The sequence below is a fragment of the Lissotriton vulgaris genome, chromosome 6 (assembly GCF_964263255.1).
Source record: "Lissotriton vulgaris chromosome 6, aLisVul1.2, whole genome shotgun sequence".
Taxonomy (NCBI): domain Eukaryota; kingdom Metazoa; phylum Chordata; class Amphibia; order Caudata; family Salamandridae; genus Lissotriton; species Lissotriton vulgaris.
In genome coordinates this window covers 1790703096-1790775184 of record NC_141694.1, presented here as the reverse complement: position 1 = coordinate 1790775184, position 72089 = coordinate 1790703096, and positions in this window count along the sequence as shown.

The following is a 72089-nucleotide window of genomic DNA, read 5'->3' as shown; positions in this document are numbered from 1 at the left end:
GCTGTTATTCCCCATTCCATGCGGATACAATTAATATCGCTACCATACTAGTATGCAGCTCCTAATGATTATGGCAGGTTGTTGTGTATGATCAGGGGCACCACATGGTGGTGTAGAGTTGGAAATCGGGAGAAGAGTCTCCTCCTTTCAGAAAAAGACCCTCACACACCCAGCCAGCTAGGTGCCTTGCTTAATCATCGGGTCTGATCCTTATCGGGTCGGCGCTGCAATACTGGATCGGCACCCATGATGGGGCCTTCTTGGGGGAGATCTTTATTCCTTATGCCTTAGGGTGCAGTGCGTGTGAGGGCCCTAGATCAGTGTAGGTGATAGTGATGTGTAGGGATGTGGATTAAAATAGGGAATAGTGGTCCATTCAAAATAATTTTAATGATATATGGCCACCACCCTAATTAAAAAATAAAGAAGATGCGTATCTTCACTCTAAGGATGTGAGGTTATACGCTAGTGATAACAGTCAACATGTTTCTTGCCCTTATATCAATTTGATGGCAATTCTTGAGGACCAAATACAATCTACCTACACTTTTTGGTAGTGGTCACCAACAAGGTGCAGTGATGTAATGACTACCCTTACAGCACCCTAAAAAGTGGTACCTGTAGATCTAAAAACAACCCAATTAGGGTCAAGGACACAGGGCATCAGTACCGGCTGGTGTAGACACTAAGGTGTAGTATCAGTTCCTAGGGAAGAGGGTTGGCATCTGTCCTACCCCTCACTCGGCCGGTCCGGGCACAATTATTATAGCACATATTGGTGGGGCCCCATCATACAGTACCAGTTTTTATGGATGCAGAGTTACCAGCTCACCAGTACAGTACAACCCATAATCAGGACCTCTGTATTTAAATTTAGAAAACTTGTGAACAATGTGATCCCTACATGTTTTTGTCCACTTATGTGCAGAAAGTCTAAATCAGACTCTTATCCCAAATGCAATAGCGAAAATGAAACGGCTGTATTAGTCTAGTGAAGTGATAATGTGGGAGAATAACAGTTGTGATGGGAGAAGTAGAGTACAAGCTTCAGGGAAGCAAGAACTAGTCAGGCAGCTGCCCAGCCATCCTTCCAGACAGTGGCAGCTTCTCCGCTATGGCAGAGGTGCGTCGCCCCACTGCTTCACAGCAGTGCCAACTTTAGAAACATAAAATGATAATAACTGTTATTATCAATTTATGGTTTATGTCCGTCTGCATTGGGGGCAGGCGGTTGGGCGGTGCTGCTCTTCTCTGGGAGCAGGGGAGGAGTGGTTTGCCCACTCCAAAGTACGCAATGACTGTTTGGTCGGCCCTCTCAGTCCACCCAAAACAGTCATGCGCACTTCCCTGTTCTCCATGCAGGTGGCAATACAGACTACGATGGGAACATGCTCACCTTCCCAGCCCCTAGCTGAGTGCTGAATCGCAGCACACAGACCAATCACAACACTGCGTTGCTGCGTTGTGATTGGCTTAGGGTAAGGAGCCTGGCTGCCTGCTTCCTGTTGCTGTAGTTGGACGCAGGAGAGCAGGAGCAGCGACGCGGGACTGGCCTCAAGGTAAGTTTTTTTGTATCCCCCCCGCTCGACCCCTCCCGCAAAAGCTCCGCCACCTGTGAGCCATGCCAGAGCCTTAGAGCTAGTGCTTAATTTGTGTCAGTGGTTGCTGGTGGTGGGTGCTTCTGATTCTTCATCAGGCTTTGACTCAGAGCAAAAGGAGAAAGGTAAGGAGAAAGGTAAGAAAAAAGGGACAAAGGAGAAAAGAAGTGATGAAAAAGAACCTGCAAGAGTGAGGTAAAAAGATAGGAATTGACAGGTGGTGGAAGGTAAAGGCATCAAGCGAAATTAAGGCTACGCATCGTTAGTGTTCACCCACATCGTCAGCACTGGCAGCAGGCTCCTGAGACAACCTTTAGGGCCCAGCAAATATATTGTTTATAAATATTTGCTGGATCAGCAAAGTCACACACTCATTACAAACGCACCCGACTCACAACTTTAAAGGATTCATGCCTCCGGGAAGGTATAAGCAAACCCTAAAATGACCGGGAAAAGGAAAGGACCATTTGGTCAGGTGATAATCACTGTGCATTCACCCCAGATTGTGCAAACTCCTGAAGCGCTGTAGAATCCTCTGTTTTCAGTGCAATGACTAGAGAGCAGTGAAATCGGTCAGTTGCTGTAGATTCTCAGTTCATTCAATCTTCACCTTAGACTTGAAATGTGTGCATAGAATCTCTACCCTGACTATGGCCTTAAACAATCACAAGAAAGACAGAGATCCCAAATATCCAGCGGATACTAGTAAGGATCAAGATAGAAAAAGTGGCGAAACCACCAGTTTAAAACAACTTTAAAGGGAGGACAACAGAGAAGTCGGAGGGAGAACATGATGCACAGAGAAGAATAAGGAAGTGGAAATGAGAATGGTAATTATTACTCCTGAAGTTAGGAAAAGGGATGACTCAGATCTTCATCCTTATGAAGTCAACAAAATGAGAATCAATTGGTTGATCAGTAGTTTAGTTTAGTTTAGTTTAATGTTTATTGTTTGATTAATTAAAATAATTACAATACCCCCCTATATAAAATAAGTGAACTTCATCTACACAAACAGCTGAGCGTGACATTATGCAAGCAATCATAATTGCATCTGTACTCTGATTCCCGTATATTTCAAGTGTGTGGTTGATCAGTACTGTCAGCTGTTATGAAAAGTGCCAGGTGCAAATGGTATAGCTGAGGGATGAAGCAGAGGTGGAAAGGAGTTAGATATATTGAAGAGGTAGAGAAAAAGGTGCAGATGAGTGAAATATAAGATTAAGAGTGCTTATGCTGCCATAAAGAAATATAGAGAGAGGTAAAAAGAGGACAAGTAAACATTGAAAGAGGGGTAGCGAGTTCTGTAAGGTTTTAGATTGATGTAAAGAAAAAGAACTAAAGATAGGGAGAAGGGAATGTAGAGGTTGGGTACAAAGTGTGGTGAGGAAGAGAAAGAGGTAAAGTAAAGAAGTGCCTTTGGAGAGGTGCATTTGAGGTAGAGTTAGAGAGAAGCAGAGACAGGTAGAGGGAAACGAGTAGAGAGGTGAGATTGGCAAAGCAGTATAGAAAGATTCATGATGAAGAGAATGCTGAGGCAGTGGCAGCTGCCTCCGAAGGGGGTGTGAGGCGGGGGGGGGGCGCATCGGGATGAAAAAAAAACCTTACCTGCTTTGCATTCGCTGCACTTCTCTCCTTGTCTTCTTTTCTTTTTCCTGGCTGCTGCCTGCACCGGAAGCACCCAGGCTTCAGACTCTGCCAGACAATTAAGAAGCTGCAGGAGCAGCGTGGTGATTGGTCTGAGCGGCCTGTTTGGCCGCTCAGGCAGTGCCTGGGGAGGCTGGGCATGTTCTCCATGGGGCTGTGCAACACAGCCGAATAGAGAACATGCCAACTACGCATGAGTGTTTGGCCATCCCAGAGGGTCGGTTAAAGCGTTATGTGCATGTAGAGAAGGAGTGCAAAACACTCCTGCTCCCACCCCGCCCAGAATCGTAAAAGAAAAGAAAATGATAATAACTGCTTGGCGTTATCATTTTATTTTTATTTTCCACTGCTCAACAAACAGTGGGGTGACGCTGCTCCTCCTTATGGGATGAGCCGCCACTATGCTGAGGTACAGAGACGGCCAAAGCGAGGATTGATGTATTGACAGACGGGTCAGATAAAGCGTGCAGTGAGACTGAAAGAAAGGTAAAGTGAAGAAGATGGAGGATAGGCAGAAAAGGGAACGTGAAGAAGTACAGAGGCAGAGGAGGTAGGGAAAATGTGGAGCAGTTGGGACAGAGGTTGCCGCTTATCTAGGAGAGTGAAGTCTGTTCATTTGGGCGCTCTCGATCTGCCCAAAGGAATAGACTTCACTCTCCTAGACAAGCAGCGATAAAGGCCATTAGTGAGTCATATTTTAAGGAGGTTTTCTGTTTATGGTTGAAGGCTAAATTCAAATAAGCAGGTTATATTTAATGACCATTAATAAGGAAATTTGATTTAAATAGTAATGGCATTGCATGCAGATTAAGCATTCACTCTTAGCAGCCAGAGTGTGAAGGAAAACCCATAGGCTAATTATTCTGGAATTTAGGTAAAAGAAGAGCTGAAGGAACCCAATTAAATATTTCTGGGCATATTGCCTCCCTCAGGCCGTGCATAAAGGTCTGTGTTTAGGTGTGGGTGTACAGGAGTGTGCATGCTGCCTTCTGCGCGCCCTAAGTGCAGAAGAAGTTGTAAGGCTGACATGGGAGAATCCAGAGAAGCCACCCTAATACGAGGCAAAAAGACTCGGCCACTACGCACTATTGGCAAAGGTAGTTACCAACTCAGTTGCAATTAAATAAACAGAGAACCTTTTAACAGTATACTGACATTCAATATTATGTTCAACTCTATAATATTATACACTCTTTCAACCTTCAAAGCTTATACATCACCTTTTACTCATTGTATAAAAATCAATCAAGCACAAAAATAATAATAAGAATTACATATTCATAATCATTCAACAAAACATTATCAACAGTCCAGAGTTCAGGAATATGTTCCGATCTTTCATGCTTTCAAGTATGCCCAATGCATTTTGGGCCGGAAGGGCCCTTACTCAGGGGCCTTGTATCTATAAAATATATGTAAAGAATTTTCAATCATTTCCTCAAAAAATGTACATAATTTAACATGGAAACATCGGATTTATGCTGATCTATACAAAAGCACACATTATTTGATTAAACCTTTCCCTGTGATTGCATGCTTACAAAATACTAAAAATAAGAGAAATACTGAAAATAGGAAAAAATTGTGCTCAACGGTAAAAATAAAGACCAACTCAAAACTCCTCAGCGAAACACAACAAATAAACACTGACTCCTCCACCCTGATTTCAACCAATTCAGGCTTGCTACTTACGGAAAAAGCAATATTCCTTCACGTCACTGCAAAATTACAAGAGGCACAATTGTACCATTATAAACATTAAACCTATTCTTCTATTTTCACTATAAGGAAGTGAGAGCCAAAGCTGACACCTACCTTCCCAAAAACATTTGTACTGAATAGAACGCCATATTGGTTTGACAACTATTAAAAAGTAACACTCTGTGAACAAATGAGAAGCTACGTTAAAAACAACCTCACAGTTTACTTGAGCCAACGTTGTGACCATCCAATATTTTCTTACATTAATTTCAACGAAGTGTGTTCCTCTATGCCAGCGGTCTTCAATCTGTGGGGTGCGACTCCCTGGGGTGTCGTGGAGTCCTGGGAAGGGGGTTGCAGATTCTGCAGAGTGCAGTTCCTGGCATTGGGCTGATCGAGGGTGCTCATGGCGGAGGCCTAATTCACACTGAGGTGTGAAAAACATCAACGCCTCATTAACAAGTAAAAGGTCTTTTAAAGACCTGTTAAGTACTTGGATGTGACTGTGTGTGTGTCCCTGAAGCTGTTACATCTGGGCTCACATACACGAGCTGGGGGGGGGGGGGGGGGGCTGGGGGAGGTGGCTGTAGTGTAGCCCTTTGAGTTCAATGGATGTTGCGTACCTGGAGCTGTGGGTCCCGTGACACGTCCCCCGCCCCCAGCAGCGAGGCACAGAGATGCCCTCCAATGAGCGGGAAAGAAGAGGGAAGACAACGCAGAGAGATACTGATCCCCCCCCCCCCCCCCGCCCCCCCCCATGAGACAGGCACAGAAAAGGTGGGTGGATGAATGATGGGTGGATGGATGGATAAAAGACTGAAGGATGGATGGATGTGTGAAAAGGTGGGTGGATGAATGATGAGTGGATGGATGAATGAAAGGGTGGATGGATGAATGATGGATGTATGGATGGAAGGATGAAAGGGTGGATGGATGAAGGATAGATTGGTGAAGGATAGATGTATGGATGGAAGAATGAAAGGGTGGACGGATGAAGGATGGATGGATGAAAGGGTGGATGGATGAATGATGGATGGATTGATGGATGCATGTGTAAAAAGATGGTGGATGAATGATGGGTGAATGGATGGATGAAAGGGTGGATGGATGAATGATGGATGTATGGATGGAAGGATGAAAGGGTGGATGGATGAAGGATGGATGTATGGATGGGAGGATGAAAGGGTGGATGGATGAAGTATGGATGTATGTATGGATGAAGGATAGATTGGTGAAGGATAGATGTATGGATGGAAGGATGAAAGGGTGGACGGATGAAGGATGTATGGATGGATTTGTGAAAAGGTGGGGGATGAATGATGGGTAGATGGATGGATGAAAGGGTGGGTGGATGGATAGATGAAAGGGTGGATGGATGAAGGATGGATGGATGGATGGGAGGATGAAAGGGTAGATGGATGAAGGATGGATGTATGGATAGGAAGATGAAAGGGTGGATGGATGTATGAATGGATGAAAGGTTGCATGGATCAATGATGGATGGATGTGTGAAAAGGTGGGTGGATGAATGATGGGTGGATGGAAGGAAGGGTGGATGGGTAAAGGATGGATGTATGGATGGAAGGGTGGATGGATGAAGGATGGATGTATGGATGGAAGGATGAAAGGGTGGATGGATGGATGTGTGAAAGTGTGGGTGGATGAATGATGGAGGGATGTGATGAGGTCTAACAGGCGCATTTATGGTTGTCAAAAGTTGATGATGAGGAGTACCAGTTTCTAGAAACTTTTGTCGGAAGGTTGACCTTACGCCTAAAAAGGTTTTACAAGGGGGTCTCGGCATCAAAAAGTTTGAAGACCTCTGCTCTATGCTCTAACACGGGCTCTCCACACCACATGGACACGATCAAACTCCTCGTCTCCAACGGTAGTAGTTAAGTACAGACTTCTCCCAGAAGTGTAACCCAAATAAAACTAGAAGAACAAAGGACGTACTATCCCCGCAATATCGGCCGCCATCTTTGAATGTCTGCTTGAACTCAGCAACCCGCTTCAGAACATCGAGACAACTGCTTAATCCTAAAACAAAGCGAACACCCACTCAAAGATCCCTCTTCGGTACTCCAAAAATCAAGGAGCCTAGAACAAAACTATCCCAATATGCTTATCTAATGAAGAACAGCTCAACTCAAAATTAACAAGCATTGGCATAGCCAATAGGTCTCGCCTTTGGGACCTTATAAGTGTTTAGCCATGCAATAATTGATGTTGTTGTACCAAGGATATTGTGCTGGATAACTAAACACTTATAAGGTCCCAAAGGCGAGACCTATTGGCTATGCCAATGCTTGTTACTTTTTTCCATAGTTTTGCCTTATGTCACGAGGGTCACCTTCAGTCAGCCTTGTTTACAGCTAAGTGCACTAAGTGTTCTTGGTATTTTAGTTTCACTTTCCCACGATAAAATGTTGGATTACAAGGAGCAGCATGGCAATGACTGACGGTAAGTCACACGTTAGATATAAAGCCAAGTGACAGATGGCGGAGCTCTCAAGTTTTCAGGTTCTATGTAGGATTACCGTATCCAGATCTGTGTTTTTTCATTGTGTGCTGTTAACCCATTTAAAGAGTAAAATCTCTCTTAGGCTAAATGCGCAAAACCAACTTTCATTCACAAACACTTGAATTTATCACCATCCAAGCTACGTTCCAAACACCTTCTTTACCATAAATGGGTATCACAGGAGATTGAGAAAAATGCACATAGTTTTAACACTTACAATGCTCACCGATGCACAAATATGTATACCTTCTTTTGTTTATATGTTCAGAAATATAATGCCCTATAATTGATTACAAACATGTTCATCACAAAGAGTGAAACAATATTTAAATACCCACAACAAACAAAAGATAAGGAAAAAATGATTGATTGAGACACAACAGTTCATTTATTTCACTTCTACCGATCTGCTTTCAATATCAACAGGGATCCATGATGAATACAGTTCCTAATGTAAACCTTCCCAGCGTATAGCTATATATATATATATATATATATATATATATATATATATATATATATATATATACATACATATATATATATATATATATATATATATATATATATATATATATATTATTTTTTTTCACTGAAAAAAACATAGGTTTTAGAGACATTATAGTTAGAAATTAGCATTTAAAAAACGTTAGAAATTCACAGAAAAAACATAGGTTTCAGGGGTGTTATAGTAAGCTGGACATTTCACTCGTACTGTTGTGTGCGTTTTAGGCTCAGATTGAATTTTCTCGATTCATGCCCTTATATAGGTACAATTCACATTGCCCTTATATAGGCATAGAAATTATTCTCTTATTTAGACATAGCCCTTTCAGGCCAAATACAGGCATGGCTACTTCCACCCGTACAAAACGTCACAACGATATCTAGGAAAATCGGCTTACGCAGTTAGGGAACTTACCCTTGCTTGAATATTGATTTGTCCTAGAACTCATGAACTTTACAAAGAACTACTATTCCCTAGGGGTTCTTTTCCTGACATTATCATGCCCTACTTTACCTCAAACTAGACACCTTCAAGGTATAAATATGCCTTCACTTGCTCTAGCAAGACACGACGGTGGTTCGGAGCAGTTCGACTATCAACTTGCCCGACGCAGCTCGCTACAGCAAGTGCCGAAGGAAGCCGACCCTCCAGCTGACGCACTGATCGAGAAGCTGTTCTTTCTCTCGCTGAGAATCCAGCTCCAGTGCTTCCAAGCTCCCCTTGTGGGGTGTTGGGAAATCGAGTCCTGAGACAAAGATACCAGACCTCCTTCATTCTAACTAAGGTATGTAACTGATTAGAACCTAAGAGAAATCTTAGATAGATTCTTGGCAAAGAACACTAAACCTATACTACACAATACTTACTTCCTCCCGTGTGCTAGACCTAGGTTAGGTACATTGGGGTAGGCGTATTTCAGAAGCACCAGTTGAGTATTTTAGTCAATGTATTTATGTATGTATTTTATGGCTTAGAAACCATACAAGGCTCTTACAGTAGTATTTTATAATATTGTTCTTGCTGTACACAATATACTTTGCAGTCTGCATAACGATTGTAGCAGTTCATTTCTTTTGCATGAGATTCAATAAACCATTTTATTGAAAAGCCTGTCTCTCTATTTCTCTGCAACTCTGTAGAAACGAAGCATGCACATTGACTAGGTGAAATACTTATCTATTGTTTCCGCGACTCTAGAGATATCTTTCTTATTCTTGGGAAACTAAGTAGTCATGTTTATGCGGTTGTCAGAAAATAATCCCTTCTTGTGTATTCAAGAATTTTCTAATGTATCCATTGTATCCATCCGAGATGGATACAATGGGTTAATTCTCTTGCTGCAACAGACGTTGGATATGTTTTTTACCCTTATTTGAAAACACAAGAATTTCTACAATACGAACAAGAATGTTCTCTGCCTACTGAAATTCTGTCTCTAGAACAGTATGAATGTATAATTTATACAAACGGATCAGCACAACCCGGAATTGGGGGTAAACAAGCTTACAGTGCTGCATGCGCAATCGTTAAAGGTCGCTGGCATGATGGCAAATTCCGACCTTTGGTCTCAAAAACACAATCTCTAGGAGATTGTACAGCTCAGCGAGCTGATCTACAAGCATTCAAGAGGGTGCTTGAAAATACCAAACGCGAATTCCCCACACTCATAGAGTGCGATTCCTAATATTGCGTTCAATCTTATAATGAATACTTGCAGAATTGGATTCAAAACGGTTTCAAAGATGCAAAAGGTGGCACAATCAAGCATAAGTTGCTTTGGGAACAAGTAGTTCAGTTACGACCAAAACTACAAAAGGCTGACGTGATACATACACTGAGTCATCAACATGATGGCGTTCACGTTTGCAGGGAATTCATTGGCTGATGAAGCTGCAAAGGCAGCTTTGCAAACGGCTTCCGTAGCTGCAATCACTCGTTCAAAAACGAAAATAGAAGGCAAAATAATGCTAGCTGCCAATGCCACAAGCAAAGGCAGCGGTGCAGCGTTACCTCAAAACTATCCACTCAAATACTCATACATAATTGAAGCAAACTCCATTCCTTTTGCTCGAATTCCTGGAGGGGGGATAGAGTAATTCCAAACAGGAAACGTAGAGTGGCTTTGATACACGAAGCACATTTGAGAGAGGGTCTGATACATCAGGGGATCTCTAAATCTATACTAGAATTAAAAGAGACGTACTGGTGGCCAGGAATGAATGGTCACATTCACACATTTGCAATTAATTACCATGACTGCAGCAGATACCTGACTACAGTATAGCCTTCCCAGTACAGACACCATTGTTAGACAGCATTAGACTATCTACACGCAGATGTCCCTATGGACAAATGCGGACCCACAACTATTAGGACAGATTCATTTGGATGTGGCCTCAGCGCTCGGCTGACGCTCGAAATGTTATAAAAGATTTGCGGCGTGGCTTGAGGCGTGAAGATGGAGGTCGCACTCTAAGAGTGCTCTGGACCCCCTCCGTCATCCGCCTGCCATCAGCCCAATTACAGCTGCCACTGGGCCCGGTACAAACCTGCTGCGACTTCCTGGCTCTCCTGCCCTGCTCCGGTTCTTCCTAGGGGATTGCCGGTCTGTCTGTGCCCCAGGCGGACGGCCCTCTTCCCTGCAGCCTGGAGTGCCTAAAATGGTGGCCCCTGCTCTGGACCTGTAGATTCCGCCCGGGGCCTTGAGGCTCGGACTGCCCCAGCTTCGTGAGTCCGGTGTAGGGGAGACCTAAAAAGTGCTCAAAAATAAAATAAATAAAATGAAAAAACTTAAAAGCACTGTCACTTACACATTTATTTCAAGGTATGCTTCAACGTATATGTTACAATATCACTTGGGTTAAATTCAGAATCTTCACAGTGTCCTTATAAAAAACATTAATAATCTATTTTTTCATTTATCCCTTTCGGATCCTAGGTCTCTAATCTTTTAATCCAATATATTTTCCTTTGGAGAAGGGATCTGGTCAGATCCCCTCCAGGAAATTGTACTACTTTCTCTAGAACAGAAAATTGCAGTCGGACGATGCTATGTCGTGCCTCTAACCAGTGTGCAGCTAAGCTGCTATTTTTATTCTGATTCCTAAAGGTACTCTTATGTTCAGAAATGCGAATTTTTAACTTGCGCTCAGTTTTACCTACCTATAGCTTTCCACAAGGACATTTAATGTAATAAATAAAATTAAAAGAGTTGCAATCTGAGTTGTGAAACAATCTGACGGACTTTCCTGTTAATGGTTGATATAACATAGCTCCACTAATTACATTATTACAATGTACACAATTTGAATTTTTTTTCATTCCTGTAGGATCTTGCTTATTTTTCCTGCGAGGAAACATTAGCATTTTTTTTTAATTCCTTGACCGCGTGAAAGCGAACAAAGGTTTTTGTCTGTAGATATCCAGAAAATCTGTTTCATGTTAGAGCAGTTCCCATCAATGGTTTATGATGGACTTAATCTTTTGGGAACTTGTGGAACATTTTGAAACAAAGACTTGTCTCTCTGCCTTGGCCTTAGGTTTTTGTTTCAACAAATCTCTTCGATCAAATTTTAATATGCGCTCTTCTGTATTTTATAAAAATCTCTAGTGGATATCCCCTTTCTAAATATTTCCCTTTCTGAGCTTTTAGATGGTTCTCAAATTTGTGTGGTTCTGAGCATATCCTCCAGTAAACTGTGAGGTTGTTTTTAACGTAGCGTTTCATTTGTTCACAGAGTGTTACTTTTCAATAGTTGTCAACCCGATACGGCGTTCCATTCAGTACAGAAGTTTTTGGGAAGGTAGGTGTCGGCTTTGGCTCACACTTCCTTATAGTCAAAATAGAATAGGTTTAATGTTTATAATGGTACAGTTGTGCTATTTATAATTTTGCAGTGAGGTGAAGGAATATTGCTTTTTCTGTAAGTAGCAAGCCTGAATTGGTTGAAATCACGGTGGTGGAGTCACAGTGTTTATTTGTTGTGTTTCGCCAAGGAGTTTTGAATTGGACTTTATTTTCACCTTTGAGCACAATTTTTTCTTATTTTCAGTATTTCTCTTATTTTTAGTATTTTGTAAGCACGCTGTCACAGGGAAAGGTTTAATCAAATAATGTGTGCTTTTGTATAGATCAGCATAAATCCGATGTTTCTGTGTTTTGATGCGTTAAAATAATGTACACTTTTTGAGGAAACGATGGAAAATTCTTCAAGGCCCCTGAGGAAGGGCCTGTCCGGTCCGAAATGCATTGGACATACTTGAAAGCATGAAAGATAAGAACATATTCCTGAACTCTGGACTGTTGATAATGTTTTGTTGAATGATTATGAATACGTAATTCTTATTATTATTTTTGTGCTTAATTGATGTTTATACAATGAGTAAAAGCTGATGTATAAGCTTTGAAGGTTGAAGAGTGTATAATTTTGAAGGGTTGAACATAATAATGAATGTCAGTATACTGTTAAAAGGTTCTTTGTTTATTTAATGCAACTAGGAGCAGGTAACTACCATTGGCAACATTGCGTAGTGGCCGAGTCTTTTTGACTCGTATTAGGGTGGTTGATTAAGGCATGGTGTAGACAAATCGTGTCACCACTATAGCACGCTTAGGTAAAAAGTGTTAAAACAATTTAAGTTTGAGTTTCTGAAACAAAAAAGGAAAAATAATAGTGGTTCTCCGTTTGATTGATTTACTGAGAATCCAGAGAAGACCTTCATACCATGGGTCCCTTCTCCGTAATGGCAGAGGAGCATCGCCCCACTGGCCAGTCAGTCACAGAAAAATAAAAGAATATTAAAACAATATCATTTTATTTTTCTGTGACGGACTCTGGCTGATGGTGCGTGCGTGTAGAGCCGGGCCAGGTCATGACAGGCAGGAGTGGTGGGCACTTAGAAGTGCGCATGTAAGTTTGGCCGGTTGTCTTAGGCCAGCCAAACAGACATACGCACTTCTATTTCTCTAACCCAGCCGTGTTTACAGCCAGGTTGGAGAAAAGCTGCAGGCTCGCAGTGTCTAAGCGGCAGACTAGGCCGCTCAGACCAATCCTGGTGCTACTCTCATAGCATGGATTGTGTGGAGTGAAGTACCAAGGCGGCCGTCAGTGTCGGGGCATGTTTATTATTGTACTATTATTTTTACCCTTAATTTCTCCCCTGTCCTCGTTCCCCCACCTCCCCCTAACTTTATTGTGTGGCGGCCACCACTGCTTCATATATGACTCATTTTCCAAACTCCCTGGTCCAGCTCAAAAATGAATTTTTGACAGGGAGGCTGTGAGAGTGCAGAGTCTGAAATTTTGTTTAGTACTTGGTCCCTGTGAGTGTTAATTGGACAGCATAGTCAAGATAATTGTCTATGCGATGGACATGTAGCTTTTCTTCTCCTTTAAAAAAGGAGAAATTATCACACCAGATTCATTAAAACATTGCCTAGCTTCTGTCTTCCCCTGGATACACCTTAATCAATCAAAGTGCAATGCAGATAAGACCGAGGTTCTCTGCTTTGACTGAAATTCATCAGAGGACTGGCAGATTCTGGTTGATAAGTGCCCCTTCATAAGGCCGGCAATCTGAAGTGGTCAAAATGCTTGGGGTTTAGCTTGATAATCATTTCAACACCAAGCTAACTCTGTGGGTAGGACATGTTTTGGCCTGTTATGAACAGTATAAAAGTTTTTGCACTTGCTTTTTTCCAGCCAGGAAATCATTCATTCAAGCTCCTATTACTTCCAGGCTGGACTATGCAAATGTGCTATACCTTGGCCTCCCCCAGTACTTAGTAAATAAGTTGCAGCACCTGCCACAAAATGCAGCTGCTGGCCCGTTTGTCAAGCTTGTTCTTAGAGCTCACATTTCCTCTCATATGCACTCCCTACACGGGCTTCCGGTGAGGAAACACATCTTGTTCAAAACTCTGGTACTCACCTATAGAGCTTTGCATCTTACTGATTCCAGTAACCTCATGCCCAAGGTATATAAATATCTCCTGAACAGGAAGTTGGATTTCCTCCAATGGTGCACTTGTTGTAATTCTCAGGATTCGTCTCTCCAGAGCAGGTGAACATTTTTTTTCTTACCTGAGCCCCATGTCTTTAAACAAACTTCCTCTTGACCTTCGTATAGTTGAATTTGAACAGTTGTTCAAAAAGAAGTTGAAAACTTGTTTCTTTTCTCAAAGCTAATTGTCTTTTCCCTCCGCTTAGCGCCAGGACACTCTTTGGGGTAGCTCTGCGCTCTATAAGTTCCCTTTTCATTCATTCATTCAATCATTAAACATTTTAGGATATTTCAAGAAAGTATTACTTGTTAATCCCAAAACCTTCATATAGGAGATGCTACAACTAAAAGAGTTATTAATGGGAACCTCTAGTTCCTTCACTCACAATAGGTACCATCTCTTGCATGAGAGTCCATATTCTCTACACTACACTACTCCAGGCTGTGTACTGTTATTGATAATTTGTGGTCATGTATTACAGATAAAACACAAATTGTCTCAATTGTTCACATTGACACAACTTACACTATGGTGGTTCTTCTCACTCTAAAGCTTCCTTCAGGCAATCTACCTTTGCCATGGTTCATTTAGGCAAAAACAAACAGCTAAATAGGTATGTCTGCCTTCCTTGCGGTCCCCATATAGAATACCAGCATCTTCTATCACTATATTCTGAAAACTTTAGGACTGGACAAATTCTCTGTTCAACCCCACCCAAGAGTCACATGGATGCCCTCCTGCTATCAATGCTTCCCTCCAACTTCCAGACAGTTAGCTTTTGTCCTTCCTGTGAGCTCCTAAGTTTAGAAAAGTTTGGTGATGGTCCCAGTCCTAACCCCGTATTTATATTTTCCTATTAATATAGCTGATATATGGAGACAAACTGGACTCAGCTGAGAAGTTTAACCAGGAGAGCAAATTTCTGCTTGAGAGTTGATGGCGCTATTACTCATACCGCTGTGGAACCCTTCCTGGCTTTCCCTGTGAAGTGTCCACTCCTGGGCACCCCCAGGGTGAAGCCAGGCATCCTAGCGCTGTTGGGGCCATTGTGGAGATTAAGCAAGCTATTGCCCAGAGTTGCAGCGTGGAACCCATGATTGGAATAGGCACCGAGGCGAGAATTTCAGGTCCGAGGAATTTTGAGCCCGAGACCCGCCAAGGCGGGAATTGAACCCTGGTCCCGGGCCAGAGCTCTGCATCAAGGTCTGCCGCTCTAACCATTGAGCCACACTTCTCCATTAATATAGCTGATATATGGAGACAAACTGGACTCAGCTGAGAAGTTTAACCAGGAGAGCAAATTTCTGCTTGAGAGTTGATGTATACTGCTGAAGACGGCACATGTCTTCCGAGAGCCAAGTGTAGACCTGAGCATAGGGTGGGGGCAGGTGGTTCAGATAACAACATTAATGGAATAACAAAGGCTATTTTCATGTCTCTGTACCACAAAGGGACACTTTAGCATGCAGCCAATTTACCTCCCTTAGAGATACATAAGTGCATCCTCAGGGCAGCCCTCATTGAATGCCTTACGAAAGGTCAGTGTGTCAGGGTGGAGAGCTTTGCTTTGCCAGGGTCAAGGTGATGCGGCCCATTCATGCTTTTCCTGAGGTCGGGTAGTAGAGCAGTATATGGATGCTGGGAAAACCCTCCTTTCACCATCACCCTTTAGCTGAAGACAACTCTTGCTCTGTGGAGTTTGACCATTGGATGCAAAACCTCTTAAATGCAGTGGCTGGGCAGACTACTGCTTCAGTTTGTCCCACCAAGTGGCCCCAGGCAGCTCTTCTAACGCCCAGAGATCAACAGCTAAGCAACCAAGCAAGACAATTGATTTAGATTATAGCTGCCAGCTACTCAGAATATTGGTAAATCAAATTTCGCAACATGGAAATATCAATGGATTATCTGCCTGTGGGAAGAGCACCCGAAGTGGGAGAGTGTTCTGCGAAGAGAGTGGAGGGCTATGAACCCAATCACCACCACAAATGGTTGCCTTCTTCGAACAGCATTTCTTCTCCCTCTCTCCTCTTATCATTTCCTCTCTTGTGTTTTTGTTCCTTTCTTATCCTGTGTGGTAGGCTCATCAACACACAGTGGTCACAGTTTTTATCAGGAGAAGTTTAGAAACAGAGAAAGGTAAAATATTTAATAACTATTGAAATTCATCAGGGAGCACAGAAAACAATTTTTTTTAAAAGGTCCTCAGAATCACGTGGCATTGTGGATAGTCTATAAGTCAGAGATGTACGAATAGCCCATACCCCTATTCTCAGATTCCTGAGTGCATTTCAATAATGGACAATGATATAATACCTTTGAAGATCGGCCATCAGTGCAAAAATGTACAGATGATTGCCTTGTTACTTATTAATCTTTCTTAGTCTAACTTAACTGTGAAGCTGTATGGAAGACATATTGTTACCAATAACATAAAGAACATATAGAGTAGCGTTTGACTCAATCGAGTATCAATGTCTCGCCTCATGCTATTGGCTGTTTGGTCCATTAGTGAGTAGTGATTTCATTTGAATGAATGAGGGAATAATTAACATCTGAAAAATTTGCTCAGTCATCGCACGTTCAATTCTTTTTATCTCGTTCATGCATTTTCTGCAGAATGTAATGGTTTTGTGGTGTTTTTACTGCACTAAACTTTTTAAAATACTTTTGTCAGGACTCAAGTGTGAACCATTACCACTCCATCTTTACTTTAGCCACCATTAACCACACCACCACTGCTATCACCACCATTACCAGTACCACTATTTCCACTAATAGCATTACTACTACAACCATTATTACAACCATTTCTTGTACCATCACCATTTCCTTTACCACCAACATAGCATATGTGCATACTTGTGTGTTCGTGCTTTCCCACATAAAAGTCAGACCTACTGGCTTTGAGAATGGTTCTTTCCTAACTTATTACACTTAAAAAAAAAAAAATCTACAATGAGTTTCTTTGGGAAAACCTTGAGGCATGTACCCTGTTTAAAGGAGAACATGGGTTTCTCAAAATTAAGTGAGCCTGATATTAAAGTACGCCAATGACTTTTGAGAACTTTCTGTATGGCACTGGACTGAATCCCATAAGTGATGACACAATACGACGTTCTGTATCCGGTTTTTAAAATGTATGGTATAATAGGTCCATTTGGCTTTTCAATGTCCTTTTTGCTGCTTTACTATTAATCTAATAAGGTATTCTTTTTACTGTAGTTTCCCGGATAGCAAACCTGCATGGTATGTGTAGTCTAGTTTTTCAGTGCATTTTCTCCTTAACCTCAGCAACTTTCCATCGGGCAGGATATCACAAAGGTACTTGGGTGAAACTGTCAAACCTTAAGAGGTTGTTTTGGACCGTGGGCTTATAAAATACCTCACATTTCAGGGTATCCTTGGCAGTTTTTCTCTTGAGCTTTAGAAATGAGATCTCATCTCTGCTCATGTGTGTAGTAAACTTAAGCAGTTGCGGCCGGTATGGATTGGGGTGGTGAGGCTGGGGTATATCCTGTCAATCAGGACTCTACAGCCATCTCTTATTCGGGTATTTATTTCTGTTGGACTTCAGGTGTAACCTGTCTCCTTGCCGTCAGCCTTGAGGCCTCAACAGCAGGGGTTTGTTGGCCTTCCTCTTTTCTTTTTCCCTTGAGGGTTCAGGTGACAGTTTGTCTAGTGGTGTTTGATGCAGGCTTGCAGGGAGTGTGACCTATCCCGCCCCAATGTCTTTTCATGATTTCTTCATGAGCAGGAAGTTGGAAATTCTGCTGCCAAAGGTCAGTGTTGCTGATGGTGTTTGGCCAGTGGATTTGGACGATTTTCCTCAGACAGGTCTTGACGTTGTGTGTTGGTGGTCACTGTTGTCCTCCAAATTTCTGCTCCATGCAGAAGAATTGATTTTATGTTGGTGTTAAAAAGCTTGATCTCGGTTTGCAGCGTTAGGTCCGTAGAACTTCAGATCTCCTTTAGCTGAATGAAGGAAGACTTTATTTTGCTGATTCTTGCCTTGACATTGGTTTCTGTGCTGCCCTGCTTGTCTATGACACTGCCCAGGTGGGTGCAGGCTTCAACCTCTTTCAGTGAATTGCCTGCAAGAATGACTGCAACTTTGCTGGCCATGTTGGCCTTTAGGATCTTGGATTTACCCCTGTGGATGCTGAGACCATGCTATGCTGATGTAGCTGCCACTTGGTCCGTCTTCTCTCTCTTGCATCTGCAGATGGGGAGAGTATGGCCAGGTCATCTGCAAAGTCCAGGGCTTCAAGTTGCGTCCGAGGTACACTTGGAAATCTAAAATCATGTGTTATAAAAAGGAGATAAACAGGGTCAAGGCAGAATATTTTTCTAACATGATTCTTAATGCCCCAAATGTAAATGTAAATGTAAATGTAAATGTAAAGTATTTGTAGAGCGCACTGCTACCAAGCGGTTTTGTGGCGCTATTACTCATACCGCTGTGGAACCCTTCCTGGCTTTCCCTGTGAAGTGTCCACTCCTGGGCACCCCCAGTGTGAAGCCAGGCATCCTAGCGCTGTTGGGGCCATTGTGGAGATTAAGCAAGCTATTGCCCAGAGTTGCAGCGTGGGACCCATGATTGGAATAGGCACCGAGGCGAGAATTTCAGGTCCGAGGAATTTTGAGCCCGAGACCCGCCAAGGCGGGAATTGAACCCTGGTCCCGGGCCAGAGCTCTGCATCAAGGTCTGCCGCTCTAACCATTGAGCCACACTTCTCCATTAATATAGCTGATATATGGAGACAAACTGGACTCAGCTGAGAAGTTTAACCAGGAGAGCAAATTTCTGCTTGAGAGTTGATGTATACTGCTGAAGACGGCACATGTCTTCCGAGAGCCAAGTGTAGACCTGAGCATAGGGTGGGGGCAGGTGGTTCAGATAACAACATTAATGGAATAACAAAGGCTATTTTCATGTCTCTGTACCACAAAGGGACACTTTAGCATGCAGTCAATTTACCTCCCTTAGAGATACATAAGTGCATCCTCAGGGCAGCCCTCATTGAATGCCTTACGAAAGGTCAGTTAATAGCCCTGAGTGCACGAAAAAGCGGATACCCCCTTCCCAGGAACTTTGTAATAATTTGGCCAAGTTCTTTCATGTTAAAATTAAAACTATTATTGCTGAGCTGGGGGGGGTGTCAGCAAGTGGATCCTGAAACCACTGATACCTTGGGTTTCAGTGATATGGGGGAGAGGGGCACTGATGTTTCTATCACCCTCTCAGATAGCATGACTGGTAATTATTTAACCGAGTTTGTACCTTTGACCTTAGAGGACTTCTGCAAGGTAGCACGTGGCCTTTCTTCCGGTTCCCTTTTGGACTCCATGCCACACAAAATCTGGAAGGAGTTTGAGGCAGAACTGTTTCCTACTCTTCGGTTAATTTGTAATCAGTCCCACATCAGTGGGGTAGTACCATTGCCATGGAAACAGGCTTTGGTGACTCCTTTGTTAAAAAAGCCTTCTCTGGACCCGGAATGTCCTAAGAATTATGGGCCGATCTCTCTTCTGGCTTTTCCGGCCAAAATTGCTGAACGCTCTCTAACCATCTTGAGCAGCATAAACTGCTGGAAGAGGCTCAGTTTGGTTTTCGGCCTGCTCATAGTACAGAGTCGGCCCTGGTGACCGTGACGAGCTTGGGATGCGGGCAGACAGGGGTCAGGCAGCTATACTTATTCTGCTTGACCTGTCTACCGCGTTCGACACGGTCAATCATGGGATTTTGTTGAGTAGGCTGAGGGAGGAGGGGGTGAAGGGCTGTGCTCTCGAGTGATTTCAATCTTTCCTCTCGGACAGAACGCAGGCGGTGTACCTCCTCCATATCGATCTGCTTTGACTAACAACACACATGAGGTGCCTAAGGGCTCGGCAATCAGCCCGATTCTATTTAACATATACATGAAACCCCTGATCACGGTCATTAAAGAGCATAATATTAACATCATAAATTAGCCGACGACACGCAGCTTGTTCTCTCCTTGGAGGGAGAACAGTCAACCTCATTGGAGGAGTTCCATTGCTGCCTGCGTGACACGGCTCTGTGGCTGAAGGGTAATTCACTGCAGTTCAATGCAGGCAAGACTGAGGTGCTCTACTGCTTGGTGGATAGGGTTCCTTCTGTGCTGCCCAGTAACTTCTGGCCTAGCATTAAGTCGACCGCAGTGAGACCAGTTGATACGGTCCTCAACTTGGGCATCATGTTTAATAATAAGTTGACTATGGAGGCTCAGGTTACTAGAACGGTGGGCAGCTGCCTTGCGATTATTAGATCTTTGCGGAAAAGTTTTCCTTTGCTGCCCCCTCAGGCACGGGTGTTAGTTGTGCAGAGTACAGTCCTAAACAGATTAGATTATTGCAATGCCCTTCTGTTCTCCAACATTTCTCTTGGATAGACTTCTCAGGATCCAGTCCACAGCAGCCAAATTTGCCTTGGGCAGGCCTAGAAGGTCCTCTTCCTCTTGGGCCCTGGCAGAATAGCATTGCCACCCGTTGGGGCAGAGAATTCAGTTTAAGTCCCTCTGCCTAGTGTTTAAAGCCCTGCATGGGCTGGGTCCTGCCTCTTTGCAGAGGAAATTTGAGTGGTATGCTCCAGCTAGAAGCCTTCGTTCCTCTTCGGCGAGATTAGTCAAGATCTCGAGGTTCAGGAAAGTCAAAGCGGGCGGCAGAACCTTTATGGTCGCCGCTGCCAGACTTTGGAATGGGATCCCTTTGGAACGGAGACAAGTCAGTGATATCCTTCCCTTTAGGAGGAGACAAAAACCTGGTTGTTTCCTAAAATCTAGATGGCTGTTTCTGGTGCCTTTTCCCCTTTTTCTTTTGCACGTTCCCACATTATACTCTGAGTTTGCCAACGCCAGGATGCCTGTGACTGAGCGCTTTAGAAATGAAATGAAATAAAATAAATAAATAAATAAGGTGTCCACTGGATCCCATTTATTTTCCTTGCTGTGGATATCTTTATGATCCAGCCTATGGCCAGAAGGAAGAGAAAAGGTGAGTCTAAACAACCCTGGCAGACTCCGGTCCTCACTTCAAAGGATTCCATGAGTTGTCCTCAATGGACTATCTTGCAGGTCATTCCGTCGTTAGAGTTTCTAATGATGCCTAGAAGTTTTTATGGCACACTGTAGTGGTGCAGTAGTTTCCAAAGGGTCTCTCTATTGACCCTGTGGAATGCCTTCTCATAGTCGATGGAGTTGACAAAGGAGTTTCATTCCATCTATTGCTCAATGATGTTGCAAAGTTTTGCAATCTGGTCTGTGCAGGATCTATCTTTGCAGAAGACAGCTTGCTAGTCTTGTAACTGTCAACTTGCTCCTTCATTCTGTTCAACTGACTATTGAACACTTTGCCTGGGGTTGATAGAAGAGTTATCCCTCTGTAGTTTGAGCAGTTATTCAGATCACCTTTCTTGGAAAATTTGATTAGATATCCCTCCTTCCAGTCTGATGGTCACTTGTCTTCTCCTAGATCCTTCCAAGCATGGGGTAGAGCATGTCTACTGCTGTTTCAATGTCTGCCTTCAGTGCCTCTGCAGGACTGTTATCAGGTTCTGTTTCCTTCCCATTTCTCAGATCTTTAATGGCTTGCCGTATTTCTTACTCTGTTAGTCTGTTGCAGTTGATTGACAAGTCCTTGTCAGCTGGCTGTATTTATGGTGGCAACTGTGGCATGGCATGGTAAAGCAGGTCTTCAAAGTGCTCCACCCATCTTCCTTGTTGGCCTTTGTTAATCATGATAGTCTTCCCTTATTTGTCTTTCACAGGTCTTTCTGGCTTGCTATATCTGTCGGATAGTTCCCTTGTTATGTCATAGAATTCTTTCAAGTTTCCATGGCTTGCTGCTTCCCGGGCTTCTGTGGCAAGACCATCAATGAATCTTCTCGGTAACTGAGTATTCACTCCGTTTCTGTGTATATTTAAGGAGGGTGGTGTTTTATTGCAGGAGTTGGTTTTTGGTTCCATCCATGCTTTCTTCAGCTTTAGCCTGGCCACGACAAGGTGAGAGTCTGATGCCACATTTGTCCACTCATCACTCTAACATCCTCTAGGGACCTTCAGAACTTCTTGGCAATGCATACATGGTCTATCTGATTCTCTGTTAAATGGTCTGGTGGAACCCACTTTGCCTTGTATATTCTTTTGTGTAGTACTACACTCCCGCCTATCACCAGACTGTTCAGGGCCCAGAGATTTGCCAGTGTTTCACCATTCTCTTTCATGTCTCCAAGGCCATGACTTCTTTGTACCCAGTGTTGTTGCTTCCAATCTTCCCATTAAGGTGCCCCAACAGTATGGTGATGTCTCTCTCAAGGCATACATCTAGGATAGATTGGAGTCTGTTGTAAAACTGTTCTTTTTCCTCTTCTTTGCTGTGATTTGTAGGTGCAAAGGAGTGGATAATATTCATGTTGATCCTCTTTTTCTTTGTGCGGAAGGTCGCTATGATATTTCTGGGATGTGGACTTCCAATCCAATCAGAGCTCTGTTGGCTGCTGGTGTTATCATCACTGCTACTCACTGAGTATGTGGGGCATTCTCTTCTTTGAGTTCAGAATACAGCTACATTCCTCCTGGAGTCAATCTTATCAGTATCCATCTGGTCTTCCTGATGCAAAGCAGGGCAAGGTTGTATTTTTTCATCTCTGCTGCCACCTGGGCTGTCTTGCCTGTCTCGTACATGGTCCTCACGTTCCATATCACAATGACGATGGTCTTGGTCAAAAGCAGGTGTATCAGCTTTGTGGCTTCTAGGCATCTCTGGCTTTCAACACAAGGCATCATAGCTCTCCATTAAGGAGATTCCTCTCTCCCCAAGGGCAGGATATTGTTTGGTCTTTTGGTTGATGTTTCTGTAGCTAGGATTTTCTTACATGATGGGGTAGATAGCCTCACGCATAACCACCTACTTTTGCAGCTGGACTTTGGACCAGCCATGGTGGAGTTGCTCACACTGATTAGCTATCATAATGTCACAATCTAATAATACTGAGGGTTTCATTAGGCCCCTCGTTTCTACTTCTTAGCTTGTTTCTGATAAAAATTCCTTGCAGTAAAGACTCCTGGGTCATTTTTATGTACTATGTCTTTATAATTATTACAACTCTGAAGAGTGAACCCATGTATATACATACTTCCCTAAAGAAGCATAAGAGGGCCCCTGAAACCAATGTTAAGGGAGAGCAGGAGAAATACAGTAGCCAAGAACAAGAACAATCTCCCTATTCATAACTTTAAGAAGGGTAATATAGCCACAGAATGACATGTCCCACAAACAGGTCGTTTTTTCTACAATATGAAGTTTATTACATTTTCTAATACGATATAAAACATTAAGATAAATAACATGTAGAAATCACAGTGTCCAATAACAAACTTGAAAGCATGATACATAACAATAAATCAATTACATACAAACATAACAGAACAAAAATAATGATATCATACACATTCTATACAATACAAATATTTACAGAAATACAAGAATTGTGCTGACGCGAGTTTCGGAGGTGAGAAGTATTATAGCCAATTCCTTCATCAGGGCACTGAAAAATCAAGTAAGGTGGTGGCCAACGGGCATCCAGGATACAAGCACTATTCCTCAATGTGCAATGAGAGGGGCTCAATAAAAATACCTATTAAATACGTTTGATGGTAGTGATGTCAACTGGTAATGGAAAATACTGAAGCTATAAAAGGCCGGTGACGTCGGGACCTACCCTCATGTAGCTATGCTGCCTTAGAATAGAAGAAGCGGACCAACATGAATAACGTTCCACATATGGCGGTATCAATGTAGGATGAAAGCTTCGCAAAGTTTAAATGGCTGAATGCGGGCAACACCTCGGAGGGAGATGGGTGCGTATAAGGAATGCAGCAACTCATAAGACCTGGAATAGGGAGTGGGGAGTTTCAAAGAAGTCGTCTCCTCCCTGAATCGCTCTAGGCGGCGGGCTATGCTGTCTTGACGGCGGGGTATGATACATATTCCCCTTACAGGGACTTTTATAAGCCCCCTGAGTTACTTGCTTTAACACCATACCCAGTTTTTGTTGGTAGTGTATTGCTTGTAATGTCAAGATAATGTGCCTCTAAGTATTCACATAACAACTCCCATTAGGTACATTTATTAAGGCTCCCAGTTTTCAGTCTTTACTGATATTTACAGATAATTACAGACAGAAAACAATGTTTCCTGTCTGTATTTATTTCTAAAATCGTAAAAAAACTGAAAATTGTGCTTCTGTTGATTGCCTCGCCATGCTGACTTTCATGAATTCCAGGCCAACAGCTGAGCAGGCAGACACCATGGGCAGTTAGTAAACATGATGAGATGTTCTTAAATACAAGCATATGTTAACATATATTTAAAGTATAATAATAATATTTACCTATGGGTGTATTGTTTTGTTATATAGTCTGCTTAATTTGCTAAACCGCAACTGGCTTCAAAGTATAAGTGCATTTTCATCAGTTAAATAAATGTAGAAATGTACAATTTTACACCTCCATTTATCCTCAAAACACAAAATAATATGGATAAATACCAATAAGTTGGCCCAAAAAAAATATGGATAAATACAGATGGAATTGTTAAACAAAAAATACCATAAGGCCGGGAGCTTTAATTATAATGCATGCGTATGCATGTGTCATGATGCTTGCATACGAACATGGGACTGGGACTTTAAGGATTTGTCCTGTCTTATCTGGTCATACGGATCGATCTAACAGAGTTTGGGAGACATAAAAATATCTAAATATGTGTTATTTCTGTCTGTGTGCGTTACCATTTTTTGATCGTATCCACAGAGGAGGGGAGGCCTTTCCTCTACCTTACAAATCCAGCCTGCCTAAATCGACCTTACTGATATATTTGGAAACAAAAACTATTTGTAGTCCTTGTCCATTTGCCTGACACGTCTTCTCCATAAATTTGTGTGGATGAATTGACATTCATCAGACCTAAGATAGCAACCTTTTTGCTGTCCCTGTCCATTTGCATGAATTAAATGATCAACCCGACTTAATCTTAATCGTTTTAACAGGAAATTGTTTATTATGATACAAGACATGAACTGATACCTGTCAGTATTTTGGCCTCATAGTGATTATATGAAACCCGCATGTTTGCATTTTTCACTCTAAACTGAGCACATTACATTGAATGAAACATGATGATGCATAAGCTAATCGGAGTATTGTGCGAGAAAGCGGCCCTTTCAGCTTCAATTGCAGTAATATAAGTACCATTACCACCAGCTCACATTAATTGCAATCGATTAGGAAGTGGCTGTTATTGTCTTCTATCTTTTGATTTTCACCACACATTTTTCTGTGTGACTACAAAGGAGGTGTCCTCCTTTCTTGCCCATGATGTCCATAAGCCTCTCTAAATCGGTTGTCTAGCATTTGAAAAATATGAATATATTTTCTGCACTTTCATGTAAAGATGTGTTTTGTGTCTTACCGTATGTATTCATTCACAAGAAACACTCACTTTTATAGCAATTACACTACTATAGTGAGAAGCTTATAGCCGGGGAACACATCATCATTGTTATACGTTTTAACAGATTTATTTTTTTTAAACATCTTTTTATTAAACTTATGTTAGTTACAGAGTTACAGTATACAACTTTACCCTAACAATCAACTGAAGGCCTAGATACAGTTACCCTCGCATCAGATTCCACATTTTATTATGGTAATCAGGACGGATCTCCACACTCCTGCCCCACAATTCTAGGGTGGCTGTTGGAAAGGCGGGATTATTTCTCTAGAATTAGAATAGCATTTTCCAGAATCCCGTCACAGGTCGACTAGACCTTTTTACCTGTCATAGAGTGTAGAAGGCAATCTGCTCAAACAATCTGTCAACAAACTTCAAAGATTCCCATTGTTTTCCCCAAAGAACCACCGACTGAGGACCAAGTTCAAAAATGTATTATAAAGCCAAAAACAATTGGGTGTATAGACACCTCAGCAAAAGGTTCAGAAGGTAAACAGGCACTAATACAAACATAATCCTACGGAAGAGTCTCAGTCGACTAAGAAATAATACCAGAATCAGTTCCAGAATCATCAGGCTAACAAGAATTGCTATGACCTGAGTTTTAGTAGGCATTTGAAAAAAGAATAAATCCAGATTAATCTGTCCCTACACTATACTAGGTGACATCCCTACTCAACAAGGTTCCCTCCTAACAAAGGTGTCAGCCGTGGTGACTTCCAAAGAAGTACACTCACTTTCTTCGGACTTAGTCTAAGAACCGCTGCCTCATAGCAAAGCTCTCTGCCTGATCAACCGCTCCCTTTCGCCCTCATGCGCATCTGCTCTGCCTTACCCTTATGGTGCTGTTCCTAATACAAAACCCCACAATACGGACGACACGCCCTAAGGTACGCCACTCTCGAAGGTGTTGGTTTGCAGAAAATTTCCACCATGGCATCTCTCCATCCTTGTCCGTTGAAACGTCCTTGGGTCCCAGACTCTTCTTCTCTTCAAGTTGCTTCCCTAAATTCCACAGTCACTCCTCCATGTCTGAGTCTACCATCCTAACACTCATACACAATGGGCCCTTCTTTTGCAATCTCTACTTTGTCCTGCACCTGCAAAGGAACACATGCGAATCGGCTCACCATTTCATAATGCTGCAATTGACTTTAACTAAAAGCAGCTTTCTCAAAAACTTTTCTATGGTTTATTGTCAAGCAAAGCATTTTCAATCCGGCCTACTCGATTTTCAAGAACCAGGCCTCTGCACGTTTATGTGTATCACATTCTAACACGAGCAATACATTTCGTTCTTTAGGCCTTCATCCTTAAAGCAAAAATACATTTTATAACTTAAGCAATTCTATCACATTAAAGGAATACAATAATAAATCTTTAATAAAGCAACTAATACAATGATGATCTATAGAGCATCTCTTAATTAGAGTGTTTCTTCACTGCAAACGACATTTCTAAGTTAATATGGCACTAATGCGTTTCAAAACACATTGCTCTACACGCATTTCTAACAGATTAATTCTTAGCCCTACGTTACATTTAAACACGATTACTCTATATATGTGGGTGCTGACTACTGGTGAATATGATGCACCCCTACAACCTTTTCTTTGGCTTAGCGCTCTCTCAGTTCCCCCCTTTGATGACCTGTGTCATCACCACCAACCCCAACATCACTCAGGATAGGGACTGAGCTAAACAGAACTTGTCGCTACTTTCCCTCGCTTGAGCATCTCCAGCGCTCTCAAACTCCGATATTGACTGTCCTGCAGTCCTGCAGTCTCTCCATTCTTTGCTCTTGCACCCTCATCGATCTTGCCAATCTAGTTGACCTATACCACTTGTACAGTCTCATCAAACCCATAATCCAATCACACATGCCACTACAATGATGAGGGGTTTCAACACATATCCAAGGAAACTCCTTCCCAGATTTGCAAACCAGTTTCCAACATTTCCAAATCCCTTGCCGACCTTCTCCCACACGTTCTCTTGCGTCAAGTCCTCAATTTCATAATGAATGGCAGTAATGTTACGTATATATTTTTTCAGATCCTTGGAGTTGTCTGGAATATACGTGCAACATTCCTGAACCTTTAAATGTTTACAGACTCCTCCCTCTTTTGCTAGAAGGACATCTAAGGCAAGACGGTTCTGTAAAACCATTGTCCTGATCGACAACATCTCACCCTCAACCAACACTAACGACTTAGCTGTACTCATTGACAGTTCATCCACCACAGTTGCCAACCGCCGTATTTTCACGTCATTCAAAATCACTCCCAACATGGGTATCGCCGCTCCAAACACATCCCCTATTATCGCACCAGCACTCTCTCCCCGCTTCACCCTTGTCTGGTGTCCACCCTCCAAGAGAGCAAAGTCCTTGGTATGGCATATCTTGGGAAATATAATCGCCAGATAACATGTCCCATACCACTTCTCCTGCAACCGCACATACGCATTTTTCCCGCAGACAAAGTACACAGTAGGGATCACCTGTACCACACTCTTCAGGAAATCCTTAGTGTAATACTCCAATGTGAAAGTGTGCTCACAGGTTGTATGACCCACATACACATTTTCATAATACGTCTGTGGTCTGTGAAGGCACAACTTCCCTTTCTGCACTTCATCTAAAGCTATCGGACCATAACTCCCTTTTATCTTGTGCAACTTCTCCTCATCCGTCCAATCAACTTTACCTTGCCCTGAGGCCTGCAACTGTTTTTGCTTCTGGTATCTATCTTCCACTTGTTCTATGAACTTCTTCTCTATCCCTGATAACGAACATGTCAAATTGTGTCGATGAGCATATGAGGTGTCTAACTCTTGTGTGGGAATGAAAAAATATCCAAGCCTGTCCTCTGACTTATACTAATCAAACTTATTTAGGTGCTTATAAGCAGGGACTTCCGGCAGCACAGCATCATCATTCGAAAAGAAATACTCAAAATGGTTTCGCCCATACAATATGCTAAGCAGCAAGCTACATGAAATTCCATATGTCAATGGAAGGTGATGGTATCTAATACCTTCGTCTACTGAAGCCGGCAGTTGCATACACACATAGCAATCTTTCGCATCCATTGCATCAATGTATTCATACAACAACTTTGCATACGCATTTTGCCCAAAATTTCCTTTTGACAGATCTGCATGTAATCTACGACTCTCTTCTACTAGCAAAGCCTTCTCAGCTCCTATTTTGACCTCTTTCTGGCTAGGAGTGGCAGGTGTAGGGGTTCCCTCGACCTCCACTGCCTGCTCTTCTGGTGCTAAATAAGAAACTATAACTACTAAGAATATAAAGAATATCACTCCACCTATAAGTGTGCCTACAATGCACTTAGCCCTACGGGTCGGGTTCCCAGCCTCCATGGTCTCAGAACAGTGTGGTTCTTTCTTTCAGCAACAACACAAGTCTCTTTCTTGGCTTTTGTGAGTTCTTGAACCACACCTGGAAGCAGAAATACCCTTTTAGGTTTTCATTTACATCACGTCAGACAACCCTAATCCTTCTCCGTCCTCTAAGGGAAGTCCCTACATTTCTTCTTCTTCCACTGGGCTCTAAGTAAGTTCAGCATCTATTTACAAAGTCTTTAATAATCAATGATGATATTTGCTCCAACTGCACATAGCACATAATCCAAAAGTTCCATGTGAAGGACAACCGCTTCATAAGCCGGTATTTCAGGACCAAATGTAGGAAAAATCAGTCTATCCAGGATTAAATCACGTATCTTGCTTAGGTAAGGGGGATTAGGAATTGTGAGTGTCAGTACGCCTTCAATTTCCAGTCCAGGTACCAACAGTATCACTTCCAGCTTAACATTTGGGATCGTACTGGTCACATTCACTGACCTCACCCTCCCGGACCTCAATACACCTGGCATTTGTCAAAGGGTAGGTCCACTCAGGAGTGGCGTATCTTCGACAAGGTACTCTCACCCTCCTCGACCTTCTCGGACCTTTATGCTCTGATTCCTGTTTTCCCTCTTCCGGGTCTGATTCTTCCTATACAGGTGCAAGATCCCTTTCGGAAGCCAATCTTACGTTCAGTCGCCTTCGCCTCTCAGGCCAACTTGCCTCTGTGTTACTCACTCCTCTGCTTCTCGTTTGCACACCCTGCTCATCACCGTTTTCAGCTTGTTCAGGATTCAAATCACCTTCACAGCAACTTCCCCATTCAGAGGCAGATTCTGTGTCACTGTCGTCGTGATTTCCTTCAGCTTGATCGAATGAGTTACCAGCTCCTCCAGACACCCCCACAGCTTGACTTGTCCCCTCTAGTGGATCTTCCTCCACTGCTGGATTTTCATCAACGAGAGGAGCTGTTTCTTCCAGGGGTGCCGGAACTCTTCGGGTGTGAGAAGCATGGATCCAATTCGGCAATCCACCACACTTTACAGCGGTGTTCGTCACCAGGATAACTTGGAACGGTCCTTTCCAGCGCACATCTAGGCAGCTCTTCCTCACGTGTTTCCGCACCAAGACCCAATCACCTGGACACAGGTCGTTACAGAGGGCTCTAGAGGTCGGAATTTCAGTCGTCTGCACCTGAAGAGACACAGAATGGATGACATCAGAAAGTCCTTTGCAATAATCAAGAATCAGATCATCTGTGATATTTAGCAAGGCTGCTGAAGGGACGGACGGCAATCTCATAGCCCTCCCCATCAGCACCTCGTGGGGTGAGAGACCTGTCCTCCTGTCTGGTGTACTACGTAAGCTCATTAACACCAACGGTAATGCATCTGGCCATTTCAGGGACGTAGATGAGCATACTTTCGCCATTCAGGCCTTGAGTGTTCCATTTATTTGCTCCACTATGCCAGAAGCCTCGGGTCGATAGCTACAATGCAGTCTCGGGTCAATGTTCAGTGCAGAGCAGAGCATTTTCACAACTTCACTATTAAAATGCGTCCCTCTGTCCGATTCCAAAGAGGTCGGGACCCCGAATCGTGGCACTAACTCCCTCAACAATAATTTCGCTACTGTGAGTGTATCGCACCTACGAGTTGGGTATACCTCAACCCACCTGGAAAACACACACACAATCACCAAGACATATCTGAGGCGATTACACCTCGGCATTTCAATGAAATCCAGTTGCATCTTGTTGAAAGGTCCACCGGACCTTCCAATGTTACTCAATGTGACTGGTGTTCTTTTCCCAACATTCATTTGTTGACACGTAACACAGCTCTGACATACTGCTTCCGCAGCCGTTCGAAACTTTGGATTATACCAAGTCTGCCTGAACACTCGCATCACTGCATCTCTTCCCAGATGTACAGGACCATGAATCTGTCGTGCCATCGGACTCACCAGCTCATTCGGCAACACAGCTCTCCCATCAGCCGAAATCCACAAGTCCAACTCTCCTCTGACACACCCAGCGGTCGCCCACACCCTTTTCTCGTAATCTGACGCTTGCTCCTGCATTTTCCTCAATTCATCCCAGGTATCAGCTACTTCAAGTATCATGTTTAACTCAGTCCCTCCCTGTGTCCCTTCGACAATTTGATCAGTAAATGAGTATCCCTGTTCGGCACAGTAGCGTGCAACTTCATCAGCATAACGATTACCCAGGGACACAAAATCAGTACCTTTGCTATGTGCTGTGCATTTCACCACCGCTATCTCTGCTGGACCCTGCAAAGCTTCCAGCAGCTCTCTGACAAATTCTCCATTCCGGATAGGGGAACCTGACGACGTCATGTAACCTCTTTGAGACCACAGCTGACCGAAGTCATGAACCACCACGAACCCATATTGGCTGTCAGTATATATGGTGATCCGAATCTTGTCTGCTGCCAAACAGGCACGTGTCAAAGCAATTATCTCAGCCACTTGAGCGGAGTGTAATCCTTCCAGGCAAGCCGCTTCGACTATCCCATGAATAGTACAGACAGCAAAAGCTGCTCTCAACTGACCAGCATTGTCTCTTACGCATGAGCCATCCACAAAGTAAATTTCATCAGGGTCCATCAATGGCTCATCAACAATGTCCAGTCTAGGTTTGGTACACAGTTCAGTCACTTCAAGGCAATCGTGGTCTTTACAATCATCATCTAAGGCATTTGGTAATGGCATTAACGTAGCAGGATTCAAAACCGAGCACCTCTTAAGGGTCACATTCTCTGCGGCAAGTATGACTTGCTCGAAAGCGTGTGAGCCTATTATTGGTCAAGTGCTGCGTTTTGGTCCTGGACATCAACAATTCCACTGAGTGTGAAACATGTACCATCGGTGGATGTCCCATCACAATGCTTTCACACCTTTCAATACTGACACCTGTTGCAGCAACGGATTTGAGACATCCGGGCAACGCTGCGGCTACTGGGTCTAAGGTAGCCGAGAAATAAGCAACTGGTCTACGGACACCTCCATGATCTTCCGTTAAGACTGTTAAAGCACAACCCTGCCGCTCACAACAGAACAATGAAAATGATTTGTTGTGATCAGGCATTCCCAGAGCCGGAGCACGACACAAGTCCTCTCGCAACTCAAGGAAAGCCATCATGCAGTCTGTGTCCCATGGTACCGGATCACTCACATCCTTGTGCGTCAGTTTCTGCAATGGTTTCGCCTTCAGGGAAAAATTGGCAATCCACTGGCGACAGTAGCCAACCATCCCCAAGAACATTCTAACCTCTCTCTGGGTCTAGGGCACCATAATTTTCATTATGGCCTCTATCCTGTCAGGAGACATCTTCCTTTTCCCCTTCTCTATCCTGTGACCCAGATACTGTACTTCAGAGAGACAGTACTGTAGTTTGCTGGGGGATACCTTGTGCCCATTTTCTGCCAAATGGTTCAACAAGGCAATGGTGTCAATTCTACAAGCATCTTCTGTCTCTGACGCAACAAGGAGGTCGTCTATGTACTGTACGAGAACCGAGTTCTGCGGTAGTACTAGACTCTCAAGATTTCTTTTCAGTAATTGATTAAAGATCGATGGGCTCTCTGTATACCCTTGTTCACCTTTCTTAAATCCTGCACAATCCTGAACTTCCCGTTAGGCTTCTGCAAACCCATGATCGGGGAGTTGCATGGACTGCCCATGACTTCCTTCGGAATTCCCTGTCTAATCATGGATTCGATCACAGGTTTTATTCCTGCAATAGTTTCCGGTGTCAACTTGTATTGGGGTGTTCTTGGAAACTCGGCATTCGGTCTCACTTGAATCTTAACTGGCTCTACTCCTCTGATCAAGCCGATCTCTTCTCCTGTAAAGTCCCACACCTCCTGTCTGACTGTTTCCCGCAAATCCCAGGGGAGTTCCTCCACCGTTAACGCAGGATGCAATTCTATGCACACATGTGTGTTTGCAACCTTGAAGGCAGCATAATCATCATTTGTTTGTAACTCTACTCCCCTAGGTGTACAGTAGATGGTACAGTTAAGCTTACACAGGAGATCTCTTCCTAACAGACACACAGGGCTGGAATCGCACACCACGAACTGGTTTATGTCCCTGAAGTTTCCTATTTTTACTGGGACTGGCTCAGTCAGTGGGTTCGTCATCCTTCTGTTTGCAACTCCTACAACTTGGATGTTCTGTCCGGAAAGTGGTAGGTTAGGGACTACTGCACACCGTACAGTAGAACGGGTAGCACCAGTATCTACCAAAAAGGTGGTGGGGTGTCCATCCACATCAGCCTCTACAAATGGTCCCCTCTGGTCTACCTCCAGTACTGCCCCGAGGGTACAGTCCTCCTGTCCACTCAGGCACCGTCCTGTCACTGGGTCAAAGTAATAGTATTCATCCCCTTCAACTATAAAAGGCATCTGCTGGTAGACTTTGCTCCCTGACGCAATCTTCGGTGGCTGGGGAACCGGAGCCCTAGGAGCTGAAGTCCCCCCTTTGGCCACCTTGAACTTGGCTACTGTGACTTTCGGCGCCGGAGGAGCCTGAACCTCCTCCTCCTCTCCCTCTTGTACTTGGTTTTCCAAGTTATGGGGACACTCGCATCTCCAATGTCCGACCTCATGACACTGATGACACTTAGTCGTCTATTTCAAAGTTGCCATGTCTATCCTTGGCCTTGGACCGTCCTCACTGTCCCTTTTCTGACCACCCGATTTTCTTCCTAAGGTTCCATTTCCTGACTGACCCTGTCCTCCTGGTTGCATCTGGACTAACATCAGTTTGTCTTTAAGCTTCCTTGTCTTCGAATCTATCTCATTGCTGCAGTACCTCGTGTACCTCAGAATCTCGTCCAGAGGCTTGTTCTGCCAACAAATTAAATGTTGTTGTATCATGAGACAGATATCGGGTCTCAATCCCAGAACAAACTTGGACACAAACTGTCCCATGTCCTTTGGATCCATCACATCCAATCCACTGTACTGCTTGAATATCTGCAATAATCGCTCATAATACTCATGGACTGTCTCTTTCGGTTCCTGCCTAGTCCTGTCTATTTTCACCCAGTCGATGTCCTGTGGTGGTACTTTAGTCTTCAACCACGTGATCACTTGCTCATACTTTACCATCACCCTGGGTGAGGGTCCATTTGTGGCAGCATCTCGGTCTGGCTCCACTGTGGGCCATTCAACACTGACCTTACATGCTAACCACAGGTCTCCTGGAACCACAATGTCAAACAATGTGTTCAGATCAATCCACAGTACTTTTGAGATCTTAACGAATCTCTCTACCTGTTTGTACCATTCCACTGGACTCTCACGCAACTTCGGAAATGAGTTTGTAAAGGCAGCCAAATCTCCCCTACTCCAGGGTACATGTACATATCCCCCATGAGCCACCTCCCCAAGGGGTACGCCTCTACATTCACCAACCCCCCTCCCGGAGATGTCTCAATAGCGCTCCGCCTAACGCTCTTTTTCCTCTACGACCTTTCCTCCCATTTGTCCAATTGGACCCATGTTCGGAGTCCCACAATCAATTCCCTGATGTGGGTTTTTAATCCGATCACCCTCTTTTCTTCTAAATCTTGGTCCGAGTACTGCAGCCTATGGCCACCCTGTAATGCTTTCGTCCTTGTCAAATCCACTGTGTATTTGTTCGCTAATTCTGATAATTTCTCATGGGCTGTCCTAGCCCTGCGAGTAACATCTTTCGCTACGAACAACAGTTCATCTGGTTCATAAAGTTCTATTCTCTCTAGAGGCAATGTACCTTCCACTATTTCCTCCACCTCTGATTTAAGCCTCAGCACATAAATTCTCCTTGTTTTTATTGCCGCCCTCAATGTACCTTGACTAGAGGTTTCACTAGAATCCCTCCCTTTACAGTCCTGACTCACTCGTCTGTCTTCCTCAGGTGTGTTATGGGGAACCCTTCCTCTTTCCCAGCTTTCACGGTCCCATTTCTGTCCTTTATCTGTAGGTGTCGGAGGGGACGCTCCCCTATTCTCCTCACTCCCACGGTCCCATTCGTGCCTGCTTCCATTAGACGTGCAGTGAGACACCCCCCTATTCTCCTGACTTCCATGACCATAATCGTCCCTCGATCTGTTGCTCGGGGTACCCACAACCGTCTCCCAAGTTCGCAAATCTAGCCTTAATTCCCGAATCGACCTTGGCCGTGGTCCTCTCAGATCCATCGGTCATCTCCAACCCCCTGCTCTCCAGATGAGTCTGCCGATGCTGCCAAAGGGGTGCTCCTTTCTATTGGCCGTGGCAATTGGCTCCACCCGTCTGCCACATTACTCCTTTCTTCGCTGGTACTTCTCTCTGTCTACTTGCGGCAGACTCTCGCTTTGTGTCTGTTCTGGATTGTACACCGATACCATGGGACCTATGGTGACAGGTACCGTAAGAGCATCTGGCAGTCTCTGCGAACTGACCCCCTTTTCACTGTGTACCTTCTGTACCGTAAATCTTCCCACTACCCTCGTTTCTGGAGAATGGTGAGGTGCCCTCTCTCCCTCCACCGAGCCAGGCATGTCTCCTACTGGGCCCAAGTCACTCTCCATTAGGACACCACCGTCCCCGACAGATGCTTCTCTGCCCATTGCTGATGCTGGTCTCCCCTCTATCTCAGGGTTATATGGAGGTGGTCTCTCCGACAACAGTCTCTCTATCAGGCTGTCGTCCGTCTCACTGTCGTCATCCTCTGTGCTCTTTCTCTGCGCATCCCCTGCATTGACCAACAACGGGTATAGCCTGTCTCCTTCGATGGTCTGCACTCTCCACCTCTTGGCCAGTGCATCCCATCTCGCATCTTGGACCACCCTAACTGATCTCTTCACTCTTTCCTGTCTCCTATCTCTATTCTTTTCATAGGCTGCCCTGATCCACGCATTTAATGCTTCAAACTGCGTTGGTCTAGGCAAAGGCTGCAAAGAAGCCATAGTCGCTTTTAACTGGCACAGCACCTCCAATCTAAATGTTCCATATCTAGGAAAAGTCAATTCCTCGCTCCCGTCAGTCATCTTACACCAGTTCTCAAGCCATAATATGGTATGCAACCCAACATTCGTGGCCATGTAATGAGCTGGCGTATCCTCGGTTGGAGCCTCTTCCCCACCCCGAGGTTCTAACTTCTTTTCTCCCTTGAAACAATTTCGCAACACTTTTAAGCATTTCATGATGAAAACCACAACGTTTCTTTGTTTACAGCGCTCTTTTACTTCCCGATGACATTCCACCAATCCCAGCGCGGCTTCACACTAACCGCCCTATCCCAGCGCGGCTCTTTCTGACGTCACTCGCCTCCGCTTCGCAGCAGTTCCCCTCCTCTCTCAGCTCGTCTCCTGGTCATGCATGCGTCCCAATCATACACTTGAAATGATCACTTCCGACAAAGCAACCACTTCCTTGACTGTACGTCCACAGTCCGACTGTAATTGTCACCTGAACTGGCAAATGTCTGTCCACGAAACGATCGGACAATCGCCTCAACTGATAGGTTACAAACACACAGCAACTTCCGACCAGCGTCCGTTACCCACACACTCACACATACGTTCCCCCTATCTCGGTCCCAATTACCATAGGTGTTCTATACACCCGAACCACTTACACTCATCTTGAGCCTAAGATTTTCACCGGTTGCGCGCGCTCACAACCTGATCTCCTTTCACACTACAGGCACTCAACTCCGCAAGACAATACACTTCAACAATACAATGCACACCGCAATCTAACACGCATGACCCTTTTCATACTCACTCTCTTACGACCTGCTGCTTTTCCGCCGCACCGTCACTTTCCGTCATTTTCCATGGAACGCCATCCTCCGTCCGCGGTCCTCTGGACGCTCAACGCCAGATTTCTATGGGCCTTGGGGAAATCTTAACCTACTCTAGATTACCCTCACTCCAGAAGATAAACCATCCTACTCTGCTACCAACTGGAAAGGCGGGATTATTTCTCTAGAATTAGAATAGCATTTTCCAGAATCCCGTCACAGGTCGACTAGACCTTTTTACCTGTCATAGAGTGTAGAAGGCAATCTGTCTAAACAATCTGTCAACAAACTTCAAATATTCCCATTGTTTTCCCCAAAGAACCACCGACTAAGGACCAAGTTCAAAAATGTATTATAAATCCAAAAACAATTGGGTGTATAGACACCTCAGCAAAAGGTTCAGAAGGTAAACAGACACTAATACAAACATAATCCTACGGAAGAGCCTCAGTCGACTAAGAAACAATACAAGAATCAGTTCCAGGATCATCAGGCTAACAAGAATTGCTATGACCTGAGTTTTAGTAGGCATTTGAAAAAAGAATAAATCCAGATTAATCTGTCCCTACACTATACTAGGTGACATCCCTACTCAACAAGGTTCCCTCCTAACAAAGGTGTCAGCCGTGGTGACTTCCAAAGAAGTACACTCACTTTCTTCGAACTTAGTCTAAGAACCGCTCCCTCATAGCAAAGCTCTCTGCCTGATCAACCGCTCCCTTTCGCCCTCATGCGCATCTGCTCTGCCTTACCCTCGGAATGCTGTCCCTAATACAAAACCCCACAATACGGACGACACGCCCTAAGGTACGCCCCTCTCGAAGGTGTTGGTTTGCAGAAAATTTCCACCATGGCATCTCTCCATCCTTGTCCGTTGAAACGTCCTTGGGTCCCAGACTCTTCTTCTCTTCAAGTTGCTTCCCTAAATTCCACAGTCACTCCTCCATGTCTGAGTCTACCATCCTAACACTCATACACAATGGGCCCTTCTTTTGCAATCTCTACTTAGTCCTTCACCTGCCAAGGAACACATGCGAATCGGCTCCCCATTTCATAATGTTGCAATTGACTTTAATTAAAAGCAGCTTTCTCAAAAACATTTCTATGGTTTATTGTCAAGCAAATCATTTTCAATCCGGCCTACTCGATTTTCATGAACCAGGCCTCTGCACGTTTATGCGTATCACATTCTAACACGAGCAATACATTTCGTTCTTTAGGCCTTCATCCTTAAAGCAAAAATACATGTTCTAACTTAAGCAATTCTATCACATTAAAGGTATACAATAATAAATCTTTAATAAAGCAACTAATACAATGATGATCTATAGAGCATCTCTTAATTAGAGTGATTCTTCACTGCAAACAACATTTCTAAGTTAATATGGCATTAATGCTTTTCAAAACACTTACATTGCTCTACACGCATTTATAACACATTAATTCTTAGCCCTATGTTACATTTAAAGACGATTAATAAGTCCTCTATATATGTGGGTGCTGACTACTGGTGAATATGATGCACCCCTACAACCTTTTCTTTGGCTTAGCGCTCTCTCACTGTCCTCACCCTACTCTAGCTCCTGATCTTTCCTCCTTCCCTCGGCGCTTTCACAGATTCCTGTATGTCTTCCATACATTTTAATAGAATTGACTATTAGCATAATATATTTAGCCATGATTTTTATTTTCTTTAATCTACCTGCATGTAACTGTTAGTTGCAGGTGCTCGTGCTGAACTAAAGTGGGAGAGAAGTTGGCCCAACGGCTAGGGCAGTCAACCTTGCATCTGTGGAACTGGGTTTGAGTCTCGGCAATGACGCTTAACATCCTGTGATCCTGGGCAAATCACTTACTCTCCCCGTGCCTAACAAAAATGAATGAGTCCTCATGTAATGCAACTGGTGTTATGTAAGGCACTCTGATACCCGATTCGGATCAAGTTCGCGCAAAAAACTCTGTAAAAAAAAAAAGTAGGTAGGAGAACCATAAGCCTCATTTATTTGAATAGATGTATACACCAGTTAGGCAGGGAGTGCCTCATCCCTGAAGAAGACAGTTGACCTGTACAGGCCTAGATATCGGTGGAAACATGACAGCATTTATAGGTAGTTAGGTGAACCATTGTTCCTAACCAGTACACCACACTCATATATATATATATATATATATATATATATATCACCTACTGGCGATAGCGCTGGGTGCGATGCCATGTACGCGTACCCTGAGCGTACCACGGGGAAAACCTGGGACCCTGTAACGACCGGATTTTCAGACCAGATAGAATCAGCTCACCAAGACACCACCAACCCAGCCGAAACGTAACCACCTCCCTCCTCAGGACCTACTTACAAAAGGCACCTAGGGTACCTACCTAAGGATGGGGATTTAGCAATATACAAGCTTAGATCTTCTAAAACACCATATTTATACCTTATAGTCTCGCGGCAACATAGGCCCAGACTAGACTACCCTGAGGCAGTTCCGATTACTTCGTCACTATTTCGTACATACACAAGCCACAATCCTGTGGGTATAAGCACTGTATCCCCCCAGTGCTCTCACTATTTCATACATACACAAGCGACAATCCTGTGGGTATAAGCACTGTATCCCCCCCAGTGCTCTCACTATTTCATACATACACAAGCCACAATCCTGTGGGTATACACATTGACCACAGTCAATGCTCTCATTAACGCCGACGATTACTTTCCTATGAATGCCTTCATCTCTCTCTCTCTCTCTCTCTCTCTCTCTCTCTCTCTCTCTCTTTCTATATTGGGAAGTTTCTCTATCTACTGGGAATACAATATTATAGATTATGTGATCGATAGCCAGGTCGATCCTCTCACACAAGAATGGCCAAATTACACTGTGCAAAGGTTATTCCTTAATTCGAGGGCTCCTCTACTCCCTTGCTCAGTTACCATTTACCCGAAAGGGAGACACATCCGTCCACATAACAGCATCTGACTAGAAGAAAGGTTAACTTTATTATAAGAAAGTAACAGTTACACAATAGTTCATTAAAAACTGGGGTACCTTTATTCGACAATAACAACAATATAATAATGCAATATAACATATAGCCTGAAAAGCAAAGGAAAGGATTAGAATATGTGTGCACACTAATAAGAAAGGGTCGACGTCACCTTATTAGTACAAAGTCTGGACTCAGTTGTCATCTGGGTTCCCTTCTGGTCGGTGCCTTGGCTCATCTTAGGATCACCCCTGCAGTCACGGATACACGTCTGCACCGCTATACTCTGTCTCCTCTGCTCCCCTTCAAGTCACGGGAACCTTCCTCTTATTCTCTGTTTCGTCTGCTGCACTCTCGCTGTTCTGCACTACTTCTCTCTCCTCTCGATCACGGGCTATCTTCACCTTCCAACTTCGATCTTATAAATCAGCTTCTGCCGCTCTAGTATTCGTTCGTTCCGCTAACTGCTTCACTCTGCATGCTCTGATCTTAGTATCAAAGCTCACCAGCTGCTCCAACTAAAATAACATCAATCTTTTTAAGAGAATATTAGCCTTCAGTCTTTTTCAGACTTCAAAATGGAGACTATCTGCCTTAAGTTGATTAACTGCAATAATGACTAGCTGCCGTCTACTAACTGACTACTGAACTCTTCGTGCTTTCGCTAAATATGGAACCTTGTTCATGAATGGAAAGTTACGGCCAGTAACATGCCGCCCACCAAATTCTTGTACCACCCCGTGCCAAGGACACGTTCTCAGCCGGCCGGCCTGATGTTATGTCTTCGACAAGAAGAAAAATATAGTCTTTCGATAAGGGCCAGCCTGAGCCGGTTCTCTCCAAGCGAACAACACCTTATAACTAAAACATTACATTTGACCTAAAACCGCCTCAAGCAGCCGAGGCAGAAGGAAAGATGGAGTCTCTCCCGTTCGAAGCCTACAAGGCCCGAAATAAGCATAACTCCATTCGAAATATACTAGCAACCTTACAAAAGGATGGATTAATACTAATACTAAGGAATCTGTCCCTTAACATAAGTTTATAGGCCCTAGAATAAAGAAAAGGGTAGGGAATTACATCAAACACCTTGTAAATAGGCCAGGTCTGAGGTTCTAGTCCTCCTATTAGAATGATAGCAGGCTAAAGTCACCTTTACTCAAAAAGGGACAGAAACCCCATTCAGAACACTTCACCCTTGACTTTAGACAGCTAATCATTCGCTAAATGGAACTAACATCTGTCGAAGATTAATATGATACAAAACTAACTGATCTATTTCTAGTACTACATCTACAGGTTTGAAATAAAGAAGGAATACACTGAATAAAACAGCAAATAGCAACTAAAATGCAAATAGTAAGCAGGATACCCCCTAATATCTGACGTAAAGAATGTAAATCTGGTAACCAATTAAAGAGCCAGTCAAACCAGCCCTGGTCAATGTGTTTTCTAACTTCTTTGGTCAAGTCGTGAAGTTTGTCAATGTGAGCCTGAATAGATCTAGTATGATCTGATAAATTGAAACAACAAAGACCCTCAAAGTCAGAACAGTCCTGTCCATGTTTAAGTAAAAGATAATCTATTGCGGCCCTTTTTTGCAAAATAGCTCTATGTTCATCCTGGGCGTCCAGTAGCATGTCAGATAGAATTGTAGAAGTGTGATTAATAGATTTAACCATCCAACAGGCCATTTTTCCAATAGATTTGGCATTGTAGACTGCTAAGGCAGGGACACCCAGAATAGAAAAAGCCAAACTAAGGTATACATATTTAGAATATAAATGTAGTGTAGAATCACAATCGTCTTTCAACATAACTGCATCATGGACAATACGGGAATTTCCATTAGGATGTGAAGAAAACATTAGCAAGCTCAATCTGGTAACAGCACAAGGTCCTCCGGAAATATTTGCAGGAATGTAAGGCCAAGATGTATTACCACAAGAGAAAAGCCATCCAGAAGGTAATAGCATAGTGCGATAATGACTAGGGGTAACTACAAGACTTTTACAGGTCATATTGTTTTTGACAGAAACACACATTTTGGGCGACCTCCGGGAACACAAAGTTCTTTCATGATCGGTAAACGAAGTGGCACCTTTTAGCTTTAGGCGAACACATTCAGTTATGGCGTTTGGATCACATGTCAGGAAAAAACATAAATCACCCTGCGTGATATTATATGTAGTTATTTGAGAATGAATCGGTGGTACTGGATCTAATAACACAGTACATAAAGGACAATAATCATGAGTCGCAAAATCACCAAGAATAATATTAGGACGGGCATTTGATATATTGAAAATATGGGCAAGGTTCTCCAGAGAAGCCGGGACGGCAACCAAACAGGTTGCTAATATGTCAGTCACCGAACGCATCGGTGTTAAACAGAAATGTGGGGAATTTGTCACCCTTCATGCCAGGGTAGTCCAAAAGTTAGATGATGAATCCCACGCAGCAAAGGAACGATGTATTCTGATTATTAAATCAACCAAAGTCTGAGGGTTCCTTTCTCTCCCGACGTAGCAGGCCAAAAGGAGTCCAACGCCGGCACATCCTGCAACAGCAGTCCAGAGAATGATCTGAAAGAAAATCAAATACAGGCATTATTCATTCTCGTAAGTAACATTTGTCAGCCGGGACAGCTTCCCAGCTATCTTTCCCTGGTCTCATGACAAGTACTGTATTATCATGACCGGTTGCAATAATTTCAGCTTGTTCAGGGGGATTTTTAGGCGATTGCACCCATACTCTCGCTCCTGGATTATCAGTGGAGCCAAAACCTTTTTGTCCTCGAACAGTTAACAAAGTTGGGGCAGTGCCTTTCTGAATCTCACCACTGAAAACAGGCATGATTAGCAACTGAGCAATTCGGTCAGTCTTTTGAATTGGTAAATCAACCTCGCTGCTATTTAACAGGAGAACCTTAATCTCTCCCTGATAATCACTGTCAATGACTCCTCCAAGCACTTGAATGCCTTTTAAAACCAGGCCCGATCTAGGAGCTATCAGGCCAAAATTTCCAGTTGGTATGCAGACACCAATGCCAGTCTCAATGATAACTCGATCTCTGCTTTTTACAATAATGTCATTCATGGCATGCAGGTCCAAGCCTGTAGAACCTGGGGTTGCTCTGCATGGAGCCAGGGCTCCAGGGGAAATCTCCCAATACATTACAGTATTCTTAACTGTGTTTGGTTTAGCATCAACAGCTGGAGGAAATAAACGCATTATTGGAGATTCAGCATTTAAAAAGGGGCGATTATTCAAAATCAACATTGCCTGAAATAAATATTCTCTCCAATTCTTATATTTATTTTCAGTTAATTTACGCAATTGATCTTTCAGCAAACCATTCATTCTCTCTATAAGGCCTGCTGCCTGTGGGTAGTACGGTATATGAAACACCCATTTAATGTTGTTCTCCACACAAAATTCCTGCACCAATCTTCCTTTGAAGTGGAATGCATTATCAGATTGAATCTGAAATGGGACACCATAATAAATTTTCCTCAATGTAAATGTCCTCTAACAATTTGGGGTACTTTTCGTTGTCTAGAATGTTGATAGATAGGACAATGCAGTATAGCATCTTTAATCAAATTTAAAGGAATATAAATTCCTCGATCAGCAGCCCACCTGCACCAAAATGTCCTGCTTTCTGGTGGGCCCATTTCGCCAATCCCGCCAAATCAGAATCCTGCATGTCCACCACTGCCTCAGCAATTTTAGATTTCTCATCTGCAATGTTATGAAAGAATTTGTCAAGGGAATCTATTGGTGTATGAGCATCCACATGAAAGATTGGAACAGTACTTTGCGGAAGCAACTCCCAAATTTCCTCCCATAACTCTTTACCCCAAAGTTCTTTGGAATGCAATTTCCAATTACGAGAATGCCGTGTTGGTAACCAAACCGCCAATCCATTAGCAGTGGACCAGGAATCAGTAAAAATGTGACACGTACCAGGTAACTCCTGTTTTAAAACTTGGTAAACAGCATACAATTCAGCAAATTGACTACTTTTTCCTTCACCAGTTGTACTCAGCAATTTTTGTGTGATAGGATTATAGGACACCGCCTTCCAATGCCTCTTCTCTCCTATGTACCTCGCTCAACCATCCATAAACCACACATGGTTTCTGTCCTCCGCGGACAGATCATCAAATGGTTTACCCCACTTAACAGGGGATTCCTGTACCATAGGTACGAAGCAATCCCTCCCAGTCTCATTCGATAGCGCCTGCGCCACTTGCTCATGTAACATCGCAACACCTTTCGGTCCCGCGCGTGCCCTGTCCTGTATGTACCATTTCAATTTAATTACACTCGCCTCTTGAGCATGCCCAATTCGATGAGTTTTCGGCGAACTCAAAACCCAATGCATAATAGGAATTTCAAGTCTCAACATCACATCATGTCCCAAAGTCAATTGCTCGGTATCCACCAGAGCCCAATACATGCAAGTAACTGTTTCTCAAAGGTGTATAACGCTCACCAGCATCCGGTAACTTTTTAGTCCAAAAGCCTAGCGGTACTTTATTTCTGCCTTGTTTTTGCCACAAACTCCAATTCGCATAAGGACCTTGCACAGACACATTCAGATCCACATCACCATCACGCACGGGCCACAAATCCAAAGCATACTGAATTGCTTCTTTTGCCAATTCAAACGCATCTTGTTGCGATTTACTCCATTCGAATGCATTCTTTTTACAAGTGACTCTGTACAAAAGGGCTAATATCTGACTCAAATGTGGGATGTGTTGATGCCAAAAACCAAATAAGCCAATACATTTCTGGGCTTCTTTTCGGTTCCCGAGGAACCGCAAAATCAATAATTTTCTGCTTCACCTGTGGAATCACTTCTCTGTTACCTTTATGCCAATTGATGCCTAAAAATTTTACACTTTGTGACGGACCTTGTAACTTGGCAGGATTAATTTCCCAACCTTTTTCACGTAAATGATTGATAACTTGATCTAACTGAGTCTGAACTTCATCCTGTGTCTCACCTTGAATCAAAATGTCGTCAATATAATGACAAATTTGTATTTGTGGGTGTATGGGTATTTCAGATAAATGTTCCGCCACCAGCTGTTGACAGATCGTAGGACTGTGTACATAGCCTTGAGGAAGACTTCTAAACGTCATCTGACGTCCATTCCACGTAAAACTGAATTGTTCCTGACAGTCAGGGGCAATTGGAATTGAAAAGAAAGCATTAGCAATATCAATAGACTCATACCATATTCCTGGATGCTTTTGAATTCTCTCAATTAAAGTAATCATGTCTGGTACTGCAACAGTCAAAGGGGGTGTATATTTATTTAATTTGCGGTAATCCACACTCATACGCCATGAATTATCACTTTTACGCACAGGCCAAACGGGATTGTTCCAAGCAGAAGTAACCGGAGTTATAACTCCTGCGTTCACTAGATCCTGAATTGTAGAACTGATCTCTTCGTGACCACCTGGAATACGATACTGTTTTTGGGAAAGAACTTTTGTAGCCTGGGGAATTTTTATAGGAGGCATTCTCAAACGACCAACTCGTACAGGTCTGGATGATATATAACCTCTACTTCCAAATTGATAACAACCGTCATCTAAATACAATGTCATACCTTTTAGGATATCAATTCCAATTATGTATTCCAAAAGTGGCACAACTAAAACAGAATACTCTTTTCTGGGAATTCTACCTATTTTCATTTCAACATTTGTTTGCACTGCGGGGGTTTCCTTTCCACCTAAACCGGTAATTGTAAAAAATTGTCCTTTAAATTTCTTTGATTTTCCATGAATTAGAGTGGCCTCCGCTCCTGTATCTACCAATGCTCGGGCCCTTTGTATATTACGATGTCTCCAAAAAATTTCAAAATCTACATAGGGTCTTTTGTCTTTGTGAGCCCAACTGCGTACTGGAGCTTGACCTATTTCCTAGTCATTTTTATTGCGTTCTGACAACCAAGACAAATCAGGATAAATGCTCTCAAATTTTTTGGACGATGTAATTTCCTGTTCATATCCATCCCCATTACGAAATGGATTTTTATTATCTGCATGGTATTGTGAATTTCGTTCAGAAAATCTGTATCGATCCTCCATTCTCCTCATCTTGGGGGACTGATCCCTTTCATCTCTGTATCTGTTGTCAACACGATCATCTCTCCCCCTTTCTCTTTCCTCCTCTCTCCCCCCTCTCTTTCATGCCGAGGGGACACATCTCGCTCATGCCGTCGTCTATCACATCGATCCGAATCATCACAACGTCGGTCATCCCCTCTGTCATCAGAATATTCACGTTCACATTCATTCTTACGCACACGTGGAGCACCCTCCTTTCGATCCAAACCACGCTTGCGAAACATGTCCCACAAGCGATTATTAGGTTCACCATCAATGTCTTCTCTCTTCACGCCATCATTCAACAAAGCAAGAAACATATCACGTCTAGAAAACTTATCATTTCCAGCAGTACGACCTTCAGGTCTAGACTGTCTTTCAGGTTTAAGCCATTCGCCCAGTTCACCAAGCTGACGTACAGATTCAAGCACCATGGACAATGCATTGCCAGTCTGATTAATTAACAAAGTCATCATAACCTGCTTATAAGCAACAGGGGAAGAACGAATAATGCGATTCCGCAAAGAAGACGTCAATAAACCATCCAATAATCTGTCAGATGTACTCAGAAAATCGCAATCTTCATCACTTCCTCTTTCAGCCTTTGTGCCGCATCGTGTACCATGGCTTGTCATTCAGAGGCCATTCAGATTCAGTAGGGTATTTGTGATTGCAAACATTAGTCGCTAACTGAAGCAGACTAATTTGACCAGCACCATTATAATTACGGAAATGATCTTGTACAGTAGAATCAGAACTCAAAGAACAAAATTTCAAAGCATCTCCCCCATCCAACATGATGCCAGCAGCACCCAGTTCATAGAGACGCACCATCCATGTAAGTAAGGCCTCACCGGGCCGTTGCCGAAATCGTTGCAAAATGTCACTAACTTCCTGTTGCGTAAAATCTTCTAAACTATCCAAAGGAATACCATTTGGATTACCATCAGCCCGCTGTAATTTTCGTCGAAAAACCGGATGCGCAGAAACCTCAGAACGAGCATGAGAAGAAGCCTGATCAGTAGAATTAGAGGGACATTTAGATTGAGGAATGTCATCAGATTTAGAACACCGACCATGGTCGCCGGAACCATCAAGTTTGTCAAAAGTATTAGATTTACAGTCACGTCCGGTGCGAGAATACTCGTGTCTGTCAGACTCCTCAGCCGAGGAGCCAGAATCATTCGAGTCCCAGATATTACCATCCCATTCATCAGGATTCCAATCCAGTCCGGCTTTTGCCACGACCAGACGCACTTTCCGTTTACAAACCCAACCACGGCGATTCTTATATTTGTATTTAGCAATACGAACAGCAGCTCTTTCAGCAATTGTCTGATAAGTCTCGAGTTTGTCGGCAAGCAATCTATTCTGACATCTCAAAAGAGTGTGAGCATTCTGCACTTCAACAAACTTCTCTTCCATCTCCACAAATTGTTTCTGTAATTTCAAAAATTTCTCATGTACAATCCTGTACGCAGATAAAACAATCCAACCTCTGCTCCCAAAATAGAAAACTCCTCACCCTTCACAACTGGCGCTTTCTGCAAACAAGCAATCACATTAGTCGGATCCGCCAGGTCTAAACAAGAATTCCGATTTTCACTCAAACCAGTAGAATCGGCCCACTCACGGGCCAATGCCTCGTAAGGCGTTGATTCCCAGCCGGGAATTTCAACAGGTAATTTAAAAGTAGATTTAGACCTCCTCAAAAACATCGTGCCAAAAGAAAAAGATATATACAACTATAAACAAATAATATACAAAATGTACTCCGCACGCGCCGAGCGCAAACCAACAAGATAAAAACAATACCGCACTAACAGGCTTACGTAAACGGTTCGTGACACCAGATGTAACAACCGGATTTTCAGACCAGATAGAATCAGCTCACCAAGACACCACCAACCCAGCCGAAACGTAACCACCTCCCTCCTCAGGACCTACTTACAAAAGGCACCTGGGTACCTACCTAAGGATGGGGAATTAGCAATATACAAGCTTAGATCTTTTAAAACACCATATTTATACCTCATAGTCTCGCGGCAACATAGGCCCAGACTAGACTACCCTGAGGCAGTTCCGATTACTTACCATTACACACTGATAACAATCAGTGCTCACGCAAGCCACAATCCTGTGGGTATAAGGACTGTATCCCCCCAGTGCTCTCACTATTTCATACATACACAAGCCACAATCCTGTGGGTATAAGCACTGTATCCCCCCAGTGCTCTCACTATTTCATACATACACAAGCCACAATCCTGTGGGTATAAGCACTGTATCCCCCCAGTGCTCTCACTATTTCAAACATACACAAGCCACAATCCTGTGGGTATACACATTGACCACAGTCAATGCTCTCATTAACGCCGACGATTACTTTCCTATGAATGCCTCCAGCTCTCTCTCTCTCTCTCTCTCTTTCTATATTGGGAAGTTTCTCTATCTACTGGGAATACAATATTATAGATTATGTGATAGATAGCCAGGTCGATCCTCTCACACAAGAATGGTCAGATTACACTGTGCAAAGGTTATCCCTTAATTCGAGTGCTCCTCTACTCCCTTGCTCAGTTACCATTTACCCGGACGGGAGACACATCCGTCCACATAACAGCATCTGACTAGAAGAAAGGTTAACTTTATTATAAGAAAGTAACAGTTACACAATAGTTCACTAAGAACTGGGGTACCTTTATTCGACAATAACATCAATATAATGATGCAATATAACATATAGCCTGAAAAGCAAAAGAAAGGATTAGAATATGTGTGCACACTAATAAGAAAGGGTCGACGTCACCTTATTAGTACAAAGTCTGGACTCAGTTGTCATCTGGGTTCCCTTCTCGTCTGTGCCTTGGCTCATCTTAGGATCACCCCTGCAGTCACGGATACATGTCTGCACCGCTATGCTCTGTCTCCTCTGCTCCCCTTCAAGTCACGGGAACCTTCCTCTTATTCTCTGTTTCGTCTGCTGCACTCTCGCTGTTCTGCACTACTTCTCTCTCCTCTCGATCACGGGCTATCTTCACCTTCCAACTTCGATCTTATAAATCAGCTTCTGCCGCTCTAGTATTCGTTCGTTCCGCTAACTGCTTCACTCTGCATGCTCTGATCTTAGTATCAAAGCTCACCAGCTGCTCCAACTAAAATAACTTCAATCTTTCTAAGAGAGTATTAGCCTTCAGTCTTTTTCAGACTTCAAAATGGCGACTATCTGCCTTAAGTTGATTAACTGCAATAATGCTAATGACTAGCTGCCGTCTACTAACTGACTACTGAACTCTTCGTGCTTTCGCTAAATATGGAACCTTGTTCATGCATGGAAAGTTACGGCCAGTAACCTGCCGCCCACCAAATTCTTGTACCACCCCGTGCCAAGGACACGTTCTCAGCCGGCAGGCCTGATGTTATGTCTTCGACACGAAGAAAAATACAGTCTTTTGATAAGGGCCAGCCCGAGCCGGTTCTCTCCAAGCAAACAACACCTTATAACTAAAACATTACATTTGACCTAAAAGCATCTCAAGCAGCCGAGGCAGAAGGAAAGATGGAGTCTCTTCCGTTCGAAGCCTAAAAAGGCCCGAAATAAGCATAACTCCATTAGAAATATACTTGCAACCTTACAAAAGGACGGATTAATACTAATACTAAGGAATCTATCCCTTACCATAAGGAGGCCGTAGAATAAAGAAAAGGGTAGGGAATTACATCAAACACCTTGTAAATAGGCCAGGTCTGAGGTTCTAGTCCTCCTATTAGAATGATAGCAGGCTAAAGTCACCTTCACTCAAAAAGGAACGGAAAACCCAGTCAGAACAGACCCCCTGTGCAGGCCTAGGGGGTCAGGGTGGTTCTACCCTGCCCCCTTTGCGTGTTTTGCACCTTTGTTTCACTGCTTTCTTGTGCCTTGGTTCTATGGAGGCACAAGATGGTTGCCAGCACTTCCTGGTTTGGAGTGTTGACAGACAGTGGCAGCCAATCAGCATGCATTTCGCAGGAAAGCAGAATGCTCATTGGCTGTCAACACTTCTAACCAGGAAGTGTTGGCATTCATCTTGTGCTAGGTAGACCGAGGCACAAAAGAAGCAGAAAAACAAACATGTAGAATACAAAAAGGGGGCAGGGTAGAAACAACCTGACCCCCTAGGGCTGCTCAGGTGGGCCCACAAGGATATTAACATATTTAAACGTTATTCGCTAATAGAATCAGCATTTAAAAAACCTTGCGAATTCACTGAAAAAAACATAGGTTTCAGGCCTTATATAGTTAGGAATTAGCATTTAAAAAAACCAATGAAATTGCTCCTATATAGTTAGTTGTACTAACTATATTTCGCGCACCCGCAATCCACTGCTGATGATGTCACATATTAGATCATTCATGACATGGTCAGTGACATCACTGGTGACTTCTCAAATGACATCACTGATGACATCACTGATGACATCATCCAGTGAATGTGGTTTGCTTCGTTATTTAAATATGCATTATATATATAGCAATTTGCATTGAAGAATGAGTGGATATATATAAATAAATATTTGGATGGAGGATTTAGTAGCAGTGTAATTGAATGTTTACTTGACCAATTTATAGTGTCTCACTAAATATAGTGGATAGTGACTAAACTGTGTGAATATCTGCATCACTTTGTCAGTTGTTGTGTAACTGTTTCTACAGTTGGTTACTAGCTATGTGAAAGTCTATATTAGTTATTGATTAGTTAACTGAGTATTTGTATGGGAGTGTGAAAGTGTGTGTGGTTCGGTGGGGGGTGTGTGACTGTCCAAAGATGTGTGAATAGTTGATTCAGTAGATATATGAAGTTAAAAGTACATGCTCTAACAGTTTGGGTGAGTGAATCTCTTTTTGGGTGTGGTGATGAGCAAATATATTTCTCAATGGTACATGTCCAACAAACTAGAAAAATAAAAGGCAGTGTATGTGTCAGTTATTATATATAAATAAGTATACATAAGATTCAATGATTGTGTGAGTGACTGTATGGATAACTGTATACTTGTAATCATGATTTTCAAATTCACTAAGTATGACTTACTATCTAAATGAATAGATGAAGTGGTGTTTGTATAAGTGTTTTGCTAAGTAAATATGTAAGTATGATCCATTGTTTGCATAAGTGAGAAGGATGACTTCATATGTGAATAGAATGTGTGCTGTTGTTTAATGTCAATATAGTTGTATAAGTATTTTTGATAGTGTTCTATTGTTCATTGACAGCATGTACGAGTGAATCTACAGGTAAGTGATTAGATGTGTGTATACATCTATGAATCACTGAGTGGATTTTTAGATACTTGTATTGCTGTGACAATGGATTCAAATATGATACTCTGTATTTTACAAAGAGTGATGAAAGATTTTAATAATGTATTAAAGATTTTAATAATGTATGAAAAGGTGTAAGATTGTCACGTGGATGATGTCATCAATAATGTCATCAATGATGTCAATTGAGATGTCATCAGTGATGTCACTGACCATGTCATGAATAATCTAATATGTGACATCATCAGCAGTGGATTGCGGGTGCGTGAAATATAGTTAGTACAACTAACTATATAGGAGCAATTTCATTGGTTTTTTAAATGCTAATTCCTAACTATATAAGGCCTGAAACCTATGGTTTTTTCAGTGAATTTCAAAGGTTTTTATATGCTAATTCCTAACTATATAAGGCCTGAAACCTTTGGTTTTTTCAGTGAATATATATATATTATACATACATTGACAAAAACATAGGTTTAACACTCATTATAGTTAGGAATTAGCATTTAAAAAACCTTTCAAATTCACTGAAAAAACCATAGGTTTCACACCAGTTGTAGTTAGCTGAACATTTTACTCATACAAAACCATTTAAATTCCCACGTTATAGTTAGTTGGACACACTATAACTCGCGCGCCCGCAATCCACTGCTGATGATGTCACATATTACATCATTCAAGACATGGTCAGTGACATCACTGATGACATCTCAAATGACATCACTGATGACATCATCCAGTGCCTGTGTGTTTCTATAAAGTTTAAATATGTATTACATATTGAAGAATGAGCGGATGTATAAGTGTCTGAATGAAGGATTTAGAAGGTGCGTGACTGACTGTATGAGTGAGTGATTAAATGTGTCTTACTGAATGCATGGGTTAGTGACTAAACTGCTTGAATGTGTGCATCATTATGTCTGTTGTGTAAGCTGCTGCATGTGTTGATCAGTAGCTATATGAGTGGCTATATGGGTTATTGATTGGTTGCCCAAGTATTTGTATGTGAGGCTGAGTGTGTGTGTGGGTGGCTGGGAGGTGTGTGACTCTGTGCATAGATGTGTGAGCAGTTGTTTCACTAGGTGTATGGGTTCAAGAGTGTATGTGGAAACAGCTGTATGGGTGGTTGACTGTGTGCATGGGTGTGTGGGTGAGTGAATGGATATCTCAGTGCTACATGTCCAAGTAAGTACATATGTAAAACACAGTGCATGTGAGAGTTGGCATATATAAATGACTATACATGAGAGCCTGTGATTGCGTAAGTGGCTGTATGGATCAATGTGTACTTGTATCAGTGAATGTAAAAGAGAGTAAGTATGTTTTAGTATATGTTTAAATAAGTAAGGTTTTGTGTGTATAACTGTATAGATGAGAAAATGGGAGTTTGATTGATTCTTTGCATGGCTGACTAGGTGTGTGAGTAACTCCATGGATGAGTGGCAGTGTGTGAGTGTCTGTATAGGTGTATGAGTGGATATGATAGTGTTGTATTGATGAGTGACTGTATGTATGAGTGATTGTATGTGTGAATGAGTGTATGTGTGTGTTGTCTAAGGAATCAGTGAGTGCGTATGTAGTAACTGATATTTGTGCATCAATGGTTTCAAGAATGGTAGTCTGTATTTAACACTGGGTGTATCAAAGGTTAGATTAGAGTGTGAGGAGGTGCATCGTATTATCACATGAATGATGTCATCAGTGATGTCATTTGAGATGTCATCAGTGATGTAATCAGTGATGTCATTTGAGATGTCATCAGTGATGTCACTGACCATGTCATGAATGATGTAATATGTGACGTCATCAGCAGTGGATAGCGGGCGCGCGAGTTATAGTGTGTCCAACTAACTGTAACATGGGAATTTCAATGGTTTTGTATGAGTAAAATGTTCAGCTAACTATAACTGGTGTGAAACCTATGTTTTTTTCAGTGAATTACAAAGGTTTTTTAAATGCTAATTCCTAACTACACCGAATGTTAAACCTATGGTTTTGTCAGTGAATTTCAAAGGTTTTTTAAAAGCTAAATCCTTACTATAACGAGTTTGTAAACTATGTTTTTTAAAGTGAACTATTAAGTTGTTTTAATAGCTATTTTTTATAGCTATTAATTATTCGAATTTTTATGAAATTATTTAACAAATGTCTAATTTTCTAAAATTAATTTTTCAATGTATTTTCCTGTGCTTCTTTTTATCATTTTACCCTGGAGCGCTCAGGGACGCGCACCCGTAAACGCACCCGTAAACGTAGCGAGAGCGCTATTCCCGCGTGCGAAAAAATATATAATTATGTATTTAAAGTAAATAATAATGCAAGACATTCAGTGGCATCCTCATAAAAGTACTAATTTTCATTTTGAATATCCGTATTTCACCTTTAAACGCATTTAATAAAATCTAGCAAAACTGTCAGCAGACACAGGTGAGATTATTGAAAATGTGAAAATATAATTCCTTATTTCACACAGAAACTCAGTGTGATCCTTGACCAAAATTTTAAAGCCTGACATTATACCAAAAAACATTCACCAGAGTGACATGAGGCACTCTCAAAGAGAGAAATGACACACACAGAGAAAGAGATGGGGCAGGTACAAAGTGACATGAGACACAGGCACAGAGTACCCTTTAAGCAAAGAGAAGCAAACTGTCAGCAGACACAGGTGAGATCATTGAAAATGTGAAAATATAATTCCTTATTTCACACAGAAACTCAGTGGGATCCTTGACCAAAATTTTAAAGCCTGCCATTATACCAAAAAACATTTACCAGAGTGACATGAGGCACTCGCAAAAAGAGAAATGACACACACAAAGAAAGAGATGGGGCAGGTACAAAGTGACATGAGACACAGGCACAGAGTACTCTTTAAGCAAAGAGAAGCAAACTGTCACCAGACACAGGTGAGATTATTGACAAATGTGAAAATATAATTCCTTATTTCACACAGACACTCAGTGTGATCCTTGACCAAAATTTTAAAGCCTGACATTATACCAAATAACATTTACCAGAGTGACATGAGGACACAGAGCACAGTCCATTTAAATGACCACTACATTACAAGGCAGAAACCTAACTCATTTCAAAATATATTTCCAATATGCACCATAAAATTTTTACCAGCATTACAAAAAAACATGCCACACAATGCAAGAATAAAGAAGCCCAAAATGCTTGTTAATCTTCCCCATAGTGCATACAGCACTCTATCTATATTAAAAGAATCATTGCTCACCTTTAAAAATGCTTTTGAAGATTTAGAACAGTGTCAGTCACACACACCAGATTTTCTTATGCAGAATCTCTGAAATGCACCTCAGACACTGCAACCAAATAATGGCCCGATTCCCTGTAATTCTTCACATATCCCTGGACTTAACCAATTAAAATTCTTCCCACATTATTTCAAACCCAAACTAACATTTTAATTGGTTCTACATTTCAACACTTTCAAACTCACATAATAATCACCCATCCCCCCAGTGCTCATTCAGCCTGTTACCAGGGTAACTCCCACCTAATTCAGCACACAGGTCAAAAGTTCATCATACTATGTTGCAAATGAACTCAACAAGGGTGTTTGACCACTCAATATACTAGCTAATCATGTGCAATGTTTCTTTCAATGACTTTTTCACAACCATTAGAATTACTTCTTTCTAAAAACAAAAGCATGCACCCTGTTTTACAGTGGAGAATTTTAAAAAATCCCCAATCATTTCTGCTTTTTCAAGTGCACTGAATCTCAACCACTTTTTTTCTCATATCTCCTACTTTCAAACTGCCATTTCATTTCCACAACTCATCTGAATACAACTACATCTACCTTGAAGATGCCAAAAGTCTGGATTGTGGGTCATAGCTTTGTTCACTGGAGGGAAAAATATGCAGCTAACAGTGGTATTCAGAACCTTAATTTACCAAATGTGGATACTATGTGGACTGGACAGAGAGGATTGAGAAGTCACCAATTGATACCATTGGTAAACTCCTTTATGCATCTACCACACCCTGACCTCATAATTGTGCACTGTGGTGGCAATGACCTGGGCACTTTGACTGGGGTAGGTCTGAAAATGCTTTTAAAGGACACCTTTGGGCAATTGATATCACTGTTTCCAAAAACTGCCTTGGTATTTTCTAATATATGCCAAAGGCAAAAATGGAACTGGTCCAACCAATTTTGTCCACAGATTGAGAAAGCAAGGAAACATGTGAATAAATCTGTTTCTGTTTTCCTCAGAGACTATGGAATGGGTTCCATATAGCACAACAACTTGCAATACAACATGCAAGGCATCTATAGGAGAGATGGTGCACATTTTACAGATGAGGGGAATAGTGTCTTCCTCTTGAATTTTAGACTCTGCATCTATACCTACTTGTAGGTACAAAAAACACCCACATAACATAACAGCTCTTTTCAAAGCTACCCTACCTCTAAACACTCTAAATTATTTTTTTACTCTGTTTTTCCCCGTGGTGCGCTCAGGGTACGCGTACCGGGAAGCGTACATGGGAACGCACCCAGCGCTTTATCCCGTGAAAATTTCAACAACAAAAAAATCATTTTTTTGCCCTTCAGGGTCCTTCTAGGACCCCCTCAGAAAACCTAGGGGTTCAGGGGATGTCTACCCTGCCCCCTTAGAATCATTTCCTCCTTTTTTTTACACTTCTTGTGTCTCGATTCTACCGAGACACAAGATGGCGGACTCTCTGGATTGTTTGGAATGTTGATAGACATCCGAGAGCCAATAAACTTTCCGCTCGTGCTCATCCGTGGCACGCCGGGAGCGCTCCCGGTACGCGTACAGGTAAGCGCTCGAAGCGTGCAAATTGATATATATGTGTTTTTGAAGTTGCTTTTCATAAAAACCACTGGAACAATTTTAAACAAATATGGAAAAGGCCCTACTACGTACCAGTCCCTACAATTTTGCCAAGTTTGGTATAATTCTGTTCAGCCGTTCGGGCTGTAGCAATGTCTAAATGTCCTATGGAAAATTGCATGGGGAAAACACATTTGAAAGTGTTGAAATATAGAACCAATTAAAATGTTACTTTGGTTTTGAATTTATGTGTGATGAAGTTTGATTGGTTATGTATATATCTTAAATGAGAGGAAAACACGGCCATTTTGTGATACTACTGTCTGAGGTACATTTGTGAGGAACTTTTGGTGTTCACTTTCTGGTGTTTGATTTAGGCAGTACTAACTCTTCTCCTACTTTCAAAAAGGTGAGTCGTTAATTTGTAAGAGGAGCTATGTTATACACTTTAAGATAATTTGAAAAATGTTTTCACTTAGTTATTTACAGTCATTCTGTTATAATTATGGATTAGGATAGGCTTCATCGCATGCAATGCTTTATATTTCTAGTTCCTGCCTGATACTATACATTGTCCAATTAACTTTAAAGAACTAAATACTTGATTAAGCTAGTTTTATATTATGTATTACTAAAAACGATAAATGAAAGCGATTACTTTTTTATGCAATTTACAGCAAGAAATTTGAAAATAAAATGGATCAGTATGAGGAGACCAAGGAAATTTCTTTTGAATTTTCAACTACATTTATTGAAATTCTAAATGTCACGGATATTGACAGCACCAATAATGAAATTTTTTCACAAGGAGGAGATGACATAAATGATTTGTTTGATCAATCTCTTGACGAAGAATTTATTGAATGTTTGGATACCATAGAATTCCAACAATCATCATTGCAGACTTTTCATGAGGAGATTCCTGATGATATGATTGAGGAGAAAATTCCTGATGAGGACATGCTACAAGTTATTTTAAATTATGAAAATTCTGAACAATAAATTAATATTTAGAAATTAAAAATTGGTTGACATATTATTCTATTTTATTTCTAATTTATGAGGTAGTAGCGAAGGGATTGTAGTATAATGTGAGACTTATAGTATAGAGTGCAACATTTTTATGTTACATAGTGAGTTTACTCATATTTACTTCCCTTCTCCCACTATATTTTATCCAATATGTATTTGATATCTCTTCTTCATCACCTGACTCCTTTCTCTCACTGTCTGTCTCTGATGACCCTATCGCCGCCATTTTGTGTAGTTACAGAAGAGAGTGAAACATAATAGTTCAGAACATGAAAAGGGAGCAGGGTAGAGGGCCCCTCACCCCTAGCCCTTCTCAGGGGGTCCCAGAAGGATCTGTTTCTGCTTTCCTGAGAGACTATGGTATGAGTTCCATATACCACAATAACTTGCATTACAATATGCAAGATATCTACAGAGGAGACGGTGTACATTTCGCAGATGAGGGGAACAGAGTCTTTCACTTGAATTTTAGACTTTGCATCAGTACCTACTTGTAGGTACTTAACCCCTTCAGTGCTAAGGCACCATTAATATTTACATTCATTTTCCATTGAAATGAATGGAAAGTTCATGACGAGTTACCCTTGTCATGAGCATCCAAGAGGTTAAATCACCCACATAACACAACAGCTCTTTTTAGAGCTACTCCACCTCTAAGCAATCCAAATTCTTATTTTACACTATTTTCTTTCACTGTTTTTCCCTGTGGTATGCTCTAGGTACGCGTACATGGAAACGCACCCAGCGCTTACCCCGCGAGAAAAAAAAAAAAAAAAAAGTTTTTTAGCCCTTCGTGGTCCCTCTAGGCCCCCTCAGGAAATTTTTAAAGTTAATTTTCGAAAAAACCACTGGAGCAATTTTCACCAAATATCAGAAAAGGCACTTCTGCGTACCAGTCCCTACAATTTTGCCAAGTTTGGTGTAATTCCGTTCAGCCGTTCGGGCTGGAGCCGTGTCTAATCGTCCTATGGAAATTAACATGGGGAAAACACGTTTTGGGACCCCCATTTTTTTCTCGGCCCCCACATGACAAATCTCCCCAAAACTTCCAGGGAAGGAGCGGAGCGGAGCTGGCCTAAATTTTGGAAAATTACATGTAAATTCCTCAACCGGCGCCAAAGTTATTCCCAATAGAATGTTGCGGATTTCCTATGGTAGCTAGGTCCTAACTATAACTACCTACTGGCGACCGCCAGTAGGTAATATATATATATATATATATATATATATATATATATCGTCGACCACAGTATATTCCGCGCGTCGCAATTACAGCTGGCACAGATACACCAAGCACGGACCAATTTTACGGCATTCAATGTTTTATTCGCCTGTCGGTTTCATGACGTTTCGGCACCCCTGTGCCTTGCTCACATGACGGTAGGCAATAGTGCCAGTAGGTAATATATATATATATATATATATTACCTACTGGCACTATTGCGGTCGCCAGTAGGTAGTTATAGTTAGGACCTAGTTTCCATAGGAAATCTACAACATTCTATTTGGAATAACTTTGGCACCAGTGGACGAATCCTCGCGAATTTCTCCAAGAAAATGGTGTGCTCGGCTCCGCTTCTTCCCTCAAAGTTTGGGGGTGATTCGTCAAGTGGGGGCCGAGAAAAAAGGGGGTCCCAAAACGTGTTTTCCCATGCAATTTTCCATAGGGACCTTTAGCCAGGGCTACAGCCCAAACGGCTGAACGGAATTACCCCAAATGTGGCAGAGAGGTAGAGTTCGGTTCGCAGATTGTGCTTTTTGTTAAATGGTGTAAATCCGTTCAGTAGTTCCTGAGAAAATCACAAGTAAAATCATAGGGATATCTAGAGACAAAGTACTGCATGAGTACGGAGATCCGTTCAATTACGAGCGCGAGGTGCATGCTGATTGGATGTCAACTGTCTGTCAACACTCCAAACCAGGAAGTGTTGGCAGCCATCTTGTGCCTCGGTAGAACCGAGTCACAAGAAAATAGTACAACAACGTTGAAAAAAAAGGAAAGGGTGCAGTGTAGAAAGATCCAGACCTTCTAGTCCTGCTCAGGGGGTCCCACATGGAAAAAAACAATAAGAAATCGCGGGGTACGCGTATAGGTTAAAAAAACTAGAAATACCGTTTATTCTTAATTAGCCTCCCAGGGGGCCAAATCTCCGGGGCAATTTTTATCTATAAAGGGGGGCTTGTAAGGCCCCCTCATAGCCCCAAGGACCGCCACCCCCTTGGGTTTTTTTTAAAGTATGTTTTCAGCTCCCCCTCCCCCCGTACACGCCCCGGGGACCACCACCTTGCTGGGTCAGTAATATGTCAAATGACCTTTCAGCTCCAGGGACCTTGACCCCCCCAGGGCTTTTTAATGTTGGGAGGGGGTCGCGCGGTCCCCCTCCTGGAGCCCTTGATGACCATGGGGACCACCGCCTCCCAGGGCCGGCTGCTGCAGTGTCTCGGGGTGCCTACCCCCGGGACACTGCTGTTTGCTATGGTAGGGTGGGAGCGTCGCTGTTCCCACTTTACTACAGCAAACCGCTTTCCTATTTGAAAGAGAGAGCACGTTAATCTGCTCTCTATTTCAAGTAGGAAAGCAGATTGGTTTTCGATAGAGAGAGCAGCATGTAAGCTGCTCTCTCTGACAAGCAATGCCGTCTCTCGAAGGACACGGGGAGGATCTTGGGGGCATTGGGGCTAAACAAATAGTTATTTTTGAGAACTAACTTTACTGGTGAAAAAAAGATAGTATGTGAAACTTTCAGTTTTTTTTGTGCACCAGTTGCATGAGCAGCCTTGTTTCCAAGCCCATGTTTCTTTCTTTTTCTTTAAGTTCGCCAAGCAAAGCTGTCCTCATTTCAGGTATTAAATTTGCCGCTTTCTTTTCCCGGGCCGTGTGTGTCATCCGCTGCTATACTTTTGTAATATATTAAAAATCATATTGCTGAAGCGCAAAACGTTGATTACATACTCCGTCCTCCACCATTTTAGTAGTTTTCCTCAGTTTCTTTTTAAACCTGTTACTTTCATTTTACCCTCCGCCTAGCTTGTCTGTGATTGATGAGATGTCCTGTGTTTGTCCTTGGCCTCCGATGTTATCAGACTTGGTCATACGTATACCTAAAAAGTAATTTGAAGCACGTAAGCCACAGCCATTACAACGCGTGTCCGTCACCAGAAAGCCATTATTATGCTTATGCCTTTATCATGGGTAGTAAATGTATATGCTTAACAACATACTCTCCCATCATTATCATCGCAAATTGTTCACCCGCTCAGTGCTTTGGGCACCACTAACTCAGTGACCAAAGAGGCTACGCATGTAGTAGTAGGCCCCCTTGTTCGGTAGTTTGGGAACAACTCTAAAATGGCGTAGAACACGTGTTCCCCGTCTTTTTTATACATAGGGTCACATGTGTAGTGACGGATGCGCTGGATGGGTGTGGTGTGGGTGCATAGCAGCCATGAGAGAGTGTGTGTCGATCTGACAACTAGACCTGCAACTAAGGAATCACTACAATGGAAATCTGGGCTTTGTTCTGTTGTTGTGTTTTTCTGGTAGCGTAAGCACAGTAGGCTGTACTAAAGTATTCAGTCTCGATTAATTTACCACCTCCCCCAGCGGTTTTTAAATGTTGGGAGAGGGGTCAATAATTGCGTAGACTTTTTTTCTTTAGTGTGCAATGCTATATTGTTTTATAAAATGTATAAGTCTTCAAACTATCTTTACTCTTACGACGTACAGCCGATATTTCCATAATTGATTTTAAAAGTAATATACGCTTTTTTAAAGTTTTAAAAAACGATTTTCATGATTATCCCAGATAATGTCTTAATATGTACAATAAATACATAAATATATGTTTTTGAACAATTAGAATCTTACGCAGAGAACGTGTACGGGGCGCCGTATATGACGTTACCCGGGATATTATTATTTTTTTAACGCAGGGTACGCGTTTTGGGCAAAAAAGAAAAAAACGCGAAGCCTGCTTTATTGTTAATTAGCCTCCGGGGGGGCCAAATCCCTCCGGCAATTTTTTTTTTATAATGGGGGGCCTAGAGGGTCTCCCCTGCGCGGGAATCGCTGCCCCCTGGATCTTTAACTATATGTATGCGGGGGTTCATGGCCCCCCGGAGTTCCGGAGACTGCCTCCTCCTCCACTCGAGCCCCCCCCCCCACCTCTGGGGCCTCTTTTTATTACAAAAAACTGTGCAAAGGGGTTGCAAATGTGGTATTTTAGCTTTGTTTCTGTCTTGTAGAGGATCCAGGGTAAATATAAAGTTTTTTTGTACAGCCACTACCTTTCTGCCTGTTACCATAGTAACAGTTCATGGATCACTTGCCTCAGTACAGAGGTTAGATGTTCATCACAATACGTTGCTAATTGAAAAAGTTACTGTGCTGGAGATTTATATTTATTTTTTTCATAGGAACCGTTAGTCGTAGAAGAAGTCTGTGGAAAAGTTTTATTAACCCCTTGCGTGCGGCGGGAATTCCCCGCCCATGCTGACTCCGCCTTGCGCGGGCGGAGTCATGACGGAACGGTTCCGTCATCAGCACAGCTCACCCGTAGCTGATGACGGAACCGTTCTGTCATCAGCATGCAAGGGGTTAAGGATGCCTTCCTGTTCAGGGAGTATTAGGGTAACGTGCTCCAATCGGGACTTTATGAAGTTTAATGTTCATTGGCTGTAAAGTATTAAAAGTAGAAGGCTTAGCAGTCATTCCTTGCTAGTCTTTGGAACAACATGGACATTTTATTGGCTAAAGTGTTCCGAACACAAGTTTGCTCCTTATTGGGTGGGAACGGTTCACTGTTGTCCGTGATATTGTGATGCATTTTCCAAAGGAGTATGGGGAAAGAAAGTAGTAGAGGGCAGGTTAGGAACACTATTAACTGTGTATATGCCCATAAGGTGGTGGAGAGGAATTATGAGGTAAACAATTTTTTATATATGTTTCAAGGGCCATTTATTTGATTGCCCTGTGGTGTATAAATCATGGCGGAAAAATGACAGTGTCTTGCGCTGTTTTCTTTTATCAAGTTTGTAGGTGACATACTTCTTAGTAGTACTATTTACTTATAATGTGGTGTTTACTTTCCTGACGGGAGGTGTGGTTGCGCAGCAAAAAATTCAGTCTAGGTTTAAAACAGTTTTTTTAAGCAAATACAAATAAACTTTCTTCAGATACTGTCGCAGTATATATGAAAGGGGTGACAATTAAAAATGGAATTTCATAAAATATCAGTTAAGCGTGGCTATATACTTCTTTTTTGTGCTACAGTTTGTAAAAGTGTTGCCCCACATTCTTGTTGATGTAAGAGGGCATCAGTTACTTTAAGATAAAGTAGAATAGAAGTGCTACAACAAACACTCCCGCACTACATTATCTCAGATCAAGAGAACAAGTAAAACAGTAAAGTATAAATTGTTTCATATTACATAGAAATGCATGCATTATTATTCTTAAAATTTGTCTTTTGTACAATTCAGAAACGTGCTGTCGTAGTGTTTACAAGTTGCAGACTGTTCCGCTAATAAATAACATACTCACCAAAGAATATATAGAATGTTACTCTTATAATATATAGGACAGGTCCTATATATTCTTTAGGGAGAAGCTGAATAGGAATCGCAAATAAGAATAGAAATTAGAAAATAACATTCAGAAATGTAGGGTTTATTAAATATTTAAAGTAACAAAGTATGCATGATAGCTATATTTTAATATATATAAAAATATCTGATCAAGTACATAAAGTATTTGATAATTATATTACAGATGGGGCTGAAAAATCTCCCATTCCTCTTCTGTCGCAATAGGACAATCTATTATAATATAACTATTGAAACCATTGTTACAGTAAAAAGAAAAGGAAAATAAAGTTATGTATTTAACAGAACATCCATAATGAAATAGTTTTGAGCTGTAATTATTTACTGAACTTCTTTTCTCAGGGAGGTGAAAAAAATTAGATCTTCGTGGCGACGGGTCATAAACTCCTCTGAGATCATGACGTTGAGAAACATAATATGTATATATTCTCACAGCATATGATCACAAGGGGAAAATAGACTGAAAGCCGCAAGCCGGTAACGTTGCTTACTTATCGTTACTGTTTGTGACGACGGATTGTGAATTCCGCTAAGATCACTAAGACTGTTAATGTTATAATATACATATTAACAGTATGTGATCTCTAGGTTCTCTAGGTGAAAACATAATAACAATTGTAACATTGTGACGTTGATTGTAAATGTAGGATTTTCGTCGACGGGTTAGCAACACCTCTTGAGCGAAGTACAGTATCAATATTATAATATAAAAAGTCACTATATATAAGGTAAAAGAAGCCAGAAAAGGAGTAATATTTGTTATAATATATCAGTTTCTAAGAAGAAGCTGCTGACGTTACAGAGAAAAAGTGAAAAAAATGCAAATAAATGTTTTCTACATATAAATGTTTAAATATTGACAAATAGTCACAATTTATAACTAAGTACTATGCCTATGCCATATTGAAACAACTTACAGCTCCGGAATATGTTTGTTGACGCAAAAAGAGAATCCAATGCTAGAGAACGGAACCTGCAACAGAGATTGTCGATTCAGAAATAACTCGGGGAAAAAAAAACTAATTGCACAGTAGGTGTGGTTTATATAGTTTTTTGTTGTTTAGTAGTCTATGGAAGGAAGATGTGTCTCCGCCTATGTAGATGGCATGTTTTGCAGTTTACACGTGCTCACGTTTCAACTATTTTTCGTCTGCACGTGTTCGGAAAAGTTACAAACTGTGAAGCTGTAAAGGTTTCGATTTTGAAAGTAACACGTATAAGGTACTATCTACATACGTTCGAGAGTTTAAAAAGTGTTACTCAGTAAAATGTGTTCTTTGCATTTTCATGATTAAAAGCATCTAAATAGAAGACGTATAAAAAAATATCGTTTTCATTAGAAGAAATAAAAAAGGTTTAATATTTGTTATTTTTATGGTTCTTAATTTAAAAAATGCTAGCATTTGTAAATCGTAATCCTACCCTAGGAAAGGTGTGCTGGCGCTTGGGGCTTTGGGAAGGTTATTAAATAGTAAATGCCCTTTTCTATGCACTTGTAGACTTGGCTTTTAAACTTTCAATTGCCTAGTCTGTATCGTTACACTAAACATTTTGGTACTGCTATTTTAGTATTGTAGTGAGCCATTCAGCAGTATGTGTTTATGTATACACTGTTCTAAAAGTGAAGCTGCTGTATATTTTGCCAGACACTCTCCTTGCAGAATTGTAATAATTCAGCCAGTAGTCATGGTGCAAAGTGGGCCTTAGGGCATGGGCTGCTTCAATCTCCTATGCACTATGCATGCAGTCTTCTATGCATGGGCAAACTTGTCTTTTATAGCTTTTATTATCAAGTCTATATTCTTACACTTCCAGCAAACTCTTTGTGATTGCTGATTCGGTATTGTAGTGAAGTATTCAGCAGACTGCCCTTATGTATGCACTGTGCTAAAAATGAAGCTCTTTTAAATTCAGATAGACACTCTCCTTGCAGAACTGTAAATATCCAGTCAGTACTCAAGTAATCATAGTGCAAAGTACTGCTTTAAACCTGTATAGAGTATGCATGCACTCTTCTATATAGCTGCACATTTGTTTTTATACATTCAATTGCCCAGTCTGTTTCATTAGACTTTCACAATCACTCTCACTCTACTGTTTCAATATTGTAGTGAGCCATTCAGCAGTATTTCCTTATATATGTACTGTGGTAAAACTGAAGCTCTTATAAATTCAGTCATGCACTCTCTTTGCAGAACTGTAATCATGCAGTCAGTACCCAAGTAATTATGGAGCAAAGTAGGCCTTAGTATATGGACTGCTTCAAACTCCTATTTACTATGCATGTACTGCTCTATGCACCTGCAAATTTACCTTTTATATTTTGAATTCCCCATTCTCTATACTTCCACTTCCACCAAACACTCTGTCATTCCTGTTAAAGTTTTGTAGTGACTCATTGATCAGTGTGTAGTAATCCATTCACTACATTCAAACAGTAATCAGTGGATGTACAATAAGTGGTACAATCCCAGAGATATGGCAGTTATTGTGCACTGTGATATCAGCACAATGGATGCACCGTATTTACAATGTAGTGTATTATGGAGCAAAAAAGGCACAGATATGTGATGTATTTGTTTTGTGAAGGTGATGCATTGCTTGACTTGCGTTCCAAGTGCAACGCAGCTCCAGCAATGCTCTTGGGGTTCTATGCTCACAAAGCTGTGTCAATCCTTACACCTGTTTCAAGCAGGTGCAGGGTTTTGACGTAGCATAGGCCTAAAAGTGACTGAATAAAATCTTATAGATTTCACTCAGTCACTTTTAGTGATGTCATTTGAGATGTTATCAGTGATGTCACTGACCATGTCATGATTGATGTAGTATGTGACGTCATCAACAGTGCATTGCGGGCACGCATGTTATAGTTAGCTGAACTAACTATAATGGGGGAATTTCAAGGGTTTTGTATGAGTGAAATCTCCAGCTATCTATAACATTTGTGAAACCTATGGTTTTTGCAGTGAATTTACAAGGTTTTTTAAATGCTAATTCCTAACTATAACATGGCTGAAACCTATGGTTTTTCAGTAAATATATATATATATATATATATGTAATACGTCATGACCCATGATAATCTCGATGTTTACCACAACTTTATCACAGAAGACTTAAAAAGGTTATATATAGCCACAAATAAAAAGCACTCTGCCATTAATCGACAAAATCAGAGCTACAACAATTTGATGAAGAAACTAAACACCAATAAAAATGTGGTAGTGAAACAGGCAGACAAAGGTGGGAACATTGTCCTGTGGGACCGTAACCTTAACATAAAGGAAGCAGAAGAACAACTGGGGGACCAAACCTGTTACAGAAAAAGCAACATAGGAGCGATCGGGATAGCCTGGAATTAACACAATTCTAAATTAATGGCATGGAGGAGTAGTGGCTTAATATCCAAAGATGAATTTCAGTTTTTGAAAAAAGAACATCATGTTATTCCACCTTTTTACCTATTACCCAAGGTTCATAAGGATGTCTCAATACCACCTGGGAGGCCGATTATTTCAGCCAATGACAGCTCGACGGAAAATATCTCTAGATATATCGACTATTTCCTGCAGGAATGGGTTACAAATTGAATTCATATGTGAAAGACACTACTGATTACTGATTTTATTTGCAAATTGAAGGGGATTGTTTGGAATGAAGATTATTTACTAATGACTTTGGATGGCAATTCATTGTATACTTCGATTAGACATGGTGATGGTTAAAGGCAGTGGAACACTACCTGGATAAGCGTCCTATGCACTATATACATCACAATAGAATGATTGTTGGAATGTTGAGATTATGCCTAGAGCAGAACTTTTTTATATTCAATGGCCAAGTATATCAACAGATGAGAGGGGTGGCCATGGGGGCCTGCTTTTCCCCCAGCTTCGCGTGTTTACACATGGGGCTGTGGGAGGAGCGGGTCCTCATGGACCACTGCAAGGCCATAATGACCAACAATGTGATGCTGTATTTAAGGTACATAGATGACCTTTTTATGATTTGGAGGGGATCCAAGGAGGAGGCCGCCAATTTCATAGAGAAACTGAACGCTAATACTTACAATTTACATCAGAGATCCATAGAGGGAGAGTAAACTTTCTGGACGTCGAAGTATACATTAAAAATAACAGGATGGAAACAAAGCTGCACAGGAAGGCAACCGCGGGGAACACGTTGCTACATGCAACTAGTCAGCACCCGCGGCACCTCATCCGCAGCATCCCCTATGGCGAGATGCTGAGGCTGAGGCGTATTTGCAGTACTGATATTGACTATGAGAGGGCCCAGCGAGAGAGCAAGATACGTTTCTTGGAAAGGGGATATAGCGAGAGCATAATAAATATGGCAATTGAACGTACTCAAAAAATCCCAAGAGAACAAGCTCTGATACCCAAAACTAAAATCACAGAAACTAACCCCGAGATTATACAGTCAAGGGCCATTGTAATTTACAGTATGCAGCATGCGGAGATCAGGAAAATCCTCCGTAAAAACTGGAACTTAGTGAGAGGGGATCCAGTCATAGGTAAATTTGTGGCAAACAAACCAGAACTTACATTCCGTAGATCACCTACAATGGCTAACGCTTTAGTAAGCAATAGTCTGGACACACCAATCTCAGAAACCTGGATGGCTCTGAGTAAGGGGTTTAAAAAGTGTCTATTTTGCAAAGCGTGCCGTCATGGAGTGAACAAAACCCACTATTCCATCCCTTTTCACGATAAACCAATTGCAATCAGTAAAAGCCTCACATGTAAAACCGAATATGTGGTCTATGTGCTGCAGTGTCCGTGTGGGATGTGATAAGTGGGCAGCACACGTTTGCCCGCCCACAAACGGATACTGCAGCACCTAAGAGTCATATCGGGAAAAGACCAAACATATCCCGTAGCACGGCATTTTGAATCAACTCACAATAGTGACCCTGAGGGTCTTCAATATTATCTTGTTGACACAATCTTACCCCTGAAAAGGAGTGGCAACAGGGAGGCCAAGCTATGGTTGCTGGAAACTAGGTACATTCTGGAATTTAACAGTAGGAATCTGGGAGGCCTCAATGCCAGTGAGAATATGTATACTTGCCTGTGATGAGTTCAAGATTAAGTTTTTTAGAAACCAATTTATATACCAATCTGTCAGGATGCAATTTAGGAACCTGGGATCAGGCGTTGCAATAGTTGAATGATTTGAAGAATATGATTCATACTGGATACAGATCCGTTATCTTCCACATAATAAGATAATGTTTTTAAATTGCACTTGCACTTTAGTTAAACACATTAGTTTATCTTAGCACCCCTATATGGGCATTTTAATATGTCAATACAGCAGACTTTTCTGTAACATTTTATTACCCACATGGTTTATATGAACAGAATTGCGAAGATTTGCACTTTATTGTTGGGGTATGAAGATTGTGAGGTAGGATGTTGCAATGTTATAATCATCCACTCTCTTAAATACTCCAACACGGAATAATTATAAAACCAATGTAAATATATGGATGTATGAAAAATATGGATTTATCCCTGTATATAAACATGCAAAGTTGGTTTTATATCATAGAAATGTTTTTATCATTTTCTATTTATGTATATATATTTTTTTCTTAAACATTTGGGAGAAATATGTTTACATTGTTAATCGGGCACTATGCCCTATATGAAATATTTGCTGCCGAAATATACATGCAGTATTTTTTCTCTGTTCATGGCTTAATTGTAAACAGCCGTTACAATGCACTGACTTTGACTATAAATGCCCTCGTTTGTGTTCATGGCACATCATGTGATCAAGCCTCATGGCGGATTGCTGGCACGATTATGCACAAATAAAGTACTAAGGATTTCAGCACGAAATGGTGGTTTTTCTCTACGTTATTCTGTCTCTGCGGGAGTAGGAGACATGGTGAATGGCATTTTCCTGCATATATATATATATATATATATATATATATATATATATATATATATATATATATATATATATATATATATATATGATATATGTATATACTTGAAGATGAAGGATCACAAGAAAACAACATATATATATATCTATATATATATATATATATATATATATATATATATATATTATCTATATATATATATATATCCGGCTCAGACTGCCCTTTTCTTACAGTTCAGGAAAAGAATAGCACTCTCGGGGATTCTTTGGCTCAGCAGCAGCAGTTTATTGTTAGACAAACGCGTTTCGGATGTACATCCTTCGTCAGTGTCGTAAGTTATATATATATATATATGTATATTACCTACTGGCGATAGCCAGTATGTATATATAGTTAGGACCTGGTTACCATAGGAAATGCCGAACATTCTATTAGGAATAACTTTGGCGCCGATTGAGGGATCTGCCTGTAATTTTCCTTAAATTTGCCTCGCTGCGCTCTGCTCCTTCCCTGAAAGTTTCGGGGGGATTCATCAAGCGGGGGCCGAGAAAAAAGGGGGTCCCAAAACGTGTTTTCCCCTTGTTAATTTCCATAGGGACATTCTGACAAGGCTACAGCTCGAATGGCTGAACGGAATTACACCAGATTTGGCAAAATGGTAGGGACTGGTATGGAGCAGTGTCTTTTGTATGTTTGGTGTAAATCCCTCCAGTAGTTTATGAGAAAATTGAATGTGAAATTGAGTCCAATGCAATTTTTCATAGGGCCTTTAGACACAGCTACAGCCCGAACGGCTGAATGGAATTACTGCAAACTTGGCAAAATGGTAGAGCCTGGTATGCAGAAGTGCCTTTTGTATATTTGGTGAAAATCCCTTCAGTAATTGTTGAGAAATCAACTTTTTTCAAATGATATATCTATGGGCGGGACACGGTGCGTGCCCCGTCCTTGCACTGTCCTTGCACTTGCACGGACCTTAGCGTGCGCAAGATGCATGTTGATTGGCTGCCAATGTCTGTCAACACTCCAAAACAGAAATTGTTGGCAGCCATCTTGTGCCTTGGTAGACTGAGGCACAGGAAAGCAGAAAAACAAACATGTAGAACTCAAAAAGGGGGCAGGGTAGAAGTACAAGGACCCCGCTATTTTTCAAAAAATAAAATTTGGGGGGGGACTGGGGGGTCCTTGTGGGACCCCTGAGCAGGCCTAGGGGGTCAGGTTGCTTCTACCCTGCCCCCTTTGCGTGTTTTGCACCTTTGTTTCACTGCTTTCTTGTGCCTTGGTTCTACCGAGTCACAAGATGGCTGCCAACATTTCCTGGTTTGGAGTGTTGGCAGACAGTGGCAGCCAATCAGCATGCCTTTCACAGGAAAGCAGCATGCTCATTGGCTGTCAACACTTCTAACCAGGAAGAGTTGGCATTCACCTTGTGCTAGGTAGACCGAGGCACAAAAGAAGCAGAAAAACAAACTTGTAGAACGCAAAAAGGGGGCAGGGTAGAAACACCCTGACCCCCTAGGGCTGCTCAGGTGGTCCCAGAAGGATATTTACATATTTAAACGTTATCCGCTAATAGAATTAGCATTTAGAAAAAACCTTTGAAATTTATTGAAAAAAACTATAGGTTTCACGCCTGACATAGTTAGGAATTAGCATTTAAAAAGTGGTCCCAGAAGGATATTAACATATTTAAACGTTATCCGCTAATAGAATTTGCATTTAAAAAACCTTGCAAATTCACTTAAAAAAACATAGGTTTCAGGTCATATATAGTTAGGAATTAGCATTTAAAAAACCTTGCAAATTCACTTAAAAAACCATAGGTTTCAGGTCATATATAGTTAGGAGTTAGCATTTAAAAAACCTTTGAAATTCACTGAAAAAAACCAAAGGTTTCAGGCCTTATATAGTTAGGAATTAGCATTTAAAAAACCATTGAAATTGATCCTATATAATTAGTTGTACTAACTATATTTCGCGCACCCGCAATCCACTGCTGATGATGTCACATATTACATCATTCATGACATGATCAGTGACATCACTGATGACATCTCAAATGACATCAATGATGACATCACTGATGACATCATCCATGTGACAATCACATACACCTTTTCATACACTAGTAAAATCTTTCATCACTCTTTGTAAAATACAGAGTATTATATTTGAATCCATTGACACAGCAATACAAGTATCTAAAAACCCACTCATTGATCCCTAGATGTATACACACATCTAATCACTTACCTGTAGATTCACTCATACATGCTGTCAATGATCAATAGAACACTATCAAAAATACTTATACACCTATATCGACATTACACACCAAAACACAACCTATTCACATATGAAATTATCCTACTCACTTATGCAAACAATGGATCATACTTACATACTTACTTAGCTACACACTTATACAAACACCACTTCATCTATTTATTTAGATAGTAAGTCAAATTTAGTGTAGAATAAAATCATTATTACAAGTATACAGTTATCCATACAGTCACACACACAATCATTGAGTCTTATGTACACTTATTTATATACAACAATTGACACATACACTGCCTTTTATTTTTCTAGTTTATCTACTGAATCAACTATTCACACATCTTTGGGCAGTCACACACCCTCCACCGTACCACACACACATTCACTCTCCCATACAAATACTCAGTTAACTAAGCAATAACTAATATAGACTTTCACATAGCTAGTAACCAACTGGAGAACCAGTTTACACAACAACTGACAAAGTGATACAGATATTCACACAGTTTAGTCACTATCCACTATATTTAGTGAGACACTATGAATTGTTAAAGTCCTCCATCCAAATATTTATTTTTATATATCCACTCATACTTCAATTCAAATTGCTATATCTATAATGCATATTTAAATAACGAAGCAAACCACATATTCATCTTCTGGTGAGGCTTACTTCTTTTCGACAGGCAACTTGTTGGATATATATATATATATATATATATATATATATATATATATATATATTTTCCGTTTCACCAGGCATAAAGAATTTTTACACCGATGCACTCCACTCCAAAAGAATCTGCCACTCCACTATTAGTTGCAATCAAGGTATTTATTCCAAATTATTTGCAGCATGCTGAGAACAATGGAAATAACCCAACGCGTTTCAGCGAGAAAATCGCCTTGCTCACGGGTAACAGACACGCGGAGCTTGGTGCAATAAATAAAGTTCATTCAAAATTGGCGGGATCACACGAAACTGTAGACATGGACAGTGGACTGGTCCAAACAAACCAACAGTGGCGGCCATATTTGAAAATCAAATAAACAATACTTGTATAACGTATTACATCTTTGTTACCTTGAATCAATTGAAATTAAATCCAAACATCATCATATATTCAGTCACATTAAAGATATAAGTGCATTTCATTGAAAAAACAAATTGAAATTACGAGCGGTGGCTCATTGTTTGTTCATGATACCCATGATTCTGCGTATTGCAATACTCAAATCAACTCAAATCTAGTTTACCATAGGACACTAATAATATACCCGCGTGGGTTATCATAATGACCG